Source organism: Platichthys flesus, chromosome 13 (genome assembly GCF_949316205.1).
Source record: "Platichthys flesus chromosome 13, fPlaFle2.1, whole genome shotgun sequence".
Lineage (NCBI taxonomy): Eukaryota > Metazoa > Chordata > Actinopteri > Pleuronectiformes > Pleuronectidae > Platichthys > Platichthys flesus.
Window position 1 is genome coordinate 19,605,354 of NC_084957.1, and position 50,575 is coordinate 19,655,928.

The 50,575-nt window shown below is 43.1% G+C and overlaps 2 protein-coding genes across 2 annotated transcripts; one reads left to right on the forward strand and one right to left on the reverse strand.

The window, feature by feature from the left end:
- The first annotated feature begins 214 nt into the window (after window positions 1–214).
- Window positions 215–5,471, forward strand: tsn (translin). The gene is made up of 6 exons (XM_062402817.1): window positions 215–397; window positions 1,534–1,627; window positions 1,703–1,799; window positions 3,093–3,208; window positions 3,307–3,386; window positions 4,093–5,471. The coding sequence occupies exons 1-6, from the start codon at window positions 332–334 to the stop codon at window positions 4,321–4,323; spliced, it is 684 nt and encodes a 227-aa protein (XP_062258801.1). The 5' UTR covers window positions 215–331; the 3' UTR covers window positions 4,324–5,471.
- Window positions 5,472–5,705: 234 nt separating this feature from the next.
- On the reverse strand, window positions 5,706–48,613 carry si:dkey-91i10.2 (uncharacterized protein LOC555224 homolog). Its single transcript, XM_062402818.1, has 8 exons — window positions 48,504–48,613; window positions 31,981–32,128; window positions 23,839–25,551; window positions 16,131–16,320; window positions 14,596–14,800; window positions 10,604–11,193; window positions 9,807–9,952; window positions 5,706–9,265 (listed from the first exon to the last, which is right to left on the reverse strand). The coding sequence occupies exons 3-8, from the start codon at window positions 25,377–25,379 to the stop codon at window positions 8,431–8,433; spliced, it is 3,507 nt and encodes a 1,168-aa protein (XP_062258802.1). The 5' UTR covers window positions 25,380–25,551; window positions 31,981–32,128; window positions 48,504–48,613; the 3' UTR covers window positions 5,706–8,430.
- Between the last annotated feature and the right edge of the window lie 1,962 nt (window positions 48,614–50,575).

The window sequence follows — 50,575 nt, forward strand, 5'->3', positions numbered from 1 at the left end:
CTGTCTGTCTTAGTTATATATTTATTTTCTGTCTTTCTTTTTCTATTGTTATTTCTCTCTTTGACCCTTCTCCTTTCACAGTTCATTTCTTTATTTTTCTATTTTGTTATTTCTCTCTTTTACCTTTCTTTCTTTCATTCTTTCGTGTTTCTACCTTTCTTCACTATAGACCTTGACGTTGAAGTCGTGACGTCATCTACACGCGCCAATTGAAGCGGTGACGATCTCTCGTGCACGTTATTGTTTTTTTGATTTAGCTGCGGACGCTTGTTCCTCTTCTTCACATTCTTCCTCTTCTTCCTCTTCCTCTGCCTCCTCCTCGTCGTCAGACATGTCTGTCACGGAGATGTTCAGCTACATCCAGGGCTTCCTGAGCGCGGACCAGGACGTCAGAGAGGTTTGAATGAACCATCAACATTAGCCCACACACGGTTAGCTCGATGCTAACCACAGTCTGTAAACTGTTAAAACACGAGTGAGGTTTTGTTCTTCTGACATTGGCTCCTCTGATGATCACATCCGATATGTAGCTTTATAACGTTGGAATCTGGTTGATAAGTTCTTTCTATTTATATCACTTGAATCATAAATGATCAAAACAACATTATGAGTCTGCGGTCTGGTTGTTTTGTTCTACACGCGTTCACTTGATTCCAGTGGGTTTCACCTAACCTCGTCATTATTGTTGCTGTCTCTCTTTTTTGACGTGTTATATCTATAGAAGATGAATGTAGCAACGCCAATGTGTACGTGCCACATCCTGGGCCACCTAAACGTGAATACACTTAATATTACTGATCCCATTAGGCCCTTAAAACCAACGAGAGCAGTTACAAGCAATAATCTTGTAAATAAAGGGATTAAATATAGTTAAGAGAAAAGTGTGATACTTTAATGTATTTCCCGGAAGTGGAATAAAAAAAAATACCATACAACTATTAAGATTTTTTTCGTCATTATTTACATAATTTATTTATGTACTATTATTCTATTCTTTATATCTGTTTTGCAGTCCAATTTCATTTTTCCATTAATGTTCTATGTCCATAGTGTTTAAAAATGTAAATTGTTTTGCATGACTATGTTCTTGCAATGCCAAAAGAAATACCAATAAATAAAATGTTAGAAAACCAATGTAATGTTAGCAAAATGGCAGATTGCATACCCTCCCCATGAGGCCAAATTTAAATCCATTAGATCCACACGCCCCCTTAATATGGCTGATTTTTCTCATCGAGACCCTTCAATTATTCTCTGTGGTGAAAATGTCTTAAAAACGCCTGTTCTAGCTGTCAAAAAAGTCAAAATTGTAGTTTGTGAGTAATTGTTCTAACAAACCAACACACAAACACAGATGAAAACATAAACTCCTTGGTGGAGGTAATAATGAATTGCATTTAATAATATGTTAAATTCTGAAATGTATTGACTTGGACTTAACATGCATTTGGAGAGTTTGAAATGTCTTTCTGTTTAATGAAAAATCAAGTAACCAAAACTCTGTCTGTATCCTGTGGTGCATCATTTTTGTAGGATATCCGTAAGGTGGTTCAGACATTGGAGCAGGCAGCTAGAGAGATTCTGACAGTTCTCCAAAGTGTCCACCAGCCATCTGGATTCAAAGAAAGTGAGTGTTTGGACAGTTTTACTTGTACTTGATGGTGTCTCAGATTATAAAATCTGCCTTTTCCTGTCTCTCTAGTTCCCAGTAAATGTACAAGGGCACGTGAGTTGTTCTGCACAGTCAGGACACAAATCACAGACCTCAAAACAAAGTTTCCTGTGGAGCAGTATTACAGGTATGAGCCATGTTTCAAATAACAGTCTTGTGTGTAACTCTCTTCAAGTTGTGTGTCTGTGTCGTCACTGTTATAGCTCTGCAAATTTTTCAAACTTCATAGCAACATTTCTTGGCTCATCTTTTCCCAGATTGTCATGTAGCCTTTTCTCTTTTGCCTAATTCAATTTCTTAGAGCATTTCTGCTTGTTCATGATGAACATGGATCAAGCTTTAAGAACACGCATACTTAAAGATGTCCACTTGTGATTGGCTCTCTCAGGAAAGATGTGAATACCAAGTCTGAACTGGGCCTAACTTCACATGTATTACTTGTTGTGTTGTTGTGTTGAAGTTTTTTTTACATTTCTAACCCTTAATGTTTTTTATATGTAGCTATGACTGTGAACAGCAGGATTGATACGGGGTGGGTTATATTGGAGAAATAAAATAACATGTCTAATCAGTGTTACTTTCGTTGACGAAGACTATGACGAAATATATTCGTTAACGACCTTTTTTCCATGACGAAGACGAGACGAAGTTGTAACGAAAACGAATCTTTGAAAATAAAAACTATGACGAAATATATTTTAATTTTCGTTGACGAGACGAGACGAAAATGTTGGTGGTTGACGAAGTCACAATAATTTTTAAAGCATCATCGTATCAGGCCATCATGAAGTATCAGGAGCGGGCGAGTGTCTGTGTGTGTCTGTGTATGTGTGTGTGTGCGCCCCAGATAGCGCTCCGGTCTGTAGCTCCGCCCCCCACCTCACGCACTTGCTCAGAGAGACACAGTGAAAGCAGAGCACGTTCTCGTGGAGCAGCCTCTCAGTGACCGACTGCTTCTTAACTATGAAAACAGTGAAAACCAGAGTTTCTCTGGTCTCAGCTGCTCAGAGATCAGCTTTGCAGCTTCTTGATCAGAGCAGAAGCTGCAGTTGGTTTGTACCGATGTTCAGTTTCTGTGTCCGGCTCCAGTTTGACCTGCTCTCCCTTTTTGTTTTCACATTTAAAACTAAATATATATTTTTAAGCTATTAGGCTGCAGCTATATGTTTTTATAGAAAAGGAGTTTAATGTGGCTATTAAATGTGACTAAAACTAGACTAAAATGGAATTCGTTTTCGTCGACTAAAACTAGACTAAAATGTTATTTGTTTTCGTCGACAAAAACTAGACTAAAACTAAGAAGGATTAAAATGACTAAAAGGTGACTAAAACTAATATGCATTTTCGTCAAAAGACTAAGTTTAAGACTAAATCAAAAATAGCTGCCAAAATTAACACTGTGTCTAATTTCTCCCTCAAGGTTCCATGAACACTGGAGGTTCGTGCTGCAGCGCTTGGCTTTCTTAGCTGCCTTTGTCGTCTACCTGGAGAGTGAAACTCTGGTGACTCGGGAGGAGGTGGCTAAGATACTCGGCAGTAGGTACCAATTCATGTGTTCAGTTCAGTTTATTACTCTCACTGATGAATGTGGCCTTACTCTTCTCTTTTTTTCCTCGGCCTTCTTCACACTGTAGTCGAGGTGGTGCGAGAGAAAGGGTTTCACCTGGATGTAGAGGACTACCTGGCGGGTGTGTTGATCATGGCCAGTGAACTGGTGAGTCAAGTGTTGATGCTTTCGCATTAAATCGACAGTGTATCAAGCCCAGAGCAACGTTTTTTAGTTTCTGTACAATTAAGAAATGTTGAACTGTAGCAAAGGTCTTGTGGTTACTGGTGTGTTTAAACTACTGATGTTTTTATTTCATGGAAGAGTAACAGGGTCAAGCATTAGGAAAAAACTGAGGGGATTTTTTATTTCGAGGAATGAAATAGAAATGTTAAACTTGAAATTTCAAGATTAAACTTTTAAGACCAGATCAAATTGCTAACATTTGCACATATGACCGGGTCTATCATAATCCTTGTGTAAATATATTTGTAAAGTTGTGCTTCAGATTCAGAATTGGTTTACGCACTTCAACACATTGTGGAAATCAGTATTGGAAACTGGCTGTTCTCTTGGAGGACATGACATCTCCTTAAGAGTGAAGACAAAGCCAGTCTAGATGGTTCCCTGCTGACTGGCTGCCATATAGGTCATAAACCCAGCTAGAGGATTTGACTTTATTCACAAAATAGCATTACGACTTAATTAAAAAAAAGTTGTGGAAATAAATCTTTCTGATTTGGTTGAACTTTATTCTCAAAATAATTTTTTTTGTCTTGTGCCTGACTCTATTACTCATCTATATCATGAACTTTAAAGAAAGATTTCCTGCAATTTGTTCCTTTGTTCTAACTCGGTGCTGTCATATCTCCAGTCACGACTGGCAGTGAACAGCGTCACAGCAGGAGATTACACCCGGCCGCTCCGCATCTCCAACTTCATCAATGAGCTGGACTCGGGCTTCCGCCTGCTCAACCTGAAGAACGACCCACTGAGGAAGCGCTATGATGGTCTGAAGTATGACGTGAAGAAAATCGAGGAGGTTGTGTACGACCTCTCCATCCGCGGCCTGGCCAAGGAGTCTGAGTCTGGCGGGGACAAGTAGAGGTCAGAGGTGGCGATCGGTTGTTGGAGACGGAGGAGGACGCAGTAGCTACCCCGGGCTGGAACCTCTCCAAGGCTCCTGCAGATCAGTGACCAGAATCGCAAGACCGGGGATCTGCCTGAGGTCCCAGCAGCTGATGACAGACTGCGTGTGTGTGTCTGTTTGTGTGAATGCATACATGAGAGGTGCTGTGGAAGGATGGCAGTCTGTCAGGATGTTGCCAGAGGGGTTGACTTGAGTTTAAATCCCCTGTTCAGAGGATCAAAATCAAAGGTTCGGTTCGTTGCAAGTTTTTGTAAATCTGTGTTCTTAGCTTCATCTGATGCATATGTTACCGTTCCCCTGTGTCGCATTTGCAACAGTCAACTTCTTTTTTTATTGAATTATAGTAAATTTATGTTAAATTAGTTGAAAAGCAAAAACAGAGGTCAGCGAAAGTGCCCCGGCAATGCAGAGCAAATTGTTCTGGTCGTTTATTTGCAAAAAAGAAAACATTTGTGTTGGGTCGTGTTTTGTAGGGCTCTGAACGATTGACACCTAAACAGATATCCAGAAGCCTCATTTTTGAAAAATATTTGATTAAACTTTGACACGATTCAATCCAGATACGATAATTAAAAAAATAACAAACATTTTTTGTAAATATTCTTGTAATCTCTGTGTGTGTTTTCGATCATTAATAGCACCTAACGTGAATTCACAGGACTTTTGTAAATGGAGATCCAACCACAGAAACGACAATGATGCACGTCGCTTCACAATATAAAGCTACTCTGTAACCAGTTTTTTTTTTATTAGCAAGAACCTTTTCAAAACAGGGCAGATGAAAGCTTCTGTTGAGGCTGTTTAGTATTTTGTTTTTTTGCGTGATGAACCAATACAAAAATATTCACTCATATCTTGTTTACCGTTGAAAAAATGTCTGGAACATTTGTCTCCGGCATCCGTGTCAAAGCTTCTGTTTGCCTTTAGATTGTAGTCGTAGTAGTAGATGGAATAATTCTTGCTTACCCTCTTTACCCCGCATCTTGTGTTTTTGTTCACTGGTGTAATGAGTGTATTCCACTTGTACTGTGTTTATTTCCGTCTTTAAATAAGGTGTCACTACAATGCTTAAAATGACTGTAAATATATTTCTACAATCTACATTTCAAGCTTCGACTGATTTTGATGAGAAGAATATTTTGCAGAGAAGAGTCCAGGCTTTGTCTTTTGTTTTAAGGTCTTTTAATATAATTCATTTGGGGGGGCAATATACATTAGGCCTTTCAAATGCACATGAGGAAAGTAATGGAATGCAGTTCAGTCGTCTTTTACAATTTGTAAATCTGAACCGACCTCCAACAGTGCAGGAGTGTTGGTGTGTGTTGAGCAGCTCTGCCCTCCAAAGAACAGTGATTCCCTACCTGTCATAGTGCTACGTTATTAACAACATAAAACAGCATTGGCCCTTAAAAGTGGTTTTGGTTTGAAGACTGCAATCAGCTTCAGTCGACTAAGTTCCTTCTAATATGAAGAATTGCGATTTAACAAGACTGCGTATCATGTTTTACCAACAGTTACTGTTCTATTACTGGATAATAATAAAGTGCATTAAACAAAATAAAGCCTTCATAAATAAACATAACCAGGAGACGTAAAAACACACATAAGTAAGAGAAGATCAGGCGATCACGTATTATCAGCAGCCAAGCACTGTCAGAGGAAAACTCTTATATTGCCTTTATTAGTAATCTCAACCAAGTGCCAGCAGAGGGCAGTCTAATCCATATCTCAGCTGTAGCTGAACAGTAATCGAGTACCAAGGCACAAAAGCTCATTTCTGGGTCCCATAGTCAAACCGTGTCGTGACAAGATGGTACCGACATTTTGGAGATGAGTTCCTCAGGAAACCTGTTTTATTTACGTGTGACAATGAAGCGATAAGTCAGAAGAGAACTGATTGACAAGTCACAAATTTTGACTAGTGATTAATTATCTCTGCCAAGGAGCTTATGTTGTCTGTCGTAATCCTGCTGATAGACAAACAGACAAAGTAACTGATCAGAATTCTGAGAAACTTAAAGGAAAGATGGGACATGACCTCGTTACAGTTTTACATGGACCTGAACAAAGGGGTGGATCTGGTGGATTTTTCTTTTATCACTTTCTTTAAAATTGCAAGATTTCTTTTTGATATTTTCACCAAAACTCCCAGGAAATAATTCATGGATCTTGATGATAATATTCAGGCACATTTAGGGAACTGATGTCTGAGTGATGTGCGATTCTGTGTGGCTTGTTTGATTGTAAGGAGACTGCTTGGCCTTGGAGGAGGTCGGCTCTCTATTGAGTGACGTTGTTTGAACTATTCATCTGTAGTTTCTGATCCGGATCCTCAGCTCTTGCTAATATATAATTGTGTATGAAAATAGAAATGCACTCAGGAGAGTACATACCTCCGCCAAGGCTCAACAGTCCCCTTATGACACTACATTTCAATTGACTTTCAATCAATCTATTACATTTTATCTGGACAGCCCCTATTCACAACTCACTGTCTCACAAGGCTTAACAAGGTGCAACGTCGTCTGCGCTTAACCCTAACGAATAATAGAGAAAAAGCTATCAGACAAACCCTGTTAAGAGGAGAATAGACATAGAAACCTCAGAGAGAGGGACCCCTCTTCCAGGACATACAGAAGTGCAATAGATGTTCTGTTCCTCTGAACACATCAACAAAATAAGAATATTTACAGCATTGATGGAGAGTAAATGAAGAGGTGTATCAATGTTTAGAATTTGTACAAAAGAAAATATCCGACAGAGATGAAGGGAAAAATCTAGTTGTATCCAAAAACCATGATCATCAGGATCCACCATCACAAGATCCGGGTTTACATATGGATGTCATTATTTCATCAAGATCCATGAAATATTCCTTGGGAAATCAACCCAGACACGCCTTCTCGCACTGGTGAGAAAAGTAAAAAAAAATTTTGGGGATTTGCACCAATATTTAATGGGTTCTTCCCTGGGTCACTGTGGCCACTGATCCACAAAATTTCATGGAAATCGGTTGAGTAGATTTTGCCTAACACAAAATGCACAAAAAAACATAACTTCCTTATTGGAGGTAATAACTCTTGTTGGTGGATCAAGCAAAAATGAGAAGATTCGTTTTTGGCAATTTTGTCTTGGACCAGACTAATAAATATCTTTTAATCTGCCCCAAAACCCAAGGTTGAAAAACTCTGCACTGAACCCACAGTGAGGGAAACTGTAGCGTTTGACCTATTCGATGAGATGTCAACACGAAGGAGACTAAACTTCTCACAAGCTGCTTTCACGGCACTAAGATGATCTTAATTCCAATGAGAGTTCCTCAGAGGGGAAGCTGTAAAGATGCCGACGAGCAGATTTGAGACTTGGGTTGGATCCGACACAGCGAAGCAGCATCATCACCCGATGCCAAACAGAAAATCCTGGGAAATTAAAACACAAACACAGTAGCTACTTTTTTTGTAAGTGGCAGATATTATTGCTGTCGTTTGAGTTCTCTTTTTTGGACACAGTGATACAGGAGGTCCGCTCAGCGCGTTAGAAGAAGCTCTGCTCAACTGCATCTCTGGCAGTGAAAGTTGCTCTACAGCCGACGTACAGTAGGTGGCGGCACACAGACGAGGAGAGGTCAGTAAAACAAACGGAAAACCACAGATTAATGCTCATGTAGCACATGCCCACCACGACTTACCAAAACAAACGTGTTTTTCCCCACCCCGAACTGTCTCGTATAAAAAATGACATTTCTTTTTTGCAGTCAGTCATGTTCAGTCATGGCGTTCAACAGACACACCTCAATTTTCTGTAATCATGGCTCTTTTTCTCAGAGAGCAAAACAGTCTTAACAATCAAGGCTGAAGAGCACAGCCCAAGTTTTTTTGGTTGTCCGAGAATTAGATTTCTTTTTACGTCACAGCTTTAAATCCAAAACCTCAGACTACATGACAGTATGGTGCACTTAAAGCGTTGTAAAGAGAAAAAAGTGCTATATCCGTCTCTATCCTCCTGAAATGTTCCAGGTTATTTACAGTGCAAGAAAAACGAAAGCCGGGACAATGCTTGGTCTCAGGAGCGGGTCTGGTTTGTGTTGATCATGATGTTGGGCAAAGCGTTGCGTCTTTTCCTCCAGGTGCCCAAGTCTCGAGTGTATCTCTTAATCTGATGGAACCACTGCTGGGTGCGAGATTTATCTGAGGCACGGAAAACGAACGACTCCCGTCGGATATCAAGCACCTCGAATGTGTCCTCGGAGTCGGGATCTGCTGACACCACGCAGTTCCCCAGACGGATGGGCTCTCTCAGCACCGCGAACTTCCCGCTGCTTTTGTCCTTGATGAGAACCAGCACTCCGTCTCGAATGCTGTCTCCACCGCCCTCCACCTGATCTCCCCACGCCCCAAGGTCGGTGCCTGGTCCTGGGGCCTCACCCACCCGCTGTGTCCTCACCATCAGCAGACTCTGAACATTCTGGAACTTGAGGGCCTTGCTTCCCTTCCTCACCCACTGACCATCCGCCGGCTGGGAGAGCTGGAGCGGCCCCTCCATGACGAAGCGGGTGTTTTCTCGGGCCCAGCCCACCGTCTTCATCGACATCTCCCGCATCTCGATGTTGATCACCTCCCGGTTCTTGCGGCTGTCTCGTCGGAATGACCGGAGGGACCATGTGACGCCATTGCCCTCCTGCTTAGTCTTCATGTTGATGTGCTCCAGATGGGACTCCACCCGACTCTTGGCCTCACGGAGACGTGCATAGTCGGGGTGACATTCGGGCGTGACCTTAATGATGCGGCTCAACAGAAGTGGGTATTTGGTCACGCGCTGTAGGGGCGCCATGAGAAAAGAGCGCAGGTTCATACGACGCAGTGCTGTATTGTCATTCTGGGAGACATCCAAAAAGATTCTGAAAAGAGAAACAGAAGAACAAAGAAAATCTAATCACTGAGGGTTTGCATCAAATTTGAAGAAATTCCTTCAAGGAGTTTCTGAGATTTTACGTTCACAATATAAAAAAACAGTTTTGTAAGATCCAATCAGTAAATCTGTGAATGGAATACGAACTTTGTACCAAATTTGAAGAGATTTTAGACCACAAGAATGGGATGGACGACCCAAAAACATTCTGCCTCCGGCCACTAGGTGTCGCTAGCACGGAGGCATAATTATGAAAGCTGAGAGATTCTCATATTCTGTGTATGTCCTGGGAGATCTCTTACTAAGTTGATTAATGAGAATCACAGGACAGCCTGACTCCTGGGTATGCTGTGGTTCTATCTAAAAATAAGAATCTGTACTCTCAAAATAGACCTTCTGAATTAATGATGCCCCCCCATGTCTTTTCCATTACGAATTACACGAACAGCGGCGGCAGGAACTCAATAAAGCTCGCAGTTTCTATCACACGGGCCAAGAGGAAGACAAATCCTTGTTTGCTTTGTTTGTACCTGAGTAGCTCCTTCTCCTTCTCCAGCGTGTTGAGCAGGTTGACCGAGGTGGACTGCTGCAGGCAGTAGGTTTGGAAGGCGGGAAGCATGTTGACGAACTCCAGGAAGATCTCTCCTATGTACACGGTCAGCAGATCCTCGTCTCCCTGAGGTCGAACCACAGGAGAGGAAGTGGTCAAGTCAGTGTTCAACTCATTTATGTCTTGCACTGGGAAGCAATTTGTCTTAGGGAGCTATTGACTAATAATATTGCATCTCTTATTTCAGCCCCAAACAATGAGAATGATGCAGAATTGCTGCAGAGTTTAAATAATTTAAATTGTGATTGCAGCAGTTGCAGCAATAGCAGGTGAAATGTGAAGCAGCATGCAAGACAAAGCTAAAGTTTAACCAACATATTGTGAAGGGTGCATTGGATTGGATAGACTGTTAGGACGGTTTCATGAGAGCATTGCTTTTTCTAGAAGCTAAAATGCAAACGACCAAACCTTTCTCACCACATTGGTTCCAAGACGTAGCAGAGTTGAGATCTACCCTCCTTCTGACTTACAAACAGACCTGGCTCTACCTTACACATCCAACATTACCATCCTCATCCATCACTGCTCTAACTCCTCTTATAAAATATCCTTTGGCAGTGGATTCAGACCCTGATATTGCACTCAAAAGAAAGAATGGCTTTTAATGAATGTGACCCTGAAGGTAATGTGTGTTAGAGAAGGGACTCGAAGCTCACAAGCCTTAGAAATCAGCAGATGAAAGCATTGTATGTTTGTACAAGTCACAGAGTGAGTCACCTGGTCGAAGGCCTGGTCGATGCTGTCCTGCAGGTGTTCGGTGAAGCGGTCGTTGACGTCGATCAGCTCCTGGACGTTACCGAACACCACGGTGAGCTGCTCGGCCGTCAGCAGCCCGGCGCTCTGCATGGGGCAGTAGAATTCCTCCTTGATGATCCGCAGGTCCTCGCCGAAGCTGGATTCCGTGTTCAGGAACTCCAGGATGGCTTCCTTGCGCTCTGTGCGCAGCTTGGAGCAACGTTCACACATGCGCTCCCCTCGCTCCTTGGACGCCCCGTCCCTCAGGCCGCAGTCCGGACAAGGTCTCTGGGCCTCCCAGGCTCTGAGCGAGGCAGACGGTCTCTTCCAGGTCCGGGACAGCCCCGGGCCGATGCCGCTGTCCACCCGCTCAACCTCAGCACCCCGGGTTCTACGGTACCGGCGGGGCTCACTGTCCTCCTCCTCCCGCTCGTCGCTGAGACCCACCACGCCGCTGTCGGCGCTCAGACTACTGATGGTGCTCCAGCGGTGCTGCCCCGATCTGGTCACACCCAGACCCACCTGACGCTCCTCGCCAGGAGGCTCTGAGCGGCCCCGAATGGCTGCTGGAGCTGAGGAAGAGCAGAGGCATTAGCACTTATAGATTCCATCTCTACACCCTGTTCACACTGAGACACACCATTAATTGCATCCTCCATAATAACCACCCATTTAATCTGAACCGGTCACTGCCAGCCATTATAAATAGAGAAACCATTACAGATATAATCTTTCTCCAATACTTAGATCCTCAACCCTCCAGTCAACAACTTAACCTTTGTTGTCAATGTGGATCATGTCACTATTACTGTGTGTGTGTGTGAGTGTATGTGTGTGGGCTTAGTGTTACTCATGTTGTGTTTGTAGTCACATTCTGGGGATGTGTCTTCATTACAGAGACAAAAAGGAAATCCACAAGACTGTGGAGGGTTAGGGTACGGTCGGTTTAAGGCAGGGGTTCTCAAACTTTTGCAAGCTGGGCCCCCCCAAAGCTGGTTAAGGATAGTTGGGCCCCCCCCACACCGCCCACCACCACCGCCCTCAACTACACCACAATATATAGATAGATAGACAGCTTGGAGACAGTGCTATGTTTGGAGATGGTGGATTGTTGTTGCTGGAGGCCCTCACGTTTACCTTTTAAAGAAGTCCACAGGCTTCTCTTTCAAGTCGGGGTGTTTGGTGTCGAGGTGCCTTTTTAATGTGCATGGCTTCATTTGCCAGCACCTCGGCACACAAAACACACTGAGGACGTTGCTCAGTCGTGCCAGTGACGGTGAAACCAAACTGACAATAGCTCTCGTCATATTTGCAAAGCTTTGGTTTCTTCGCAACTGGCGCATCGGTTGCCTGACTTTTACGAATCAGAAACTTGTCCATAGTTGTGTTTGTTTGCTGATACAGTGTGTGTGATGTTAATAACGTTCTAATTGCAACGTTGCGGTCTTGTGAGTGTGTTTGTATGTGTGGCTGTGAGCGACTTGCACATGAATAATGAACAAGGCTGTGCTAGGCAAGGGTTCCTAACAAAACGAACAGTAAACAATGTAGAGAGGGACAGCACAGAATTGTATTCAAGTGCTGGTGATTTATTTGTTGCAATACGGTGGATGATTGTAGATGGAAAGGTAGGTGTTAAGGATACAAGGGCTAGCTGCAGCTGGAAGAAGTTAGCTAGCTAGAAGACTAGCTCTTGGGGCTATGAGCTTTCTAAAAAAGACTGTGGAGCAAATTACTCCTTAGATTAGGCTACGAATAGGCCTGCTGCAAGTGCAGGAAGGTATTACTAAGGAAGGAGTGAATCTTTAAAAAGACTGTTAATAAAGCAATGAATATCTGAATTATAGAAGAAACAAGAGCAATCGCACAAACTCTGCAGGGTGTCGTCTCAGTGAGGGTGAGCGCTGACTATGCCTGCAGTTACTGTTATACTAGGAAGCTTACGGGCAACTCGTGTTCAAATAACTAATAAATAGATAACACACTTCTTTCGATTGGTGGATCAGGAATGAAACAGTATTTGATTTGTTTGTGTCAGTCCAGCCCCTAGCATGTTGCCACTGATGGAGCTCTCACTAACCAGAGACAGGTCGTCGGCCTTTCTTTTTTTCTTTTTCTTTTTTTTTTGTCTGTGACATTGCGCCCCCCCCCTGGAGAGTGTCCGCCCCCCCCAGAGAGTGTCCGCGCCCCCCACTTTGAGAACCACTGGTTTAAGGTAAGGGCAGAGGGGACAGGCATAGGGGTACCATGCATGTTAAAAACACCTAAGATTTAAGATTAAGATTAAGATGCATTTATTAGTCCCAAACACATGCACAGACATGCAAAGGCACACTCATGCAGGTAGGGAAATTTAACCTCTGCTTTTGACCCATCTGGTGCAGGACACACAGAGCAGCGAGCGACCATGTACGGCGCTCGGGGAGCAGATGTTGGGGGAGTAAGGTGCCTTGCTCAGGGGCACTGGACAGGGAGGGAGACTCTTGGATTTTTGGACAGATCAATCCAGGTTTGTCTTTTGTTGTCTCTCCGTGGAATCGAACCAGAGACCTTCTCTGCCCATAGTCCAAGTTTCTGCCACTAGACCACCGCCTCTCACCGCCTCTATGTTCCTTAAGACCATAATTGTTGAGTTAAAATCTGAAGTTTAAAAGAAATCACTGATCGATCAATTCCCTTTTATCACCTTCAGTGACCCTTTAAAGAAATAAAGGGCGAGAGACAAATCTCATGAATTTTTGGACAAACTCAGAGACGTTATAAGTTATAAATGTTATTAATGAGGTTATAAGAACAGAAAAAGCTGCTTTCAGACATAACTCTGAACCTTATACCTGGGGGAGCTGTGTTTTTAAACAAAAAAAACCCGTTCAGTTGAACCCTCACAGAATCTGTACATAGTCTCCAATGTGCAAACAGATAAAGGTCTGACACCGGTTCACAAAATGCTCAAAAATATGTGATGACCTCATGAATATGCTAATTGGGTTTTAACAAATATCCTCAATTCCGCACAATGACCACAAACAGTCGACATGGGAGGATCTGACTTAGTCTTGTTCGGTGATTAGGTAAAAACAGAATCGAATCCACATCCCTCTTATCTGAGACAGAAAGCAACAAGCTCAACGTCAGCATTTAATATATTGACTGACAATCTGTGTCAAAGGATTTCTGTTGACAGCAGGGGAACCTTGTGTGTGTTGGTGTGTGTGTTTTTGTGTGTGTGTGTGTGTGTGTGAGTGAGTGCGTCTGTGTGCGTGTGTGCATTTGCTACGCAGTGGGAGGTCGAACAAAAACATGATAAAGAATTGCCTAAATGGAAATGTAGGAACCAGTTTTTTTATGGTTTGACCTATACTAGGGACTAAAATAAATAAATCTATGTCTCTACAGCTGATAATTCTTCGTCTTTTTTGACATACAAATGTTATTGTCCCCATATATTCACCCTAAAAAGATCCAAATGTTAATTTATTCCTCAATAGTAAACTAGGAAAAGCACCACGTATTCTGATCAGCTCTTCAGGCAACAAAGGCAACATTTAACATTGATTTCTCAGAGAATAATTCACGGATCTTGATGCAAATCAGGCTTTTTTTCAACAAATTTGTTGCAGATCCAAATGAAAACCAGGATCTAGTGAATTTAAATGTGGTTCAATACTGTTAGGAATTGGGAGGATTGAGCTCCACTGCCCTTCTAGAAACTATTAAGCATTCAGCATAACTAAACATTTTTTGATGAAGATTCAATATTTGTGAATTTGTATCATTTTAAATGACACATATGATCCATTACTGGGCCTTGAATTATGCCCCTGGGATCATTATCATTCTGAAAATACCATCGCTGCATTAATGTTTTCCTCGTTTGCTCCAAAGAGGTTTAACTGTGATTCAAAATGCAACGGATCACATTCAAACATTTCAAACAAAGTGACACAGTCATCACATGTGCGCCGTGTGCTCACCACTGTCTCTGTCACGGTCCCGGCGGTGGCCGTGGAGGCGGGCGGCGGCAGCGATCTTCATCTCCAGCTGTTTGCGCTTAGAAGCGTCGGCCGGCATGGGGTCGCTGTAGTGGGGCCGGAGACGACACTCTCGCTGCGCCCTCACCGTCTCAGCCAGCTCATAGGCCGCGTCCGAGCTGGAGCGCCTGCAGCCCAGACCGGTCTGCTGCCGGGTGGAAGGAGACAGGTGTCAGTCAAACTGTCACGTTTCTATGGCAACGGGTTGAAGAAAGGGCTCCGAAGAGATGAGGTGAGACTTATGATGAGGCAGAAATATCACAGATGTGTGTGTGTGTTTGTGTGTGTAATGTTTTCATGTAGTCACTGTCATGGCATCATTACGTAACAAGTCTTGGTTATCTCTCTGATCCCAAGAAGGAACTGATAAGAATCCAAATTTCATGCAGAGATGCAGCGCTAAGCCACCTCTCGCAACAGACTCTAAACAAAACACGGCTGCACATCCGAACAATCTGCTCTAATCACAATTTCAAACCACAGAGCCTTGAAGATGAAGGACGTCCCCACGATCACAATTCAAAGAATGTCCTGCGTTCTTTTTTTTTCTAAATTAAAGGTGAAGCCAGGAGTTCCCAGACACACTGCAGCATTCTCTGAGGACACACACGGCTCACGTGGCTTTTAAAATCCTTTTAGAGTCCATCAAGCCCCTGAGGGTTGAGCCGAGGTTGATAGTTCGAAGGTCATGACACGCAGCTACTCACTTACATCCTCTGACTTTGATGATATTGATTTTGCAATGATTACCTCCTTACATTTTGACGATTCTCTTGACAACGAACAGCTACACCCGAGCGGCAGGCGCTGGATGCTTTTCCATCGTTCTGCGCCAGGAGACGATTTGCAGCTTGCAGCAATCACATAAAACTAAGGAGAATAATTCATGCTCAGCTGAATTATCAAGCAGCAGCTCTTACTTTAGGAATGCAGAGTAAGGATCCACTGTGGATTCAAAGCCAAGAATTAAGGAAAGGCAAGAATCCAACGCACCTCGACATCTGTGCACTGAACTACCTAGAGATTCATTGCATGCGAGCAAGATGCGACTCCATGTCAGTCCTGCTCTTCGGATCTGCAGATGCTCGGAGAGGATGTAGCTGCAGCTGAGGCTGCTGTGGAGCTGCAGCCGTCCAGCATAGAGGAGCCATGCAGAGAGCAGGGATGAAGCGCTGAGTTGCCAGCAGCCTTTGCTGGAGGGCGGCTTAATCCCCTCTCTTTACTGCACCGTCAGACGTCAAGCTGCTGCTGGAAAACAGACTGCTGCATACTCATTTCTCGCCTCGACAAAATACCTCTGCATCAGTGTGTGTGAGTGATGTGCATTTGTTTGTGTGTCTGTGTCGCAGTCCCCTTGCTTGTCCCTTCATCTTTGAATACCAATAGATCTGCAGGTTTCTGCAGGTTGAGAAAAGCGAAGACATGCAGCAAGGACACATTTATGATTTAAAAAAAAGAAAATGAGAGAGAATCCTTACGCATTCTCCTGCTGCCTCTCCTCCTCCTGCAGGCGTCTCGTCGCCAGCCTTGGCTCCGCAGGCCGTTGCCGACGTTGCCATGGCAACGGCGGAGGGCTGACAGTCGGTCGAGGGGGCGGTGATGTCACAGCCTCCGTGCCGGTCACCTGACAGCCTGACGGGGGTCTCGCCGGAAATCTCTGCACTGCAGCTGGTGGTGAGAGGAGGAGGAGGAGGAGGGAGAGAGAGAGAGAGAGAGATAGAGATAGAGAGAGAGAGAGAGAGAGAGAGAGAGAGAGAAGAAAAGGATGATAGGAAGAGAGGGAGGGGAGGGCAGGGGAAAGGGGTGGACAAGCGAGTCATGAAGGCAAAGGAGGGAGAAAAGGGGGAAGAAGAGGAAGAGGAGGGTTGAAGTGATAATTCTGCCACTTAAGGCACCGCTGGCATTCAGTCCACACAGTTCTTCCTCCCTCTCTGCTTCCTTCCATGTCTTCTCCTATCCCTCCCTCACCCTCCTCTTCTTCCATCATCCTTCTCTCCCCCGAAACACCATGATCATTACCTCTTGTTTTCCTTCATCCCCCAAGCACATCAAATGTACATAGGGGGGGGGGACAGTAATTAGACACATCGGTGGACATTAACACTCCGACCCTGCAGCACAGTGACACACAAACACACACACAGATTTTTTTCTTCACTCCTTTGTCTGCATCCATACTTGCAGCACAGCATGTGATTGGGAGGGGCGGTGGACTAGTGTCAGAAAAATTGGACTATGGGCAGAAAGCTACGGACATTGGACTGGAAGGTCTCTGGTTCGACTCCTTGCAGTGACATAAAAAACATACCTGGATGGACAACACCTGGATCTGTTCCAAAGTCCAAAGAGCACTCTCCCTACCCCTACTGTCTAAGTGCCCGTGAGCAAGGCCCCTTACTCCCCAAATATCTGCTCCCCCAGGCCCCCTTTGGTCACAGACACACACTTCGGAGATAAGGGTTCTAAGAGACAGCGTGTCCTGGTGGGTTAGAGGTGAAAACACCAACTCTAAATGCATCAAAAATTATTTTAAAGAAAATTTAATATAGTCTTGTGTCTTGTGTATTTGTGGCAGATTAATCTGGGAATTTTTTATAAAGCTGCAAAGATTTGCTTGGGCCACTTGGGGGCAGATGAAGACCACATGTTAAAAAAACCCACACTTCTTAACAATATGGACGTCATGACAGCTCAGCAAAAGTGAAGCCACAGCATCTGAATGGCCCCCTGGTGGTTTGCTGCAGTATAAGTCACAAACCCCACCTCCCTACGTGTTAGCAAATGTCACTTGCACCAAACCGAAAAGTCAAAATACACATCAAAGATGGTTTCTGCCTTTTTAGGTAATTCTCATCACACTGATGTTTGTTAATGTTGTAAAAACAAACATTCATGTTTCTGAAAAGTTTGTTTGATGCTAGAAAAACTGGTTGACAGTTGACAACGACTAGTGATTGGTCGAGCATGTGTATTAACACCGCAGCTCCATCCTTTGATTGCTACTGTGCAGACTCTGGCTAGAGCGTTCGTATCCGTGATATCTCTTAAACGTGGGAGGAAGTGGAAACGCGTCTTCCATTTTTGTCTACAATAACTAATCTCTGCTTCTGACACAATAAAGTAGTATGTAGGTTATGTACAGTGAGTTGTGTACTATCTGATATTTTTCTCCCATTAAAACAACTCCCTGCTGCTCCCCCAGAGGCTAAAAAAAGAATATAATTCTGAGTTGCTTCCTCACTGTGCCTGAGCCCGTCTACATTACCTGTAGTTTTATTGATTGGCAGAGCTCTAAAATAATACACACACTATTAATAAGGAACCACCAACTATATACAGTATTGATTTTTCCCTTTCAAACACTGCTGAGCTTCACAGTCCGACGGACACGAGGGCAAGAGATAACGTTACAGCGAGAAAAAAACCTGTATCAGCAGTTTCACAGATATTTATTTGGTGTAAATTTCTGAAATGGTGATTTTAACAACAAGGGGTAAAGTTAACTTGAGGAGCAAGTCGGGTTTGTATTTAACATATGAAGTCTACACCAGCAGCTATATAAACATTTGACATTAAGTGATATTAGCTCCTGTGCTTAAATATAATGTTGCATTGAGTCTCTTCCTTTCTCTTCTCTCTGATGTGTCCACCACATCAGAGTCATCACTAAACTGCTGCTGTCGCTGTGGCCACACCGTTTGCACATATCATTGCATTTTCTTTCTAATCTCCATTTGATTATTTACCAAATGTGTTTGCAGTACTTTTAACATTAGCTGATACATTGTTAAGTCTGATATCTAAAGAATAAAGCTGCTCTCATACTTGCACTGGACTACTGATGTTTTCCTTAAATTTTCCAAAGGGGCTGTATGTGAGATCAAATGTCGGACTCAGTGGATTGAGCCATTGTACGAATACCGCAGGAAAATGACAAGTGACGGACACGAAAAGTTTAATTATAAAAATGTCTTGGGGTGATAATGAGGAGTCAAACACTTAGAAGACGCAGTCAAAGATGTCAACCTGCATGAACAGCTTTTGGCCCAAAGGGCTGGTGCTGGTGTCTAGGTCAAGTATACAAAACATGTGATCCCTGCAGCGGAATTTATACGTCACGTCCTGCCCCCTGGATGTTCGACCCAGACCCCTCACCTGAATGTTACAGATTTGTCCCTGTTGTTGTGAACACGTCTGACCTGGACAATTTCATGCTGCCTTCTTCATATATAAAAGAAAAACTCACTTTAAAATGACTTAACTAACAGGTGTCCAACATCAGGGGCCAAAACCCATGTGATGCCTTCAAATTATGGGTTTTGTCAAAGCGACCCAAAGATGTCACATTTTTCAAATGCTTGCCTGATAAATGACTTAAACAAAGAAACTTATTCATGTCAGATCAAGACAAAATGTATTACACCAGCACTACATCTAACCTTTGCTACGTCACTGTTTGTCCTCAGGTGTCCCTGTGACAACTTTACACATCTCATTATTCGAATGGATCTTACGTCACTCTGTTAAAATACTCAGCTCTTTTCTGGACATGTCATAAAAATCATTTCTCACTATCTCTCTGATGCTCTTTGGCCTTTCAGCAGCACACACACACACAGATTCAACCAAAAACGACAGCAAACCCTGACAACATGTATTCTTTTTGCATGAAGGGGAACAACAAATCAGACGTAGCAGATTTAAGTTGTTCCAATGTACAAATTAAACTGGACTGAGTCTTACGATGAGGCATATATAATTAATAGGGGTGTAACGATTCAGCTCTGAAGCATCCAATCAGTTTCATCTTGACAAACTGTCATTAAAGGCCTCTCCCTCACACCGTTGGCTGTCACACCTCGGATGATGCATGGGAAGTAATAACCCACAGGTTAATATATCGGGAAACCATTGTACGTGATAGATCACTGTTAAAATGGTGCAGTGTGACACTTAAATTAACCCGTCTGTCATTTTTCTCTGATGTTTATAACATGTTTATATGCAGCGTCTCCATTTAGTGCTACACCTTTACTGCAGTGTACAATTAACTCAGCGGGGTTGCTTTAATGCTTCACTAGATTTTTGGGCTACAAAAAGCCTCCCAGGGGTAAAAATATGAATATGACTCTAATAATGTGGCTGTATTCCACTCAGTATGCAAGTGTGGCTGCATGATGCACTTAAACAAAGAGACTTGTCGGTGGAAGTTAAATACCTCAGGCTGCAGAGATCCCACAGAATATCGCCATGTTAAATTAATACATCTTCAAGTATTAAAACATTCACACAGCCTTAGGTTGAATGCGGTGAGTTGCATTGTGGGAGGGCTATTTTCAACATAAAAGAGGAATTCACTCAGGATAAACAATGTTTGATGTGAGCCACTGGAGCTGTCAGTGAGTGAACTGCAGTGGAGCTGAATCGAATGGGAGACGATGAATCAATAGCCACATTTGGGTGATCAATTAATCGTTTAAGCGATACATTAAATTCAAAACAATCTCTGTTTGGACTTTTTTTTAATGTTTTATCTGTTTTACATCATTTAAATGTGATAGTTTTGTTTTTAATTACGTTTTTTTGGTTGATCACCCACTTGAAATGTTACACAGACATTTGTGGTCCCTAGAGGATAAATCTTACTGATGTTAGATCCCTCACGCTTTTCCTTGATCAGGTACATGAGGTTCACATGTATTTTCTAGTGAAATTATTAAATGGACTGTCAGAAGATCTGCTGCACACATTCATTATCCCCTTTGGATGATTTTTAATTACTTTGGTGGTTCAATTATTTTAAATACCTGCACAACTGACGTTATAATCACCTTCAGCTGTACTTCGGACGGCTCTGGCTCAGGGGGGAAACCGAGTCGTCCTCTAATCAGAGGGTTAGTATTTTTATCCCCATTCCCTCAAGTCTGCACGCAAAAGTTCACTTGGGCAAGGCACTGGACTCAGAACTGCTCCAAATGGGTGTGTTTGAATGGTTTTTGATAGAAGAGTTTACAGCCCCACGAGTCAGAAAAGCATAAATAGAGTTTATACTTTGTGTTTCATTCTTATTAGCAAATCATGCTAAAGTAACATGTTGGCCATTCTCATCATGGAGCATTTTCACCATAGAGTGCATATAAAAATGGACAACATGAAAGACATGTGGCATAAATTGCACTGCTCTCCGTCCTGAGAGGGAGATCCTTCACATATCTCTCTTTTTCCCCTGTTAATAGGTTTCTTTTGTTCGTTTTTCTTTAGTCTGGTTGAGGATTAAAATACAGAGGATGACGCACCTTGTTAAGCCCTTTGAGACAAAATGTTTTCTCAAATGGCTACTGTCATTATAGGTAGTGCTCATCCCACTGACGTTTGTCCATGGTCGAGTGCATGCAGACTCTTCTTATCCAGGATATTTCAACTTAATTTCCAGATACTGTGAGGAAGTTAAGTCTCAGAAGATTTTTAGTTGAGGTTAGGTTAGCATGCTGACATTGTTTTGATTTAGTGTTGATCAGGTAACAAGTCATTCGAAGACATATCCTCGGGCATTTTTCACTATTTGATACAAACAACATGCAATGAGACTGCAGTTCTGCACGCACACATACCAAAGATCTGCCGTTCAGACAAAAAGTCACACACAGGCAGTTATTTTTCTGGTGCCTTCGTGCAGCAGAGATTCAGACATCCATCATCCTTTCAACCAGTGCGAACAAAAGAGTGACAGTCAGCGGAGAGTCCCGACAGGCAGAGACAGATATCGCCTATCTCCCATTAGCCTGCAGGGGGTGGAGTTTATATTGTTCAACGGGCCTGATCAAGTGGCTCCTCTGTGTTCAGGGTCTCATATTTACATTGAATAGAAGTCATGAACAAACAATGAACCAAACGACAGCACAGTTCTGTAAAGAAAAAGCATAAACACACACTCTCCCATTGTTTGTCAGAGTGACCCACAGCAGAGTGAAGCCTGTTTTTATTTCACCAACAGCTGACACTGACAGAGAGACAGAGAGAGAGGAGAGGAAAGGAGAGGCCGGGAAAACAGTGAGTCTGTGGGGACCTCCAGCCTGTCATACTTCATGCCAGCCTCCTGCCCACAGCCTCGTCTGCAGAGCCAGCCCTGTTAGCTCCGACAGCTGTTATCACAATAACTGAGATAAATCCATAACACAACAACACAGGCGGGCTTAAACAGATGGACACACACAGAAAGAAACAACGCTCTGGCACTGCACACATGGAAATGTACTTGCATAGACTTCTCTGATGTAGACACACACCTCTGCTGCTACAGGGCTCAGACTATGTGGACTATGATTGAAAAGATCAATTGGATTTAAAAAACAAAAATGCTTATTGGCAGAAAGCTCAGTCAAGTCAAGACTAATTAATAATGCAAAAAAACGAATACAATGCAGCACAAAGAGAAATTGAGAAATACTTCTAATGTTTTTTGTTTTCATTCATCTACTCGGAACTGGTTTATGGTCTATAAGGTCCGTCTTGAAGAGATTTTGAGAATAATGTTGCAGCCAGTCAGTTTCGTTCTCAGTGGATGCTGGTCTCCGCCAGGGCTGCGCCTTGTCACCAATCCTGTTTGTGATATACATGGACAGGATATCGAGGCGTAGTCGGGGTGGGGAGGGGTTGCAGTTCGGTGGTCTGAGGATCTCGTCAATGCTTTTTGCAGATGACGTGGTCCTCATTGGATCATCGGCCTGTGACCTTCAGCACTCACTGGATCGGCTGGTGGCCGAGTGTGAAGCGGCTGGGATGAGGATCAGCACCTCTAAATCTGAGGCCATGACTCTTAGCAGGAAACCGATGGATTGCTTACTCCGGGTAGGAAATGAGTCCTTAGCCCAAGTGAAGGAGTTCAAGTACCTTGGGGTCTTGTTCGCGAGTGAGGGTACTATGGAGCGTGAGATTGGCCGGAGAATCGGAGCAGCGGGGGCGGTATTGCGTTCGCTTTACCGCACCGTTGTAACGAAAAGAGAGCTGAGCCGCAAGGCAAAGCTCTCGATCTACCGGTCGATCTTCGTTCCTATCCTCACCTATGGTCATGAGGGCTGGGTGATGACCGAAAGGACGAGATCACGGGTACAAGCGGCCGAGATGAGTTTTCTCAGAAGGGTGGCTGGCGTCTCCCTTAGGGATAGGGTGAGAAGCTCAGCCATCCGTGAGGAACTCGGATTAGAGCCGCTGCTCCTTCACTTAGAAAGGAGTCAGCTGAGGTGGTTCGGGCATCTGGTAAGGATGCCCACTGGGCGCCTTCCTTGGGAGGTGTTTCAGGCACGTCCAGTGGGGAGGAGACCTCGGGGAAGACCCAGGACTAGGTGGAGAGATTATATCTCAACACTGGCCTGGGAACGCCTCGGGATCCCCCCGTCAGAGTTGGTCAATGTGGCCCGGGAAAGGGAAGTCTGGGGCCCCCTGCTTGAGCTGCTCCCCCCGCGACCCGACCCCGGATAAGCGGATGAAAATGAGATGATATGTTGTAATAATACAAAGATAAAGATCGAATTGAAAAGAAAGTATTGCGATAATAAAGTTCAAGGAGAGAAGTCATAATATTATAAGAATATATGGAAAAAGGTTAGTAGGAAATAAGCAGAAAGGAAAACCAGTTCTGTTCTGCTACATCAGGATCCAAAACCTTGTATCAGTCTACTTGTTCCTTGAGAAAGAATGAACTCCCTTGAACTTCATGCAGATGTAACCAATGAAAACCTCACATTTGACCACAACCAAACATTTCCTCTTCCACAAAAGAGTGTCCTCCTAACCCTAACCCTTTCTTTGGAAATGACAATACTTATACTTAAGATATTATGTTTTAAATGAAGTATTACATTATTTGGGAACGAGTAAAATAGTATAACTTAGCAAGATGCTTAAAATTCCTCATTTTAACACAGGGTCAGGCTGATCTTCTGATATTCCCTTGCTAACATGACACCTAAAATTAGGACTAAATTCTCAAAAGCTCCAAAGTCGTAGAAGTTGAGGGTTTCATCTTAGGAGTGATGGAAGTGAGGTACTCAATTTCTTTTCATAAGTGATAGCAATACCACAGAGTAAAAGTACCAGTTACAAGTAAAAGCATCTGAATATTCTGGAAAATAATAAACACAATCACTCGACTCCCCCCATTGCGCCTGCTACCCAACCCAGACTAACCTCTTCTTGATTAGGTCCAGTGCTGAGCCAATGAGTCCATCCTTCATCTTGTAGATCTTGGCTCCGTAGCTGGACAGGTCCGTCCCCTCCAGAAGTAGCGCCGGGCAGCAGCTGGAGGGTCGGCCCCAGTTCTCTCTGCCATGTGGGAAAGGCGCTGACCCAGCTGGTTCCAGACTGCTCCTCCTTCGCCTGCTGCTCCCATCTTCTCCTCCTGCAGTGAGGGCTTTCACCTGGGCTGAGCTGACAAGGGGCGGTAGGGGTGAACGGGGAGACGGGCCTGTGCAGATGGGTGAATAAGTGCTGGTAACAAAGGCCAAGAACGAGGTGGGGTCTGCAGTGCCGTTACTGTTCACAGTGTCAGAGAAAAGGTTCTCTGACGGGGTGATGGTCTGCAGGTCTTCATCACTGTTGTCCATCCTTTCACCATCCACCTCCTCAGGGTCTCTAAGAAAACCTGACTGAGGAACAGTCCAATCAGACGGAGCTTTCTCACAATTTGATTCTGCTACATCCTGAAGGTCGGCCGCAGGTTTTGCAGACACCACAGAACCGGCTGTGGACTCTTTGCTCTGCTCTCCCTCCCTCTGCCTCATCCTCTTGAACTCCTCGAATGTGGGGATATGTAGACGTCCCACAGGAGGCCTGCGGCACTCAGACGCAGAATCCGATCCGTTCCTGTTACCCACAATGTTGTCGGTAGTGCAGGATGTTTTAACCACTTTGGGGGTAGCCGGGGAGCTGTGGAGAGTGAGGTTAGGGCTGCTGTTCTGTCGCCGCAGCTGCAGGCGCCTCAGGACCTCCTGCTTGATCTCCTCAGGGTTGGTGATGCGCATCGTGCACAGCGGCCTGGAACCAGCAACTGTTGAATTCACGTGATGCCCACCCTCTTTTTCGATGGATGTAGCACTTGGGGTCATCTGAGGCCGCAGTGGGAGGGGCTTCAGTGACTCGACTGCTGACCTCGCACTCTGAAGGCGGAGTTTCTCCCTCAGGCCTTTTCTGGCATCCCATTCTTCAACGCCACCTGGAAAAAGCAACTGGGGGAAGAGTGGCAGGTCCTTCCTGGGTAGCCCATGTGGAGGGTTAAATGCCAGGCTCTCCGGGTGAGGTAACAGTCCATGAGCCCCCATCACAGATCTGTCTGGGGGCCCGTCATACCAGTGGCTGGTAGATGTATAGCGCAAAATAAACTCACTGTCCATGCTCCTGTAGGGGGCAGCACTGAACGGACAAAGGCCTGAATCTGCCATATTGTTCCAGTTCAGATTCTCCATACTCCTGTATGGCCTGCTGCCATTGCTGCCTGCATGGCTGCAGGAGCCCGGGGCCGCCCCCAGACCCAGCCCCACCCCCAGAGGGCCCTGCCTGCTGGAGCAGTACCTCAGCCCCAGGTTAGTGAGCAGGGTGCTGCTGTTACACCTGGCCATGAGAGGGAAGTGAGGACCGTGGAGGCCCGGGTAGTGAGGAGAGACGGATCTGTGTCGGGGGAAGGAGGACAGCCGGTCCGGCGACAGGGGGAGGTTGGCGATGCAGGGCTCCATGTCGATAACAAGGTCGAGGGGAGAGGTACAGCCAGCGGATGGCAGACAGAGGCTGCAGCAGAAGTGGTGGCGAGGTCGTCACATGGTGGTGGAGGCCTCACGTCTGGCATATCTGTGGGCTGAGCCAGCCGCACTCAGACAAACACAGTCAGAAGGTACAAGGGTCCGCAGCCTGCAGGGACCAAGACAGAATGTAAGAAGATAAGATGAGAGATAAAAAGATGACACAGACGTTTATGAAGACAGAAACGAAGTCTGTCTCGAATTCTTTCACTATGTTGTGTTCTCATTCTAATGGTATCAGTATGTGAGAGAAATGTAAGATGTGATTGTGTCTGGAACAGTATCACTATGAAATATTCACTTTTAAATACTTCTGTCTAATGTCCAAGATTCTGATCTTAAATTAAGTCAAGATTTAGTAAATTTATTAAAAAAAACTTGTTACATTTAAGCAAATTGTAACATTATAAAAACTCCTAAAAACTTCACCTCTTTTACATACAATATTCATCTTTCAGTGGCTGCACCATTTGATAAAACAGAAACAAGTTCTTTATCTGTGCATCATTTTACAGATTCAATTTCTTTAAAGATAGTTTGTAAGTTTGACTTGACATGTTTATAAGATGGGTTGAAACTAGAGTAAGTAAAATGATCTGAAATGAAAAACAAAATCAAATTCTGCCATATTGCGGTTGATAAAATGATTACATTATTTTACAACGCGGCGGAGGGATGGGGCCTGGAACCAGTTTAACTTTGGTGCGGAGAAAGGGGCAGATAAAGATATATTTTATGTAAATCCCTTATGTTATAAGACTTTTTATATTTCTGCTACACAAACTTGACAATCATGTGGAGAATCGTTGGGTCTTGTATGAGGTATGTGCTCCATCAAACGCCATAGTTATGTGTATTTGACATATCAGCATGCAGATCAATATGAAACTGAATTTTCGTGGTGATATTCATTTAATAAATACCACATTATCCTTCTGTTGTCAGTATAGACTGTTAAATGCTCACTGTTAAACCTGACTTTATGTAGGTCTTACATCTCTGAATCCACAGGTCGGACTTTACACGGTTACATCAGCAACATGACACACACACAATCTGGAATATTGGACAGCTCCAGCTTCACTGTCTGTGAAGCCTGCTTCCTTTACCAGAATAATTACATTCTTTTTTTTATATAAATGGCTTCCTGTCTACCCCCTCAGGCTCCTTTTCATTTTTTCTTTCTCCGCAGCAAGAATAATAATAGAGAGATTATTGCCCTGCTTGTCAGGCTATTAAAACATGAGATTGAGAAGCAGATACAGAGACAGACAGTGGCAGGAGGAAGAAGAATAGAAAAAAAAGGATGGAGAGCTGGTAAAGGAGACGAAGATGACACACAGAAAGAGGAAATGAGTGTGAGAGTAAGAGAAAGCAGTAAGCTGAGGGGACAGTAATGAAGATAACTGCTCGGCTGCTCGCTGGCGGCTGGCTCGGCTCTCTCTTCCTGATTAATCAGACAGCAGCTGTAGATTTGCTCGAAGAAGAGAGCGAGACGGGACTAGGTGCGTCGCCGCCATAATGAGTACAAATAACATGTCGGCTGCTCGACCCAAACACACATCATCCGTATCTTATATTTTGTCTGCATCACAGTTTGGCTTTGCAGGCTTGTGATTATAACTGTGATTATGAAACAGGGCTCATCCCCGACGCATTAGGTGAATAATAAAAGCCAAATCATCTTTAGACTCAAATGCTCCCTAATGCCGGAGCACGAACAGGCCACCACACCTCTCTCTCTCTCTCTCTCTCTTGTTCTCTGCAGCTTTGCATTAATGGATAAATCTCCATTCCTCACATGTTGGAGGTAAGCGGCGCCGAGATCACAGTTAATCAGTATCCGCCATAACAAGCACAGGCGCCTTCCAACCAAATGCATTTGTTTGCCGTTAATTAAATGAATCGTGTTTCCAAAGATAAGCAAAAACAGACAAAACACAAGGACATTAATCTGTCGCTCTAAAATGAATCCTTTCAGCGCTACCGACTGAAACTCAGTGGATGTCAGTGGTATCTCATTCTTAGGCACTATAGTATTTCTTCAGTTTCAAGAACATTTATTTTCATTGTTGACAAAAAAAATGGAATTAACACTTTTCTTCCATGACTTTCAACCTTTGACCACTGAAATATAGCTAGTTAATCAGTCCAAGTGGTCAACATTTGAAGACATTTTCTAAAGGCAAACTTGAGATATCATGTTGAAGAGTCCAAAAATGTTTTGTGAGGCCACAGTGACCCTGACCTTTGACCTACCAAAATCAAATCAATTAATCAGTGAGTCCAAATGACAGTTTGTACTAAATGTGAAGAGTAACCTGGAGGTGTTCTCTAAATAATGAATCTTATATTCAAACTGAACATTTTTATCAATTTTGAGGAAATTCCCTGCAGGCATTCGGCAAGATACCAAACAAGGAATTGTTTCCAATCACAAATATTGAGTATTGTCTGTGTCGCCAGAGAGACATAGAGAGCTCCACTGTCCAAATACTCTATTGTACAAGCATCACTAATCTTCACCAATTACAATTGCTCCACTGTTCCTTCATTATCCACACACACAATGCAGTTATTTACTTTGACTCCATTCACCAGTGCACACAATGTGAATCTGCTCCTGAAAATGTGAAATCTCCTCCTGTTTCAGTAAAATAACTCTAAACTGCAATGTACAGAGTTTGTATTGATGAATCCATTCATCCATCCATTAATGGGCTTTTAGAACATCCCTGTCAGTGTTTGATGGGTATTTGGTCATTGGAACCAAATTCCACAGCAGTTTTTTCAAAGATTGCTGAAACATTTCACTAAAAATATAAAAACATAAATGTGAATGTCAATGAAAAGTCAGGGCATGGCCAAGGTCGGTGGTATTTATCCTCTGAGAATAAGAGTCTGCACAATATGACTGTCAGGGTCATCCACAGAGCGATGTCACCAGCAAGGCTACAAGAGCAACAGTGGAACAGAGCAGTGTTGCAACATTCCTCCTCAGCATCAATCTCATATGAAATATGAAAAGAGTGACAAAGTGGTTAAAGGAAAGTGAGGAAAATATCTGATAGTTGACAGATTTACATCATTTTATAACCTACCCCTTTTTTCCTTTTATTATCTCCGTGCTCATGAAAAACCTATAAGGTCAGTTTATAACCATTTATAATCCATCGCTCCATCCATCTAGTATCTACACCACTTATCCTCTGAGGGTCACAGGGGCGCTGAAGCCAATCCCAGCAAACATTAGGTGGGGGTGGGGTCCAAACTGGACAGATCACAGCATGTGACATATCCAGACAAACCATTCATACTCATATTATCCCCTATGAGCAAATTAGAGTAATGTTCTCAAAAGGGGGTCTGATATGGGGGTTGTTCCTCTTCTTTATTCAAATGTTTGGTCTTTCAGTTTGAGAGCAGGATTTCACAATTCAGATATTGTAATGCTTTCACTCAAAACACTGTGCTCGCACTCAAATAGTCTCTGCTTGTACAAGCATCTGCTTGAACTCAAACGGTGCTCTTGCACTCAGATATTTTGTTGCAGAAGAAGAGGTGAAACTGAATCTGGAGCAGGAGCACAGTTAATCTGTCTGAAAAGCAAAACATCTGAGTGAAAGAGCACAGTTTGAGCAAAAGCAGAGCAAATCTAAGCTGGGCCTTATTTGCGTGTAAATGGTAAATGGCTTTGTATTGATACAGTACAGTTCTACATTCACCCATTCACACACACATTCATACAGTGCATCTATTCACAGCACTTTTGTTGATCTATGGGGGGCCATTCGGGGTTCAGCATCTTGCTCAAGGACACTTCAGCTTGCAGATGGGTCAGACTTGGGATCGAACTGCCGACGTTCAGGTTGGAGGACGAACACTCTACCCCTTTGCCACAGCGCGTGTGAGCCATGGGTTTTGATCTGAACGTGCTCTCAAACTAAAAGACCAAGCTCTTGAGTAAAGATCAGAAAAAAACGTCAGTAGCCAAGGGGCCCTGTGGGTCTATGGTGTATTGGTTTCCAGATTCATTGATTAATATGGTAAAAATAGTTTTAATAAATATCTCATATCTTGTGTTGTTCGTACATATCACTAAGTAGAGTGTGTCAATTTTATTCAGGGGACATAAATGTGGGGGTCCCTGGAATAATATTATTGTAAGGGCTCCTTGACTGAAAGCAATAGAGAACCTCTGAATCAAAGTCTCCAAATAACATGATCTGCATGTTTTTCGACTTTAGGAGGAAATTGAAGTAGCCGAAGAAACATGGAGAACATGCAAAATCCACACAGAAAATCACACAAGGTGCCTGAGTAATTAATGGCTGTTAATTAGCTTTTTCTTTTGGTTCTTGTTTTCATGATCATTTCGACCTGCTTCTATTTTTGTTTGCAGCACATTAAAGTGCCAGTACATCGGGTCGCTGGTTTCTCTCGCTGGTTTTCCTGTTATTGTGTCTGGGAGATGCAAATACATGCGTGTGCACAGTTTGGATTGCAGGAAAAGTGCTGATATGTGGTGTTTGGCTTTAATAAGCGTGAGCGTGTGTCTGAACAGCGAGCAGCAGGCCGCTCAGCACGCCTGTGACTCTCTCTCTCTAACTGCCTTTCTCCCTTGAATTACTGCCAGTATAACGGCTCGCTGGAGGTCCGCGCTCTCTCCGGTCTCGCTGTCATTGGAGCTGAATGTGGAATAACTCATCCCCTGCGAGCAGCACAGTAAATCAGCCAGCATGTCCCAGCATGCACAGCGGCTGGTTTCTCTAAATATAACGGCTGAGTGCATGAAGAGGGCCGAATCAAAATGAGGAAATTAATCTTTTATGTGATGAGATTCATTATCGGAGTGTGTGCATTATTTAACACACTGAGAAAATCTCCAGCTTAACAAGTCCAGTTGTGTATTATTGAGCCCTTACAGTTTAAAGCACATGGCCAAAAGTATGTGGACACTTCTGTTTTGTGTATTTTTGGTCTGTGTCTGCTTTTGGTGATTTGAATTTTCTGTGCTTTAAATCTCTCCCTGCACAAAGTCAGATCCATAAAGAAATCCTTTTCTTGATTTGAAAGAAGTTGACCCTGACGTCAACCCTATTCGACACATGTCGGGTGAACTGGAACTGAGAGACAGGTCTGATCAGAGCCGGACCTCACTAATGCTCTTATGACTGAACTGGAGCAAATCTCTGCTGCCAGACTGTAAAAGCTGGTGGAAAGCTGCAGACTGCAGGCTGTTAGAGCAGCAGCAGATTAATACACATCATTTTAGGAATATGCACTGGCTTTACAACCTTTTTAAAAACAGCTGAAGGGTACCAGAGATATAATATTCACATCTTCAAAGTCTAAATCAATGTCAACTTGAGTCATGTGTCATATTTCAAAATTGTGATGCTCAAAATCCACTTAGAGTCAGATAATTATGTGTCAGTCACTTTAAAACCATATGAATTAAACCTGGTCCCATTCTAGAGTTCTAATTAGACCAGTTTATTTTTTACTCAGAGAAATTCAAGAGCACTCAAGAGCATTTCACTAAACAAATTATTTTAGAACCAATATGATGACATTTTGTATTCAGCAAATCTATTCCGATGAGATCTTCAATACTTGAGATGTATAGGAGGTGTAGGTGTCACACATTTTCTTAATTTAAAGGGGCCCCGAGCTAAAATGGTCTAGAACAGAGACCGTATATAAACATGGATGACAGGACGGCTCCCAACGAGCGCAGTCAGAAGATCTGGATCACCTCCTGGTGACTGGCTGCAGTATTGGTCATAAAGCCTGCCTCCTCCATGTTAGTGAATGGGACATGGGCCAAACTGAATAATAAAACAGTCAAATAAGTTTCAGATCTTGATACCACAGCTCCACACCACAACCACTACTGCGCAGACTCCAAAGGAAGTTGTCAGCGCAAGATGGCAGCACCCACATCTGAGTTATATTGGCATTGTTCTTACAATTGGAGGAAGTGGAGATGCGTAGTCCATCTTTATCTACAGTTTAAAGTCTAGAATCGGTGGCGTAAACGACTATAAATAAAGATGGAGGATGCGTCTCCACTTCCTATTGTTGCACAAAATAAAAGCTAAAATATTTTGGATTGGATGCTGTGTTTATGACCTGTACTACACGCTTCCACCAGAGGGCGATCAAAATCATGTGGCTTCACTTGGGGGGCTGTCGTGTCACCCATCTTTATTGACATTCTATGTGGAGACACTGTAAAGCAAATGATAAAAATTACGATTCTAATATTTGAGATTGTGGTTCTGTTGTTGAGATGACTCAACCTGTGCGTGCATCCTGTAACCGTGTTTTTCTACCTGTGTGACCACATGTCAGTCGTACGTGAGTCGGTATCTGTATTTTGCTCTCGGCTCAGCTCGCCTTCTCTCTGGCTGGGCAGAGGTTACCTAACAGCGAGTATCGCGTTGGAGGGATCAAGTTTTGGAACGACTTCTCCTGTTGCAGCCAGAAGTTCCTGCAGTTGCTGGCATGGTGCCATCTGATCTTCTAAACTTACCCCATTTTAATCAAGCCTTCACTCTGCCGCTCTCTTCCTACAGGTCATTGGCTCGGATCCCAAAGTGTTCGGGCTCCTCCTCTCCGTCTCCCCTCAGCACGGCGAACTGTCTCGAGCTTCCACTGAGCCAGACAGACGAGGCCCGGAGCTACGAGCACAGAGAGAGAAACAGAAGAACAAAAGCACATCGATCAATGAGGGGCATTTTTTAAACACAATAATAAACGATGACGCTGAAGAGGATTTTTTCATAGTCTGCTTTAGACAGAGAGAAACAGAGACTTGAGGCTTGAATAGCAGACGTATTCTGATACTGTAAAACAAACCGTGTCCTCCTTTCACAGATTGAATTAGCCGCTGAGTCAATTACATAATTAGTGTTTCTCTGTCAGGAGAGCGCAAGAGATTACACGTACATCAAGCCAAGAGTTTGCACACAATGTGTGTGTGTGTCTGGGTGTGTCTGTGTGTGTGTAGCAAAGACATAGATCTCCATTAAAAAACCCAAATGTGATATTTCATCAACAGATTTAAGTAAGAAAGGAAAAAATACCGGTGGAGCCCTTGAGCGTAATAACTGTTGAAAACTATATAAACTGTATACATTTTATTTCTTTGCCATACATGATATATGATGTTCAAATTATAAAAACATAAATAAATGAATACTAAATTTGAAAATGTACCTCTGCCTAATAAATGGTTCAACATTCAAACAAATAATATCTTGAGAAAGATTAATTTGAACAACAACAATATCAACAAAGAGCTGCTGCAGTAAATTCATTAAGGACAAATATTTTCCTTTAACTTTTCAAAGTAAGATAAACACTCTGGATACACTGACCCTAACATCGTACACTCTACCGTAAGCTGTGCTTTAAAATGTAGATTTTAAATCTTTCCAGACAATCAAACAGAGAATAAACCAATAAAGGAAAAATGACACAAATTCCACACATATCTACACAGCAGACATGAATGTAATGCAATGTAGGCCAACAGGGCTGAAACAAAAGACTCAACTGTGCATGAGAACCAGCGCTCAGAGACGCAGCTCACACAGGGAAACTCTCCGCTCACAGCAATAATCAGCTCACACAGAAAACAACAACATAAAGAACCCTCCCCTCGTCGTCAGCATCCTCTGCCTCAACATCTTCCAGCCACACAACAAGAACGGCAATTGTTGTCATTCAAAGCCGAGGTCACGTGATTCCTGACGTTAGCACCCCTGGGATTGAGATTGCTGTGGCTGCATCATCCCAAAGCTTTGACAAGTGGCTGTCACTGAGAGATGAAGCCCTGCGAGCCCAGGAGAGCTGCATGACTGACAAAAGACGAGAGGATCCCTCCCTCCCTCTGTCATTTCAAGCTCAGCTTTTTTTGTTGTGCCAAAATCTGTTGAATTAAAACAGATTTTAAGCTCAGTTCTCTATTCTCACACAGAGACTCTTTCTTCCACGGCCTCCTCTCGCCTGCAGAGTAACCTCACTGACTATCCCACTGGAACTGATTGGCTTTTCACAGAGGGAATGAGAAACTGGCCATCAGCGCTGACTGAAGTGACCCCTTTATTTATTTTATTTTTCCCTCTTTTTATCCAGAGACAGTTAAATACCCGCCGCTCTGGTCCGTTTCATCCACCCGCTCCTCTTAACCACCTCACCACTTCTTAAACCATACAGGATTGTAAGAGAGTGTGTGAATGTGTGGGTGTGAGAGAGAGATAGTGTGAGTGTGTGTGTGTGTGTGTCTCAGACTGATGCCTTTTAAACCATGTGCAGTGATTATTATGTGGTTTTTGACACTTACGGTGGTCCTTACAGACATGCAGACTCACACCTCATTCTGGTGCAGCTGTGGTTTGTGTGTATGTGCATGAGATATACACAGGTATATTAAAAGAAGTAAAAATAATGCAGCCACAAGTTTGAATAAACCATCATCAAATCAGAGGAGGGGCCGACACCCTCTGTCTCTTTGTTGTGCAGTGCAGGGAACAACCACCCATTTAGATATAATATATATACAGAAAAGGCATTGTGCTGCTCTGGGTTTTTCTAATAGTCACTCCAATAGTTTTCCTAAAGGCCTCTATGGTTTTCCTTCCACAGCACAAACTGCACAGGCTTCAATAACCAGAGGAATAAATTCCTCTCTGACACAGAATCAACACAATCTAAACAGTGAATGTTTTATTAAGATGATATATTACAAGTCTGCTTTGACTGACCTTGTAACGTGGTGTAAATTAAACTTTGCAAAAAATATATCATTCATTCACTTGCAGAAAACAACTATTTGGATCCGCAAAAGGAAATTCTGTAAATGCTCTCATCGCAAGTCGGAGGTCTGTCCACTGCTCAGTGTGAATGAAAGACAAGCTAATGTTAGCACAGCTGGAAAAAACAACAGGAGTGTGACAGATCTCACTGACTGTGACTGGCTGAGAGGACACTGTGCACAGAGTCTGACAAACTGAGACGACATCAACACACATCAAGTAAAATAACTGCATGTGTTGGTCCTGTAGCCACACTCACCTGAAGTCATGATAAATCATCTCCTGAATGTCTAAATCTGAACATGCAGGTTTAATTGTGGACAGTCACAGTTTTTTTCAGTCATGACTGGGTGATGTTTGGAGGTAAAGGATCTTGGAATTCTGGCCAATCCAAGTTTGTTTGGTGATGGATCCTCTACTGAATTCATATGATCTCTGATATCTATGAGAGCACATTTAAATCCACTACATCCAGATTTATATTTGGATCCACACTAGATAGATATCAGTTCCCTGAAGGTACATGAATGATTCCCTGGGGAAATTAGTGAAGATGTCATAAAATGTCTCACAATCTTAAAGAAAATATTCTGGATCTGCCAAGGGTCTGGATTGGCAACAAAATGTAATCCACTTTCCGGACCCATGTCCCAGCCTTCCACCAAGTTTCATGGAAATTAATTCAGCAAATTTTGCCTAATCGTGCAGAAAAAAACAAAAAACAAAAAAAAACCAACCAACAAGGGTGAAATTAGAACCTCCCTGGCGGAGAGAATCAGGTGAACCACTGAATCAGGCAGTGCAAAGCTGTTGCACAGAGTAAAAGTTATTTAATATACCAATACATAAAACCCTGTGCAAAAACACATTCGATTTGTTTTACTGTATTTGAGGTCAAATCAAATGAAAAGAATCTTAAACATGAGGGAGTGTGCATGTGCTTGAGAGCACACACACGCTGCGTTTGCCACTCAGCGTGGGGCCGAAGATGGCAGACTTCTGTCCTCACGCTGGGTGCTGGCCAGCAGTCCGGACTCAAACGCGGCTAGAGCATCACCGGCTGCTGAGATATTTCCCTTTTATGAGTCTGAGGTCGCCAGCCACCAGCGGACACTAAACTACAGCCGAATGGTTTCTGTTTTTTACGAGCCCCGGGAACCACAGTAACGAGCTCCTGCAACAACAGCGACTTACAGTGAGGCCGTGGGAGCAGAGGGTGTTGAAGTGAAGTAAGAGCAAACAGCTCAGGAGACATGAAGTCAAAGTTAACTGCAAATGCAAAAATGCAGCCTTGGCTATCGCAGCCTGTATTAAAATATCACAAGGTCCCATTTGAATAACATTTAGCTGATACTGTGACATATGTTTGATTATTTGTTTGTAGCAAGATTACGTAAAAACTACTGGACGGATTTCGGCAAAGCTCGGCGGAAGGATGTGGTTTGGGTCAAGGAAGCCCCCCTTAAATCTAGGTGTGGCTCTGTATCAGGGGGAAGATCCAGGATTTTGTTTAAGTTCTATTGTGAAATGGGGCAAGATTTTTGACATTTTTGTTGACTTAATGATCTTGAATCTGGCATATTTAGGGGACTGATGTGTGCAGTTAGATGCAGATCTAAACAACCCCCCCTCTCAAAAAAAAAAATGTGCAGATCTAAACAAAAATTCAGATCTAGTGAATTTAAAAGCGGGTTAATCTGTTGGTCTTGGCAGAGGCATGTGCTCTCCGACTGCTGCTCCTGATGGATCTCTAACAGGAAATTTGGGATCTGCCGTCTGTAAAAGGTCTCATCACTAGTGAGAAAGATATGCACTCTACTGAGTGACAGTCTTGTTTGAACATTTATCCCCGGAGAACTGGAGAAACAGTTTGTTTGCTCCTGTGGAGTCTGTCAGCTTAAATCCAGTTGTCTTATTTGGATCAGAGACACTTTGCAGACCACAAGCAGCTAAAACTACATTTTAGCTGTCTCTCTGCAGCACTTTGGGCCTCGTAGAAGTTTTGGCAAAATATGGCTAAACACACAGATACCAGAAGAGCTTCAAAGACTGCAAATAGCACAGACGCAGTGTACATGGACATATTTAGAGAAATCAGTGGGGATGTTACCATAGATTTTTGAGAATTGCCTCCTCAATATGTGATCTGTGACTCTCCTCACGAACATGTTAAATGGTCTCTCCCCTTGCATCCTACATGTCAGGTTTGGACAAAAAATACATTCAATGCATCCAAATCTTTGCCTTGAAAGACATTGCTCCTACAACAGTCATGTTTGTCTGTCTCTCTGTGCGTCTGTCATCTGTTAATCCAGCAGTTTGCATCCTTATGTCTGTGAAAGTCTTTCTACTTCCTCAGGGCTCAATCTGGGCTGCGTGTCAAGTCTATTGATTGAGATGTTTATCTGCAGCGTCTTACACAAGAAGACCTGACTCCATTAACATTATAGATCCCTGCATATGAGCATGGTTTCTGACATCTTCGGTTTGTTGTGAGACTCCACTGCTGAAGCACACACAGGAGGAAGGAGAGGGTTGCACTTGCACAGGGTCCAAACAGTAACAAGAGACTAGGATCCTAATGAAGTGAAGTGCCTCTTCATCTCCCGTCAGGAGAAGGATGGACGTAGGAGGGCAGAGAGGTTAGAGCAGCAGAGGATCAGTGGAGGCTGCACATTAACTTCTTCTAGAAGGATTAGTTTACTAAATAGCTGAGATAAGATTAAGGAAGTGAGGAGGGGAGTGACCAGATACCGTAGTAGTTATAGGATGCCACCAGATGGACGTAAATGCCCTGAGCAGTGAGCTCAAGGTTTGATTCCTTGTCACCTCAATGACAAAAACCTGTCTGTCTTCACTGTCACTTGGATAAACATATACAGTTTTTGAAAAACTCTTAAAAGGGATGAGGGGGAGGGCTAAGCAGGGAATGAGGGATGAAATTAAGGAGAAGACAAGTGGGTCGGTTTTGACATCTGAATCAGTTTTTTTTAAATATCAGGAGCTTCTACATAAAAAATAAATGTTCTTCAGCGATATAAATGATGGTCACCAAGAGCAGCAAACTAAGATTATGCACAACAATCAAAAAAATGTGTCCGTCATTTCAAGGGGAACTCGTTTTGTACATGAACATCTGTTCACAGGGAGCACTGCTGCAGAGGGAGCTGTGAGAATAAACCGCCTCGAGCCAGGAGTTCGGGCTGAAGACGAAAGGTTGATGAAAAAAGTAAAAACTGGAGTTGATTAGAAATGAGCTCATCAGTGGAAGCCACATGAGTTGCCACCAGCGAAACTCAAATCTCAAATGAACTGTTGACTGAGCAGCTGCATCATGGGTGTTGTAGAACACAAGGTGCATTGTTCGTAGTATTTAAATAGTTCTATAGGATACAGAGAAACCTCAGAAAACGCATTTTACCTTTAGAATGAAACAGATTGCAGCACAATATATTGTTTTTCCGAATATATTTATATCAAACATCTTCAAAAGTAAATCATTTGCAGATACCCTCCAAAGTAATATTCTCGACAAGATTAGTAAAAATACACACGCACGCACGCACACAGAGGCCAACACAACCTGCTTCCAGCTATGTCAGGTAACAATGACAACAGTATATATCTAGGAAACAATCACACACCTACTATAATTAAATGAAACATGTTAATGCCTCCTACAGCTTTTCCACACTTAACAAAGCTCAAATCCATGAGATCAGAATTTACGCTTTTACCTTTTTAAGTGCAACTTCCACACATAAATGAATAGAGCATCCGATTTGGATAAGAGGTTGTCAAATGGATAAAAACATCTTCCAGCATCAAAAGATGTCGAGGAGTATTCGCAAAGGCATTTTTTCCATTTACCCCCTCTACACACACACACACATACACACACAAACACACAAACCATCCCACACACCATCAGCCACTGAAATGTGGGTTAATGAGGCACCACCCGGGGGCACTGTCAGCAGCACCTTCACTAGTAGGCTCATCAGAGGGAGGGGAGGTGCAGGAGTGGGTGGGGGGGCTGCGAGACACTGAGCAGCAGGATCAAAGTGTTGAAGAGAGCAGTTAATTAGGCAGAATGGCTGTGTATGTGTATGGACTACAAGTCTCCGGGGGTGAGTAGAGTTGTACAGTAGCTATGCTTTACTACAGCAGCCGAGGGCTCGACACTTCAGGGATCTGAAACCCATTTCGAAAAGGAAGAGTTAAAAATAAAATTCCCTTTTTGTGGAAGCATCCTTAGGAAAAAAAATTCAGGCGTCAACTGAATTTCCTGGATCATTTTTCAGTTTCTCTTGTACATTAAACAGCAGGCATCTAACACAGCCCTCTGCAATTTTTAGACACTTGCTGAATGAGAGTTCCGCACGGAGCCAAAAGAAAATTAAACATGACCCGAATCCAACAGGCATCTGTTTTTTTGTTTTTTTGTGTCGGGACAAGAACTGGGGCTATTTTCCTCAATAACAAGAATGTTTTGTGTTAAAAGAAAAGTACATACTCCAGCCAGACTTGACCATCTATTCAAAGTTTTTTGTCTAAACGCTGCCGACTCATTGGGTTCCTACGGGTCCTGGAGGGTCGTTCGGGATATCGTATCTCAAACTCAGTGATAAGCTCACCCTGAAATATTCACATGTGGGGTTTTTAGTTAATTGTTGGATTGGTATTCAAATCTTCAGACCAGTCCTCTAACCTCCGTTTTTTGGTCCATGTCTTGCTGTGTATTAGATTGCTTATTTGTAAATTAGCTAAATCTGGGTCTATAACATAGACCTTAAATCTCGAGTTAGTATTAGCTGACAATCAGAATTTTTCACCCTGTTTTTTATGGCCTCAAGTCATTAGTCATATTGTCTATATATATGTTTATATACAGTACTTGGTGTAAGTGAGGCGTTAATGGCCGTGATTTAAGTGTATAGACAAATCATCTATAATTTTGACTTTACGCAATTCTACTTAATAAAAACAGAGAATACACAAAGACGGTTGAACTGTAACTGTGTCACGTCTTCCTAGCTCTCCACTGTGAAGTTAACTGCTTTACATGCGGTTCAAAACAACAGTCACTTTATACAGTCCACCTACAAATCCACCTGCTCTGTTGTTTCCTTCTCTGTGGATCTCATTCATATTTCATGCGCCGAGGAGGAGGACATGATGCAGATGAATTACACAGGCAGCTGATGACCTGGGAGCGAACACCCAGCCTCTGCCTTTGCATGAGGTTTTTCCATGAGCAGATCTGAACATATTCAACGAGGACAAAAGAGGGAGTCGTCTCCTCTGAGGAGCGACAGTTCAAAAGGAGCCAATTCATGCAAATGACGACCGCAGCTATCGTATGAAATGAGGCCTCGTAATGGAGATAAAGTGACAGACGCTGTGAAGTGACACAACGAGGGTCTGATGCTCCTTTGAGCGTTATTGTGTTTGATCAGGTTGTTACTTTCAAATGTAATCGCCATCAGGTTTATTGGAGTCATTGTTTGTTGTTTGTTTGATCTTTAGCTCCTTTTTGTGTTTGAAATAATCTTTTATGTTATATTTCAAAAGACAAGAAAGAGCAGAATCTTCAGGTTTGTTTTAGTAAAGGTTTGACTGAGTTTCTTCTACAGCCGGACATATATGGACTTTGGGGAACGATGCCAATTTAAGAGTAAAACATTTCCAATATTAGCCAATGTCCATATTCAAGAATTGTTAATGATTCCTAAGACGTCGTTACCAAACCTCATCGATAAAGAAGTGTAATTAAGGTTTGATGTTTTACAGTTGAACCAAGACTTTATTATAAATAACTACAAAAATATAAACAAATGTTGAGAACTTGAAATGAACATGTTCTCTGTTGATTTTGATGAGCATAAATTTGTTTTTGTACTGTTGTTTAAATAAAACAGGCAAATTAAAGACATTCTACAAACCAAGAGATTAAACAAAACACAGATGATACTGACTATTAACTAATTAATGACAAAACAATCATTGCACTACTGCTTTTAATATTTAAACCACCATTTAGGTTTTGTGTTAATACAAAACAATGATTAATATAAAAACGGATATGCACACACACACAAACACACACACAATTTCTGGTCAATATTAGACGTAATATTTCAACGTCTGCATGTCAGCTGTTCATGTTTAATTGATGAATCAACAACCCGTGTAATTACCAAGTGATCAAAGAGGAAAACAAGCCACGACAAAAATAGGAATAATCTAAATAACTGTGTGTGTGTGTGTGTGTGTGTGTGTGTGTGTGTGTGTGTGTGTGTTTTTCACCCAATCAGCAGAGTGGCTTTCTGTCACACCACAGCATGCCTCTCCTATCGACTGATGGAGGGATATGGATCCATAACCACGGCTACACAGACCGAGCATTCATAGCAACATGTAGATAAAGGCTCCACAAACACGAACGGGCGCACAAACGCACACACACACACACACACACACACACACACACACACACACACACACACACACACACACACACACACACACACACACACACACACACTCTCCCTCTATTTGCATGACGAATGGCCGAATGAGTCTCATTCCAGATAAAAACCGACAGAAGGAGAGATGTAAAGACAAACATATAGAAGGAACAGTGAGTAATTAATCTTTGTGTAATACTGGGAGAAAAGCTAAGGCACACGCCTGAAATTCAAGAGACACGGAGAAATTAACGAGTTTGTGTTTTTCAGGAAAAGGCCATTCGCCTGAGGCTGAGCGCTCTAATGCACAGTTTCATATCAAAAGAAAATCCTTCCGATTCTTTGTCTCAGAACGCTTTGAAACTGCTCTCGGATTCATATGCGGGCCGCAAACAAGACTTTACAACAACAGAGGCTCCAGAAAACTGTCACTGATGTTTTTATCCTTCCACTCTTTACATGAACCAGTCATTTGTCCTCTTGGTGCGTTTTCTTCAATGTGCTCTTTAAAATGGACACACAGGATTCTACTGGATAACTTTCCAATAGAAGAGGTTTATGTTATGACCATTAAGCTTCATTCTTACAAATCCTCTCTGAGATATAAATACAACAGTACCAAAGGGCATCGGCCAATGTTGCAACGAAGATGAAGGAAGTATTTGAGCTGTGCAAATGGAACTGTGGATCTAAAATGATTCTGAAACTGAACCAGATTCAGCTAAAATGTTTTATCAGATTTATACGAAGTATAATCGTAATTTGTGGGAAACCTTGCTCAATATTATGCCCTGTAATTGGATGTTTTGAAAGAAATGCAACATGGGAGTAAACTTCTTAGGTTTTTATGAACACGTGGAACTGATCTTTATAATAATCTGCTGAATTCATATTTATGTGTCCATGGATAAACAGAGTGTCGCCTCTTTTGCAATAATGAAGTTAAAAGACAGTGTTGCATCATAATCTTCTCTCCTGTCTGCAGGAGTGTGTGTTTGTGTGTTTGTCTCTTTTGTTCTTCACACACTTATTTAGATATTAATCGATGGTGTCGGATCATGAATCGGGATCGTTATGGTCACTTTAGCCCTGATGTCCTGGCTGTGACGGTCCATGTCCTAATAACTTCTGATTAATGTTGTTGTATATTGTCAGGGTGTGTAGAGTGAGCAAAGGTCTACGGGGGAGAGGGAGGGAGGACATGTGGCAGGGTAATCCAGCACAGAGTTTTTGAATGCATGCATTGGCCAAAGAATGAACCAAATGAACCTACATGAGCAAGAGGAAGTTGGTTAGAGGTTATTAATGTTGGTTTCAATACATTTTGGTTAATTGAAGAGAAACTGCAGCATTGGACAGTGTGAAAAAAGTCATGTGTTTTCTCAACATTATACGAAGTGAACTTTTTCAAGTAATAACACTAGTTAAAATGATGAACCTGAATATCAGCAGAATACGTCTCCTCCATCCAGATTGTAGTGCCTAGTAGTGTCTTCTCTGTGTTTCTTTGTTAGTATTAATACATGGAAATGCCCCATGGACAGTACAACCTGTCAGCCAACCGTCCCTATTTATGTACAATAAAATGAAAAGCACTTGTTTGAAATTGTAAAGGTACATGTATACTGACTTTCGTCTTCTTCTGGCCTTGTGTCAACACGCAGTTTCCTTTTTATAGACCACAGCTCTATAAAAAGAGCACAGTTTAATTTCCCTCTTCTCAAATTTCCCATGAAAACAATATGAGCCAGGAAAAGACGTCAGCCAAAACAGACCAAACTGTTGAGTCTGTGCACGCTGCTGTGTATCCAGCTCTAATTACACCCAGTGTTAGTGCCAACGCCACAGTGTAGAGCAAAAACACACAAACAACAACTATCGAGTCAGATACAGTTGCCATAAACATGCAATAAGGCAGTAGTCGGGTTCAACGAAAGTCTGTGTGTAACATACACACAAACAGACCCACACACAAACATATCCCTGGGGTGTTTTCCTGTGTCTGTTGTCATTTCTGCAGGATATCATAATGACCTCAGCAACACCTACATCAACACTCAACAGTCTGCTCACATTTATATCCATATGCTCAGACACGCACACACATGCACATGCACACACACACACACGCACGGTGTCTGACCTCATTCCTACAATCTGTCTCCTGGGAGAAAAAGGAAGAGGGGAAATGAAGGGAGGCAACTCTTGCAGAGATGAATTCAGCCGCAGGTGTGAGGTATAGTGCAAGAAAAATAGACGGTAAAGGTCTGACATGGCAGAGGAGGAAGAGAAGGAGGAGGAGGAGGAGGAGGATTGAGTTTTGGGTGATTGGATGGAGGGATAAGCAGAGAAAGAGATAGACGAGGTAGATAAAGGTATCGGTGCCATCCTAAGAGTGGCGTTAATAAACAAATGGAGGCTAATAAGGTTGAGAGGATTTGCTAGGTAGCAGATGGCTACGTGAGTCACTCTCATAACCAGGAATGAAGGGAAAGAGGGAGAAAGAGAGAGGTTGAGAGTGGAGGTAGAAAAGAGAAATAGGGGATTGATGATGGAGTGAGAGAGAGGAAAAGAGAGAAATCATTCAAGTATGCCATTGAAGCACACCTCCTTTAAGAATAAAGACATTCTGCTGTTTTGTTCAGCTGCTTTATTAGAACAAAGGAGGAACATGTTTCATTGATGCTCCGATGTTCCTGGAAACTGAAGAGTCTCTTCTCATGAGAGACCTCTGACAGATGACTTGACGAGTCTCCCCTCACTGTCATATAGGCACTACATCGCACAGACATTTTACAGAGGGGCTGTATGCGAGAACACAAATGGCCGAGTCAGTTGCTCTGGACATTTTCCATCATGTTTGGAAAATGCCCCAGCAAGCCCTTGTGAGAATACAGCTGGAGAAAGTCCAGAAAATTCACCGCGAGCAAGTGGCCATGTTGATGACATTTCTAACTCACGATAGCTGCAAAATGGGATGAGTACAAATATCTCAAGATGAAAAAGAGGAGCCAGACACGGACCAAGACATATACTTTGAAAGACAACTAGATTCAAGAACTTTTGGTGAGAAGAACCAACGCCGATGTCAATGAGCTGTAAACAATATACTTATAAATGTAAATTAACCGACACAGGAAACAGAGCTCCTTTAAGCTTTTCTTCAGGACTTTTTGACTCAACACGTCACCTGTGTTGGGGTTAAAATGTTGCCAATAAAAGCTTTCAGTCCCTGAAGACTTCACATTGTCTTCATAACATGAAATATTCAAGACTAAAAAGGAAACAAGAGTACAAACCTCCACTAAGACACAAACGTCTCCTTAAATTCAATCAAACCGCACCAAAGTCCACATAGTATCTCACTCCTAAAGATGTGTGATGTTCTTCATCAAGAGCCATGAATTATTCCTTGGGAAATTGGTAAAGATTTCAAAAAATGCCCACAGGCTAAAGTCCTCTGTGGCGGCCACAGGATTCGACTCCGGCTTGCAGCCCTCAGCGGCGTGATTTCACATGACAGAGTTCGGGAACAAACATTCAATTTCATTAACGTCCAAAAACTAAAAACCTGTGCGTATATGTGTTTTGATCAGATCTGACTGACAGCGTCTGTGACACAAGCAAACCACCCAACTGTCCACTTGTTTCTGTCCAGACACAGTCCAGTGAACCCGAGCAGTTTATATAACACGCAACGGTTTCAGGAGGAAGATGATGTGGAGTGTCGTCCGAGTGCGCAACAGGGAGGTGAAATCAGATATCAGCCATGTGTTCTCAGTCGCCTCCCTACTCTGGATCAATGCTGCCCCTTGACCTTGCTGAGGGGGTGTCAATGTTTTCCAAAAAGATTTTCTTGTCGGCTCATTGTCGGCTCTAACAAGGATCCACAGGAGATGCATCACGGCCTGGTTATCGACTGGCTGGCTCCTAGAGATGCCTGCAACCAGGGATCCGTATCTGCCGTAGGCATTCCGGATGTCATCGTATGACTCACCCCTTCTTTGAAGAGAGGGGGAGAGGAAGACGAGGAGGAGGAAGGGGGTGAAATCAAAGAAAGCAGGGGAAGCAGGAGAAGCCCTCTTCTTCCTTCTCCTGCAGAGGTCTGTAATTGGCTTAAACTGTACGAGAGGAAAGGAGAGGAGAGGAGAGGAGAGGAGAGGAGAGGAGAGGAGAGGAGAGGAGAGGAGAGGAGAGGCAGTGAAGACAGGGACAACAGGGAAGACATGGGAGCATTGAGGGAAAAAGGGGACAGGCAGACGGAGAGACAAGAGTGAAGAAAGGGTAGATCTGCAGGGATGTGATGACTTAGAGAGAGGACGAGAGAGAGGAGTGAAAGTGACAGAGAGGAGAGGGGATGGGTGGGCGCTGGGTTTGGCGATGAGGACGAATGATGGTCATTGATCGACTGTCTCCACAGTTTACAGGGACCTGGCTAACAAGCGTCAACACTCCAGGCCTGGATGAACCCTGTGATGTCTTTGTGTGTGTGTGGGTAATGCTGCTGGTTAATCCATCCATCCATCGTCTTCCACTTAACTGGGACAGGGTCATTGACGTCGCCGGCCGAGTAGGGTATCACTCTCCCTAGCAACACTTTTCAACCCTTACTGGGGGATCCCATGCATTTCCATGGCAAGATGAGATATATAGTCCCTCCAGTGAGTTTTGGGTCGACCCCGGGGCCCCCTAGGGTTGACCCGGGGGAAGTATCCCTAAAGAACTGCACACTCTGTCCAGGTCCCACCCCTCCCCTAAAATGCTACACACATTCTCCTGTTGTTGTTGACATTTACAACCACACATTGTCTTCAAAATCTGTCTACCCCAAAAGAGGAAGGGAAAGAAGACAAAGACAATCATGAGGAGAAGGTTTCCCTCATATCGTGGAAGTGTCACATTACTCACACACCGTCTGTCGGCTCCGCAGCCATCAAACCACTCTGAGCGCTGAAAATCAAACTTGACAGCCCCAAACTGGGTTCCACTTAATATTCTGCCCCACACACACGACAGAATCCAACAACAATTGCTTTTTTTTCTAGATTGTTTGATGCCAGAGGAACTAGAATGGTACTCAGTAGAGCAGATATCACGCAAAAGCCTGACAGTCCCCCGAAGAAACCACATTTAAATTTGAAAGATCCAGTTTTTGTTTTTGAATCTGCACCGAAGAGACAGGAGTACCCTAAACAAGCCAGATTTTTTCATCAAGATTCATGACTTTCTCCTGTGGAAGTTGGGGAGAATGTTTTTTTGTAATCCTGCTCACAAACAAACAAACAAGCAAAAATATTATAGTACATATCCTCTTCCAAAATTTCAACCAAATTTCACACACTCATAGATATTAGTTCCATTAATGTGCCAGACTCTTTTCATTAAGGTCCATGACTGGAAGTCAGTGAAAAGTTCATAAAAATGCCCAAGCTCGCAATATTAAATAAAAGAATAAAATAAATCCTGGATCTACCCCTTTGACCTGATCTGCCTCAAAATGTTATGGGTTCTTTCTTAGCCTATGTCCCATCCTTCCACTACGTTTCGTGGGAATCCATTTGGTAATTTTTGAATAATCTTTATCACAATCAAACAAAAATGGAGATTAAAACATAACCTCCTTTACATCATCCTGACTAAAATATTTCAAAGAATAAATTCAAGATCTATTTAGACTCAAAATGGACATCCAGCCATGGTGGACTATATCTTTGTATCAATGGCAGAAGGAAATAACTAATTACAACCCCCAGGAAGCCTTTAGCTCATCTTAACTGGTTGGTAAAGAGATGATTAACCTAGCGTGAACTTCAGTCCAAACCTCTGGCCTCCCACAAGCCAGCATCAATATCTCTATGCAAACCTGCCTCCATCAACTCGATTTACTTTCCAATTTCCCGCAGGGTGAAAAGTGCCTCTCTCTTTCCCCGTCTGCCATCCATCACTCCACAATTCTATATTTTCTGTACCTCTTCTGTTTTCTGTGTCCCATCCTCTCATCTCTTATTTTCCATTTTCCCGTCAGATTCAATTTCAGTGCTTTTCCTCCATGTGCTGATCCACTAGGGGCAGAAAGGAGCAATCCAATAATCGTTTATATATGAGCCGAAAAAAATCAGTCAAATGATTGAAAGGAAATTCACAATTCAAACATCAGCGATAGAGCATTTAAACCTCCACCAAGCAATGTTAATCTAACAATGAATTGAATGACTAAAGTGAAAGGGGTAACTATTAACATTGAGCTCATAGATTTGATTTAAAACAAAGCCTAATTTCATCTGCAGTAGACAGATGTTTTCAGCAAGAAAACTAATAAATATATTGTACATTACCTTTAATAAACAATGTAATAAACACGCAATGTTACAACTAACTTTAGGAGCCTATAGCCTGAAAAGGCTGTGTGTTTTTCAGGTTTTTGTCACATGGTTACGCTGCAAAAGTGAGGCCAAAATATCTAGATCGCCCCCTCATGGTTGGCTGCAGTATAACTCATGAAAGAAATGTATTATAACAAAATATTATCCTGACAATGTTCATATTACTCTCATTGAGTAAGTATTTCAAATTTGAAACCAACTTTAGTGTAATACGCAGCTGGTAATCAGCTATTACTGGCCATTAATAAATAAGTGTGACTCCTACTGTGACGTAAGTGGTTGTTGCATTGTATACAGAGGAATAATAAAAAGATAGTAAAACATCAAATGGATCACATGGCTACTTACAACTCATTAAAGTGTGTTATAAACTATTCAACAAAAATCTCATGGCACAAGAATAACAAAATTGACTAAATGAATATTGTCAATAATATCATATATTAATTCAAACCAGATAACCCATCACTCGCTAGAGCTCTAGTTTACATATGAGGCCACAGACCAGGTCAGATGATGCTCTGTAAGCACACACCAGCACAAACACACCAGGCTGTGGAGGAATAAACTATCGACCAGTAAGGAATTTATCCGCCACAACAATTAATCTTGTGGGAGGCAGTAAGTGACTGTGCCAAGACTACAGGATAATACTGAAGATATCATTCGTAGTGACTTCCCCTGATACACACTTGCACACACAAACACACACAAAATGTCAGGGTCAGCGAAGCAAGAGGAGACGCTCCTCACATTCCCCACACCTGCATATCATATCACATTCCCAGAGATGACAAAGAATCCACAACGAAATCCATCTGTGTGTCCTCCATTTCTTCTGGAGGAGACGTTGATGTGAGGTCAGCGTTCATAGATCAGCCTATAAAACTCTTCCTGTGTGCAGTGATGATGTGAATAAGCCGACAGGAGGTTGTAAAACTGAGCTGCACTGTCCTGAAACAGCTTCTGTGTCCATGCAAAGCATCACATTACACCTGCTGTCTTCCCCTGACTTTCCTACACACAAGGCTACATGAATTATTGAGCGATCCCTGCTTTGTCAACTACTACACCTCCGATTGAGCAGAATAAATTCTCAATCTGCCTCAGCCATTCATAAAAATGAACATATCCGTTTAAAGGTTGCAGCACGCTGGAACAAGGACTAATCTGAGTAAAATGGTGCTGTTATTCAAATATATATATTTTTTCCAAAAAGGGGAAACATGCCATCCTGTCATTCACAAAGCAGAGCACATGCTTCCTCACATCTCTGGTCACTCCACTCTGCGGGTCCTTTCAGCAGAGAAGCTACAGATGCTAGAAACTCCTCATTGCAGGAAATCTAACGACAAATCTGCCTTTGCCGGTCTGAGTACTCACCTTTGTTGTGTGAGCGAGCGTGTTTCTGCTGGTTCGGCGTGTGTCATGAGCTCCGCAGCGCAGCAGGCAGCCTCTCCTCTCCGTCTCGCTCCCACTGCGAGCTGGAGTAGAGTGTATGAGGAGGAGAGAGACAGAGTGAGTAAGTGCGTGTGAGAGAGAGAGAGAGAGAGAGGGAGAGAGAGAGAGAGAGAGAGAGAGAGAGAGAGAGAGAGAGAGAGAGAGACTGTGTGTGTGTGTGTGTGTGAGCCTTCTCACTGGCTATTGTTACATGGACGGGAGCCAAACTGAGCATGCTCCGCCATGAACAGCCCTTGTGGTTGGCATAGCAACCGGGAAGCGGCTGTTGTGTTTGAGTTGCGATTTGCTTTCTGGTACTCGAGCACACATATACACACACACACATACAAACAAACACACACACACACACACACAGCCAAGTGGAGGCAGGTGCTGTGTCATCATCCCAGTTTGGACACTTGATTAATCCTCCATCGTCCCTGACTTTATTCTCAGAATGAATGAAATGACAGCTGCCCTGTCGTCCAATGACCTGGATTACAAACAGAACTTCACATAGCGTCCCGGATAAAAATAAAGCCACCGCCGTCCAGACGTCTCTGTAAACCCGACGTTAAAAACCTGGATAAATGTGGCAAAGAACAATAGAGTCACTGGAGCCTTTCCTGTCATAGTCTAATGATTTATCATCTCTCCGTGAACAGATCCTCACAAAACTCTTCTGTCCGTCTGAATGAATGGTTAAGTTGCACAGAAATCAGCCTCTGTTTATTTTTACCTAGGCCAAGGCGATTATGTCTAAAATGACAAATTTGGTATGAAGTCCAGAGGAGCCCATGGGAGAAAAAAGCAGGGGGTTGAAGATGACGATGAAGAGGTCAGGAGAGCTGTGGCAATAAGAGCCAAAGCCTGGGTTGAATTTGTAGCTGTTGTGAACGCGGTGGAGAGGCGTTGGTCTAGTGGTAGAAACAGAGAAGGTCTCGGGTTCGACTCCACGGAGAGACAACAAAAGACGAACCTGGATTGATCTGTCCAAAAATCCAAGAGTCTCCCTACCCTGTCTAGTGCCCCTGAGCAAGGCACCTTACTCCCCCAACATCTGCTCCCCGAGCGCTGTACATGGTCGCTCACTGCTCTGTGTGTCCTGCACACAGATGGGTTAAATGCAGAGGTTAAATTTACCTACCATAGCATGAGTGTGTAGTGCATGTCTGTGCATGTGTTTGGTATAAATAAACATATCTTAATATCTTAACGCGTCTCAGCAGAGAACCTACTGCTGGGCTGTGCATGTGAGAAAGGAAAGACTGGACCCCATTCTCCACAGTTCCTCCGTAGGTCATGTCTGAAAAACAGATTAAGACGACTGTGACGAATTTTAATGGGTGATGCATCAAACATATGAGAGCATGTGCTTTCATGTATTGTTGTTTGAATTTGCTGTTTGCTGGGGACATCCCATAACCTTGATTTCCGTTGGGCACTCCAGTCATGAAAGGCCCCATGCAGGCGTTAGCACAGAAGGCTCATGGTGTGTTTGAGTGTATGAGACAAACAGAGCAGCAGATGCCTTATTGCCAAAATTAGCCAACAACCTCTTTCGTTTCCCACGTCCATAATGTCGCTTTCTTCACCGCTTATTTTAGACTGACTCCATTATTCACAGGACAGCATGAGTCCTATAAAGCACCGGTGACGCCGTTAGCAGTGGTCAATGCAGCCCGCTCACAGTAGGGGTGTTCTCACTAAGCGCCCGGTGTTCTGCATCACAAAGCTTCCTGCTATCAACAGAAACAGTAAAACGTCCAAGTCTGGTAAAGTGCTTCTTCAATGCTCAGCAGCTCAATCACAAGTCCTAAAATCAATATGGTGACCACAGGAGGGGGTTCGTCAGAAGATGGAGGTGGGTCTGCATGTTAATGTTTATTAGGTATGAATATGCAGTAACATACTGGAGGTATTACAGATAAGATGGCAATTTGAATTGTACAATTCCACTGCACATGCTGGTAAAACCATGGCAGGTCCTGCTCACATTGTGAACAGGCAGGTGG

Coding starts and splice junctions, on each gene's coding strand:
- tsn (XM_062402817.1), top strand. CDS start 332: ATGTCTGTCACGGAGATGTTCAGCTACATCCAGGGCTTCCTGAGCGCG. Junction 398..1,533: donor CGGACCAGGACGTCAGAGAG/GTTTGAATGAAC, acceptor TCATTTTTGTAG/GATATCCGTAAGGTGGTTCA. Junction 1,628..1,702: donor GCCATCTGGATTCAAAGAAA/GTGAGTGTTTGG, acceptor CTGTCTCTCTAG/TTCCCAGTAAATGTACAAGG.
- si:dkey-91i10.2 (XM_062402818.1), bottom strand. CDS start 25,379: ATGGAGCCCTGCATCGCCAACCTCCCCCTGTCGCCGGACCGGCTGTCC. Junction 16,321..23,838: donor CTGGACCTAATCAAGAAGAG/GTTAGTCTGGGT, acceptor TCTCACCACCAG/CTGCAGTGCAGAGATTTCCG. Junction 9,266..9,806: donor AAGGAGAAGGAGCTACTCAG/GTACAAACAAAG, acceptor TTCTCTTTTCAG/AATCTTTTTGGATGTCTCCC.